The sequence below is a fragment of the Hyaena hyaena genome, unplaced genomic scaffold (genome assembly GCF_003009895.1).
Source record: "Hyaena hyaena isolate Hyena2069 unplaced genomic scaffold, ASM300989v1 scaffold_136, whole genome shotgun sequence".
Classification (NCBI taxonomy): Eukaryota; Metazoa; Chordata; class Mammalia; order Carnivora; family Hyaenidae; genus Hyaena; species Hyaena hyaena.
Window position 1 is genome coordinate 392,271 of NW_024080768.1, and position 72,089 is coordinate 464,359.

Below are 72,089 nucleotides of genomic sequence, written 5' to 3' on the forward strand. Positions count from 1 at the left end.
TCTCCCTCTCACTCTGCCCTCCCCCACTCACATTCTGTCTCTCTCTCAAAAATAAATAAACATTAAAAAAATAATAAGAAGAAAAAAATTTTAAAGATTCTCCCTCTTTCTACCCCTCTCTCCCTCCCTCCATGTCTCTCTCTCTTTTTCTCTCTTTGTATATAAAATCTTAAATTTAAACTTAATTTAAATTTAAATTATTTTAATAATTTTATTTTTAATTTCTATAATCCTATTTTTAAATTTAAATTTTTAATTTTTAAAAATATGTCCAATGAAAGCCAATTTCACTAAACTTTATATAGGGTTCTCCTGACTATAAGCCTTCTTTTTCTTAAAACACTTAACAGGTGATTATAAATCCTTTCTCTGCCTCTTTGAGGTGCAGATTTTCTCCCAGAATCCTGCCTGTTTCACAACCCAGGAATGTCTTCCTCAAGAATCTGAGAATCACCCCTTTGAAATGTAATCATGAAGAATGATAGAACCCCTATCACTCAGTCTTTGTAAGAGGATAGGTAGGAGTTAGCAAACACAGATGTCATAATCACATTGATCAATTTTCCCCTTAACGTCCTAGGATACTTTCCCACTAGCTCAGTCCAATTCATAAAAACTTTCCTGCCTTTTATTTCAATGGAGGTTAGTTCAATCTCTCTCAATATTGCAGTGCCCTTTATCCCTATGTAATGGTCAGTACCATTTCTCTTTGACAGTATTAACCCTTTTTTGAGAAGTAGGCAATAAATGAATGGAAGGGAAAAACTGGAAGGATTCAATAAATTTCCACTCCAACCCCTATGGGAGAAAGGAAGAACACATAAGCATTTGTAAAAGCAGGAGAAGCAGAATGATCTTTTATCTCCTCCACTCTCAACAGCTCTGTTCATACTTTATTTTCCTTGAGTAGAAAACAATGAATGCCCTGACATATATGAACAAGAGCATGGTGACAAAACTAAAAATCATGACTTTTATAAATTGTTGGAACTTTTATTGGGATTGGGGAAGAGATTCACCAGGGTCCACGCTTGCAAAAATCAAATATTTAAATAAAGTGTTTGGAAAGAGGAAAGTCATAGGGAAAAGGGATTCAGACTTCTTTTACTCGGCCTCAGAGAATAGTACCAAGACTAATGTATACAAGTTAAAATGAAAAAGGCTTCAGTTCAATGTAAAAATAACTTTCCAGAACCTTGAAATATTTAAAGATGAGATACACTCAGCAAATCTGGAAGGTGGTGAGTACACTGTCAAGAAATATAAGACACAGTGGTTTCAGGAATTCTACACTAAAATACTGAAGAGGAATTTCAGACACCACAGGGATGCGTGGGGAACCAAAGGTGTCATTTTTATTCTAGTTTTGAAAATCTCCCTCTGTTTTAATTCAAAACATAGGGGATTTTTTAATTTAAAATATGGAGAACAAACTCATGTGAGGTTGACAAGAACACAGTATTACGGTGTCCAGCTGCCTTAGTTAGCAAAGTCTGCAACTCTTGATCTCAGGATTGTAAGTGATCCCCATGCTGGGTGTAGAGATTACTTAAAATTTTTAAAGTTAAGGGGCGGCTGGGTAGCTCAGTTGGTTAAGCGTCCGACTTCAGCTCAGGTCATGATCTCGCGGTCTGTGGGTTTAGGCCCTGCATCAGGCTCTGTGCTGACAGCTCAGAGCCTGGAATCTGTTTCAGATTCTGTGTCTCCCTCTCTCTCTCTGTCCCTCTGCAGCTCGTGCTCTGTCTCTCTCGGTCTCAAAAATAAATAAACGTTAAAAATTTTTTTTAAAAATTTTAAAGTTAAAAAAACTCTTCTGTTATCAAATAAAAACATTAGATGGTTTAAACACACACCCACCCACCCACACACAACCACCCCCACCCCCCCCACACACACACAGTTTCCCTTACTAAAGTTTTTCTGAAGACACTTATTAGGAATGAGGAAAAAATACAAAACTACTACGAACATAAAACCAGAGAGCCACATTTCTGTGCATCCTCTGTGAACAGCCTATAGCCCCTGCAAGGATGAGAGAAACATTTTGTTATCTTTGCCTCTTTTATGGTCGTTATTAGCCTTTAAAGCTGAAAGTAATGCATCTCAAAATTCTCTTCTTCTCTTTGTTTCTTAACTGCATCTTTCACCTCTAAGCTAGATTAAGCTATCCATCACAGGAAACATAAAGTAGACAAACAACCTTAAGAAATTCAGAAATGGTGGGATCTTTGATTTTAAAAATAGATTAAAAATAGGATGATTTCATATGGCCCTGTTGAATGACTCCTCTGGGAAGACCAGTCTGTGACTATTAGTGTGAATTGTCCACTATGCTGGGCTGCTAAAAGATTGTCAATTGCCATGCAGAGGATGCTTTACAGAAACCTTCTCTGAAATGCATAATAGCTTTAGCAGCTGGATAGAAATACTTCCTGGTCACCAAACAGAAGAGGTCAAGATGGCATAATGATACGAAATGAAGGCTCAAAGCAAAGTTATAAATCCAAAGCAAATAAAATTCTAAAATTCATAAGATTCACACGTATAGATTCATCCCATGCATTCTCTGACTTACAATGGATGAACTGGATAAAACAGACTCATTGGCATTTCAAACACCAGATGAAACATATTACTGAAGGGGGGTTGTCAGCAATGTCTGCATATAATAGCATTTTTTATTATTCAGCTATTCTTTATATACAATGGGAATATTTCTAAGTTTATGTGGTTTTCTATATAGACAAGACTATCACCATGAAACCACAGTGTGTAATTCAGTATAATATATTCATGTCCTAAAATCTTGTTCAGTTGGTTTTCCAATTAAATATTCAACTGAGCTAATAAAAAAGTTGAAATTTAAAAATATATAGATTAGTAGGGGTGTCTGGGTGGCTCAGTTGGTTAAGTGTCCAACTCTTGATTTCAGCTCAGGTCATGATCTCAAGGTTGGTGGGTTTGAACCACCTGTCAGGCTCTGTGCTGACAGCATGGAGCCTGCTTGGGATTCTTTATCTCCCTCTTTCTGCCTCTCCCTTGTGCGTGCTCTCTCTCTGACTGAAAGAAAGAAAGAAAGAAAGAGAGAGAAAGAAAGAAAGAAAGAAAGGAAGGAAGGAAGGAAGGAAGGAAGGAAGGAAGGAAGGAAGGAAGAGAGAGAGAGAGAAAGAAAGAAAATGTATTTTGTATGTACGTATACACACACACACACACACACAGAGGAGTAAAATGTGTTATTTTCTTCTTCATGATCTTGCCCTAAATGTTTCTCATTTACTTTCCATCAAAATAAAAGTGAATGTATCTCATGTTTCCTGTTATGTATAAACATTATCAACCAAGACTTAAACAGGAATTTTAAAATCTATAAGGTGCTTTTAAAATAAATAATGCAGGGCACCTGCGTAATTCAGTTGGTTACATGTCCAATTCTTGATTTTGGCTCAGGTCACGATCTCACAATTCTTGAGAGTGAGACCTACATCAGATTCTATGCTTACAGTGCAGAGCCTGCTTAGAATTCTCTCTCTCTTTCTCTTTTTCTGTCCTTCTTGTATGCTATCTCTCTCTCTCAAAATTAATAAATAAACTTAAAAAAATAAGGGGCACCTGGGTGGCTCAGTAGGTTAAGCGTCTGACTTCAGCTCAGGTCATGATCTCACAACTCATGTGTTTGAGCCCCTCATCAGGCACTTTACTGATAGTTCAGAGCCTGGAGCAGCTTCAGATTCTGCATCTCCCTCTCTCTCTGCCCCTCCTCTGCTCATACACTCTATGTCTCTCAAAAATAAATAAACATTAAATAAATTAAATAAACAAATAAAAAGTTTAGGAAATAATCAATCAATTAATATTGCAATAATACATACCAGTGACATTAATATTATGTAGTCTTGCCTGATTCTATAGAATGTCAAGGCCTGTGCCTCTTTTTGTGTGCTAAATAGTTATTCTTCATTAAGTAAATGGCCCAGATCATTGAGTATGTCAGCCTTCCAAATGATCTGCTTCCAATGGTCTCCAGTCCTGGAACTTCTCATGGAAATTTAGGTGACACTTTTATTTCACTGGGGATTACAAACCTTGTTCTTCATATCCTGAAAGAGAATCTCCTCTAAATACACTGTTAAAACCAAGGAAAAAGTGACATTTTCAGCATCTCCAAGTCTCCAACATCAAGAAATTTTTATCATTTGTTTTTATCTCTTCTATCCAGAGAGAAACAAAAAGGAAAAAACACATATAAGATGCACTACATAACTAATGTAAAAGCCCATGGTTTTTCTTAAAGTGTATCCTTTTATCTAGCAATTAGGCCTTTGAAGGCAGATAATTGTCTTCATTGCATGATCTCTTAGCAGCATTAAGTAACCCAGAATGGGTATTAAAATTGTATTTTCTTACACTTTTGAAATGGAATTTCCAAATATGCACAAGATTTTGTTTTTCAAACCAGTGTCTAGCATGGGATTGTTATTAACAAATTTGTAACAATAAAATTTTTTTTTTTCCCTTACTGGAAGGATCTTCTCTCTGGCAAGTTAGCTTGGATTTAAGTTTATACTAAATGGGAAGCACTGATATTTCATTTAAAAAGTTCTTATATGTGTGCATTTTCACCCCACAATGATTTTGAGTGCCCTGAAACAAAATCCCTGTATTTATGGGAAAACTCTATTGAGTTAATCATTATAGCATTTCAGATGTGGGAAGTGTGTGCATACTGCTTACTGACAGATGGGCTAATGAAACTGGACTCTGAAATTACTCTAATGAGCAGAGAGGATTCTCAAGATAAATGACAGGATTCTGGAAGTTCCTAAATTTTATTGAGAAAGTCAAAGGGTGTCAAACCTGGGGAAACCTGTGAAATAAATGATTATCACTTTTTGTATGGAGCAACACACACACACACACACACACACACACACACACACACAGGATAATACAGATCTCTGCCATCTAATAGGTAGTCAGTAGCCATATGAAGTTATTTAAACTTGAATTTATGAAAATTTAATGAAAAGCTGAATTTCTAAACTGCACAAACACAATTTTAACTGCTCAGTAGCCTCATGTGGCTAGGGCTGCCATATTTGACAGTGCTAATAGGTAATAGTTCCACTACCATAGAAATCTCTATTGGACAACAGCTGGTATAGAAACATTTAGACACTCTTTAAGCCAGGGATCTCTTCTCCAATATCTTTACTCATAATATACATTTTCATGCATTGCTTACACTAACATACAAATGTTCTAGAGATCTAGGAAAGAGCTATTCTGGTACAAAATAAGAAGTTTTGAGGCACCTGGCTGGCTCAGTTGGTTAAGCATCCAATTCTTGATTTTGGCTCAGGTCATCATCTCATAGTTTGTGGGATCAGGCCCCATGTCAGACTGTGCTGGCAGCACAGAGTCTACTTAGGATTCTCTCTCTCCCTCTCTCTCTGCCCCTCCTGAGTCAGGCATTCTGTCTCTCAAAATAAGAAAATTTAAAAAAAAAAGTTTTATCCTTCTCCATCTACCCTTTCTCTGATAAAAGATAAATCTCACTCTCTTTCAAATGTCCTGATACACATTTTCCTACTATCTACCAAGTCCCGTTTCAAGAAAAAGATCTGATTTTAGGTACTTAAAACATAGGGTGAATCCTTCTTTCCCTGCCTCACTGAAACATAGTGTGTCATATATGTATTATACATAAACATATTATACACACATACATACATATATGCATACATTATTTGCAGATAAAAAAGTAATCACATTTTGTCAGGAGATCATTTGGGGAAAAGAAAGCTTTTTTCCCAAACTCTTAATTAAAACAGTTATTTGCCTATTTACATAGCTGGGGAAAGTGCTCATGCTGTGGCTCTGACAAGGCTATAATGGAAATCTGTCCACCAATTAGTTCTGTTCTGCACAACAATCATATATATAGTGCACAGAACCAAAAGCAACCTAAATGAGTTATTCATTCATATCATTTATTCATTCAGTAAATAAATATTATTTGTTTATTCTGTGGAGCACGTCTGGTTATTCCAGGAGTCAAAGTAGCTTAAGAAACTGTATCTATACTTCAGGAACTTACACTCTAGAAGAAAAATCCTCTTAAATACAACTGAAACACTAAGTAATGGGGTGTCTTTTCTTCTTTAGCTATATGTAGTGGGGGCATACATTTGAATAAATTATATTGAATGATTACAGCTATCACTTACTGATTTTCTTTGTACACTGCAGGTGCTGTGAGAAATATCTTACATATCTAACCCTAATGTTCCCAACAATTCTATATATTCTGAGATATTATCATCTACATTTTACAAATAAAGGGAAAAAGCATATGGTGTTTCAGTCACTGTTTCAAAATTAGTATCTAGTATGTGGAGGATCATCACCAAATCCATTTATCCGAAAAAACAAGACTGCGGTGTGTTCAGAACCCTAGTGCAGTAAGGACAACAGGTTACTGAAACGTGGAAGAAAGTGCCATTCTAACTGTCTTATAAGGGTAAGCTTCACAGAAGAGGTAATATGTGACGGGGAACTTGCAGGCGGTAGTGATAATTTTTGAAGATGAAATTGGTATACCAGCCAAGGAAGTGTATTTGCAGAATCACAGAGAACTGAAAGAACGACAACAGTTCCACTTTATTTGAGCAGAGAGTATTAGAAAATGAGAGAGATCCAGGGAAGATTGTAAAGGTGAGTCAGAAAGGTAACAAGTAGTTTTGTAAAGCTAACTAAGTCATTAGGACTCTATTGTATAATTAATAGTGAAAGTCTGAATGGCTTGTATATAGGGAGTAACCAGATAAACTTTACTTTTCAGGGAGTGGAGAAACCCATATGGACATGGGTAGCTCCTGAACTCCCTTGCTCCCACAAATGCACCAAATTTACACCTACACATAGAGCAACCCCCTCTGAAAGAAATCCAGAAATGAGGTGAGTGACTCTTACAGACTGAGTGAAAGACAAAATAACCACATCGAAACAGGTAGGAAAGGCTGAGATGCATGCTCACCATAAGCCCCACCCCTGGCACACTGCCATATAATCGAAAGAAAACCTGGTTAAGTTCCAGTTTCTCCCTTAGGAGCAAAGGGTTTGGACTGGACATCTAGCAGCACACTTTCAAGGCCAACCAAGGGACAAGCACCCTAAACACCTAGCTCTAAAAGCCAGTAAGACACAAGTTCCACAAGACTAGGGCAAACAGGGGCGCCTGGGTGGCTTAGTCGGTTAAGCGTCCGACTTTCGCTTAGGTCATGATCTCGCGGTTCGTGGGCCCGAGCCCTGCGTCGGGCTCTGTGCTGACTGCCAGCTCAGAGCCTGGAGCCTAGTTCAGAGTCTGTGTCTCCCTGTCTCTCTGACCCTCCCCTGCTCACGCTATCTCTCTCTCTCTCCTAGAAATAAATAAAAATATTTAAAAAAAAAAGACTAGGACAAACAAAGAAGCAATTCTTAAGTGGGCACATGAGTACTCACTGTGACCTTTTACAGTGGATCAGCACAGAGGAAGCAGGGAAAAACACCCATCCCCAAGTCTTCTGTTGAAGGAGACTGACGGCATACTTGTTTCTGATTAACATGCATTTAGGGGCTGGCTGTGATCTTCCCTGGAGCCCAGGGAAGCTGGTGGGCACTTTTTCACCTTTTCCCTCCAGCTAACTCCAACAATAAAGCCAAGTTGACAGTATTTCCCTGGAAGGAATTTGGACACATATCTAGCACTCCAAATTTTATGGCTGCCACTCAAAGCATGGTCTCCAAGTCACACAGCTATGACAGTTCATGACATAGATCCACAAGTCCCATAGGACTACAGCAAACGAAAAAGCAGGTTTTAAAGGCCTGAGAATTCAGGATCTAGTCAGTATGCATCTAGATGCAATCCTCCCCTTTGAGCCATAAACAGGTATTCTATCACCTACAGGGAGACACAATTAACAGGTAAGGGCAACTTGAACCAAACATGGTGCTCCCATGCTGACTGAAGCATTAGTCACAACAGTCAAGATATGCAAACAACCTAAGAGACCATCAGCAGATAAGTGAAGAAGATGTGATACCCCCACCCAACACACACACTGTTCAGCCTTAAAAATGAAGGGAATTCTGGCCTTTACAACAACATGGATGAACTTGGAGGACATTATTCAAAGTGATAGAAGCCAGAGAAAGAAAATACCACATGGTATTAATTACATATAAAATGTAATAAATAAAGTAGTACTGGTAACTCAGAAATAGGGACTAGAATGGTGATTTCCAGGGACAGAAAGGTAAGAGAAATGAGATGATGGTAAAGGATACAAACTTTCAGTTATAAAATAAGTTAGGTCTGAAGTTTTAAAATATGACATTGTGACTCTAGTTGATAAATACTCTATTGTTCCTGTATAAGTAAAAAGCTGGGGCACCTGGGTGGCTCAGAGAACTGAATTACCCATAGATATTGAATATTTGACTTATAATTAAAAAGGATTTCAGCTCTAGGGGTGCCTATGTGGCTCAATTGGTTAAATGTCCAACTTCAGCTCAGGTCATGATCTCACGGTTAGTGAGTTCAAGCTCTGCATCAGGCTCTGTGCTGACAGCTCAGAGCCTGCTTCCCATTCTGTGTCACCCTCTGTCTGTGCTTCTCTCTCTCTCTCAAAAGTAAATAAACATTAAAATAAATTTTATAAAAAAAGGAATTTTAGCTCTATATATCACGACATAAAAAGATAACCAGAATACATTTCTAAGATGAAATCTAAAGTCATAAAATAACCAAATTTTGTTTAAAAATAAGAAAAAAAAAGCATTCAGTAAATTTACTGAAGTTATTGAAGAAAAACTCATTTCATTTAGGCATGATTATCTTCAACTGAGGGTTATCCTTCAAGTGGACTTTAAATAATTTAAATTTTTTCTACATCATATGATTCTATATTATTTGAATTTCTATAGCACTAATGTAGTTTTTAATCAGAGAGAAATGCATTATTTATAAAAACTATGGATTCCCTTCTAACTCTGTGTAAGATAATGCTAGTAAATCCTGTCTGTCAAATTCACAGGTATGTAGCCAGGCAGAAATAAGGTAACACATGAAAGTTCTTTGGCAAGTGAACTGCTCCACTACTACTACACAAAGGGTGCTCTTGGCCAAGAGTCAACAAGGCTTGTGTTCTTGGGAAGAAGCAAAGACTGTTGCCATGTCACATCCCTCTTGTTATAGGATATAAATCCTTACTTCTGAATTGACACCACCTATTGATAACAGTAGTTGTCAAGAAAGATTATCAAATTGTGAAGAACTGTTAAAACACAGTAAAATGCTACCAAAAAATTACCATTTAAAGCATGAGAGTCAAGACAAATTAGACTGAGGGCTTCCAGAGAAGAGACTGTGAAAAATATTACTTCTTTGAATAAATTTGTAGTCATGTTTAAACAGCATACATTTCTTCAATAAAGTTCTTTTTTTTTTTTTTTTGGAAGTATAGTTGATTTACATTGTTGTATTAGATTCAGGTATACAACAGTGCAATTGATAATTCTACACATTATTCAGTGCTCACCACAGCAAGTGTACTCACCATCTATCACAATACTGTGTTACTACAATATTTTTGACTGTATTCCCTACTCTCTATCTTTCATCACTTGACTTATTCATTTTATTTAAAAACATTTTTAAATAATGTTTAAAAACTAGAGACAGACAGAGTGTAAAAAGGGAGAGGGGCAGAGAGAGAGAGGGAGACACAGAATCTAAAGCAGGCTCCAGCCTCTGAGCTGTCAGCACAGAGCCTGACAAGGGCTTGAACCCACTAACCACAACATCATGACCTGAGCCTAAGTCGGACGCTTAGGCTGACTAACTTCACTGACCAAGCAACCCTGGCGCCCCCTAGAACAGCAAGTTTGTACCTCTTAAGCTCTTTCATCTATTTCTCCCATCCACCCCCATCTCCCCTCTGGCAGCTACCAGTTTGTCCTTTCTATTCAAGAGTCTGTTTATTATACTTCAACTTAAAAAAATCATACTTTTAAAAAGGTCTTTGTTCATTTGTTTTGGTTTTTAGATTCAACACCTAAGAGAAATTAAAACCACAATGAGACATCATCTAATACCAGTCAAAATGGCTAGTATCAAACAGACAAGAAGTAACAAGTGTTGAGGAAGATAGAGAGAAAAGGGAACCTTTGTACATAGTTGGTGGGAAAGTAAATTGGTGCAATCACTATAGAAAGTAGTATGAAGTTTCTTCAAAAAATTAAAAATAAAATTCCATATGATCCAATAATTCTAGTACTAGGAATTTACCCAAAGAAAATAAAATTACACTAATTTAAAAGATACCTGTACCCTTAAGTTTATTGCAGCATTATTTAAAATAGCCAAGAAATGGAAGCAACTCAAATGTCCCTCAATAGATGAATGGATGTAGCTTGCGTACACACACAAACACAGACACACAGACACACACTGGAATATTACTCATGCATAAGCAATGAAATCTTACCATTTGTAACAACATGGTAGACCTAGAGAATACTATGCTAAATGAAATAAATCAAAGACAAATCTGAATAAAGTTCTTCCTATTTTTTTAAATCCAGGATCTAATTAATATTTAATTATTTCATTTAGTTGTCATGTTCCTTATTTATTTATTTGTTAATCTAGGAGATTTGCCCTATTTTATTAATTTATTTTTTCAGTGTTTAATACATTGATATTTACTTTTTCTAAAATTTCTTTTTTACATTTATTTATTTTTCAGAAAGAGAGAGAGAGAGACAGAGCACAAGTGGGGAAGTGGCTGGGACAGAGGGAGACAGAACCTGAAGCAGGTTCCAGGCTCTGAGCTGTCAGTAGAGAACCTGACGTGGGGCTCGAGCCCACAAACTATAAGATCATGACCTGAGCCGAAATCGGACACTCAACCAACTGAGCCACCCAGGCACCCCCACACTTATATTTTCAAAGAGGTAAAGCCAGACTGCTTATAGAAGTTCCTCAATTTGAATTTCTCTGATGAGGTTCCCAAGATTTTTCATGAGTAGATTCAGGCTGGTAGTGATCTTATATAGATAATGCTTTTTTCTTCTCAACTGACTTATATAAGAGTACATATGATGCCATTTATACACATTATAGATGATGTTGAATAGAAGCACTTGATTAAGATGTCCAACTGCTTTCTCGAATGTGATGAGAAATTTTTGATTGATGTGATTAATAAATGTTCTATAAACCATCTATATTTTTTACAATGTAAATATCAACATAACATGAATCAATACATGTCTTCTGTAATTAAGAAATAAGTAAATATTGGGGCATCTGGGTGCACTCAGTCGGTTGAGTGTCCAACTTCAGCTCAGGTAATGATCTCATGGTTCCTCGGTTTGAGCCCTGCATCAGGCTCTGTGCTGACAGTTTAGAGCCTGGAGCCTGCTTTGGATTCTGTTTCTCCCTCTCTCTTTGCCTCTCCTCCATTCGTACTCTGTCTCTTTCTCTGTGATATAAATAAACACTAAAAATATTTTAAAAAGAAATAGGTAAATATACATGGTAATAGATGACACCGTTTCATACAGGAATAGTTAGAAAGACTAGCTAGGATCTTACCGTGCAAGAGTACTGAATCTTACTATAGGCATTTTGTCTTTTTTTTTTGTCTTTTGTTTCTGTTTTTGGGGTTTTGTTGGGTTTTTTTGTAAAAGGGTATTTTGAAATATAAGGAATAAAAGTAGCTATAGTATGGCATAAAGTAGTAAGAATATTTTACAGCATTTGATATTTGGTAATAAAGTAAACATGCAATAATAGGAGTTGATATGAAAAATCACATCAGGGGCTTATGATTAAATTTTAGGACTTCTTATGAGTAAACAGACAGAAATAGATTTATAATCTGAAGTCTAGATAACTATTAACAAAGAAATAATTTTAAATCACTAGGAATGGGATTTGAGAGGAAAATGGTTACCACTCAGCTTTAGTTAAATTGTGTAACAGATAACCACATGCCATATATGTTAAAGATGTGAAGTGTAAGTGGTTACTCATCAATAGAACAATAGACATGCAGAAGTAAAAAAAAACAGATTTAAGTATAACTCAAATGGAGATGAAATTTGGAATCATGGATGTGTGAAGCATGAATGATAAAAAGAAGCATAGAGATTAGAACACTGATCCCTGGGCAATAATCCTCAGTGACCTACTGTTTTGGAAAGAGTAGAAACAAATGGAAATAAATCAGAAAAGGAAGGAACACTTAGAGAAAGGAAATATCCAACCATACTGCAATACTATAGAAATGTAACCAAGGAAGTTGGGAATTTCAACAAGTATGAGGCTGACTAAGCAATGTATCAAATGATGAAGAGAACTAAGGAAAGATGATTATGGAGAAAATTTAGACAATTAGGAAATATTGTTTAGTTCTGAAAAACTAGTTCAACAGTGGGAGGAATGAGAGCAACAGCCTGACTCAGATAATAAGCAGATAATTGGTAGTGCAAAAAAACAAGGCGGTTGGTGGGAGATAGTATTTACCCTGGAAAGCATTTTCTAAAAAAAATTTTTTAATGTTTGTTTATTGTTGACAGAGAGAGAGAAAGAAACATGAGCAGGGGAGGGGCAGAGAGAGAGGGGGACACAGAATCTCAAGCAGCTCCAGGCTCTGAGCTGTCAGCACAGAGCCTGACACAAGGCTCAAACTCGTGAACTGTGAGATCAGTGACCTGAGCCCAAGTCAGGAACTTAACTGAATGAGCCACCAAGGCACCCAAAGGAACGAATTCTCAATTACAAGCATTGTTTATATTAAAATTCTATGACTAGAAATTGAAATTGCTCAAAATATTCTTATAAATATATCTTGTTATTTAACAAAGCTTTATGAATGTCTATGACTTGTACAACAATATATAGAAAAAATAGGTACATCGATGTCCCAATTTTATATATATATATATGTAAAAAATTTATTTTTTTTAATTTTAATTTTATTTATTTTATTTATATATAAATTAAAAACATATACATATATGTTTTCATTTATGTTCATATTCAAGGGTCAGTTGTGTGGCCCTTCACATCTTCACTCAACAGTATTGAAGCTGATTTGCTCTTTTTATTGTCCAATAAAGCCTAAATCTCTCCATTTGCTATTGTGCCTTATGAATCTACAATAGCCACTATATATGACTATTAAGTATTTCCCATAACATTTACAGCTCATAATTTTTGGGTACAAAATGGCATTCTGGGAAGGAAATACAAATTATTAATCCTCGGCTACAGAACATGAAGCTTAGCTGGCAATGTTCATCTAGGTATGAATTAGGTATCTTCAATTTTAGCATATAAGAATAATGAGGTTCTATAATTCCCAAAAGCTCTCTGCAAACTTTATCTCCACAGTTCTGAATTTTTAATAATGACTTTCTGTTCTTATATTTTTAATAAAGTTTTATTCCCAATTTCTCTACTTTTCCTTTATGAATAATTCTGATCATCCTTTGAAATAAGCATGTTTTTAATAATGAAAGCCTGTGAATATTGTCTGATTGGAAATGGAAGGTTGTTGTCAGGTTTTATCTCCATATCCAGTGCCAAAATATTTAACTCCTTAAAAAAATCTGTGTTAAAAGGAAGAAACCTGTATTGAAATTATACAAGGAATTACTAAAAATGCAGCTGAAACTGAAAAAGACTCCAAGGTCTAATTAATTTAATTAGAAAGGAGAGTGGTAGGGCTATTTTTTCAAGATGAGAAACGATGGGACAATATCCAAAAATTAAAGAAAGGAAAAGATCCATGGCATAGGTCTCTGATCACATGTCAATTTCAGCCTTGTACTTACTGTGCCGTTGTTTTGCACTGGTGACAGGGCACGGATGCAGAAATGTAAGACATATCCTGGACTTGAAATCCGTATTTTGTGGGCTTAGAATTTAGTGATAAGTGGCATGAGTCAAGAAGCAAACATAGCTTTATGGAACAGTGTGCCGCCTGGTCTTTTAGGAATACTACTCTCCAGTGTTGTTAGAGGCAACTTGCCATTCTGGATTTGTAAATTCCAAAGTGTGGCCACAAGAGGCACTAGGGCACAACTGTGATGTAATTGGGGTTTGTCAGGCTTGATGCTGGTCAAAGACGGACAGGCACATTTGAGTCAACTGGGCATGGACAAGTTTGTAACCTCATTGTACTTACATCACATATAGACAGGCATTTTCATGACAGGAAACTTGAAAGGAAGAGCTTCAAGTATTAAACATGAAAGAACAAGCAAAAAGAATACATACTTTCTATTTTTGGAATCACCTAAATCTAAAATTAGGTGACAATTAAAATAACCATCAGATTTCACTACTAACATGTTCAGTCACCAATGTTCATGCATATTCCTCCCTGTCTTAAATATATTTGATTAAATACTGCCTAGAAATTCCTTCCTGTTATTTAAAGATCTCCAATATATTTAAAAAAACAGAAAGTAGAAGCCATTAGTTAAATGGATATCAGTTGAAAATATATTGATTAAAACTATGAATATTACTAAAGTATTCCACGTGACTGTTTTTTCCTATCTCATTACTTTGCTATTCCAACACTGTTCATTTTATTTATATTTTAGGTTTATTTATTTATTTTAAGAGAGAGAGAAAGAAAGAAAAAGAGAGAGAGAGAGAGCAGGAGAGAGGCAGAGAGAGAGAGGGAAGGAGATCAAATCCTAGGCAGGCTCTGCACTGTCAGCTCAGAGCCTGATGTGGGGCTCGACTTCATGAACTGTGAGATTATGACCTGAACCAAATCAAGACTGGGATGCTTAACCAGCTGAGCCACCCAGGCACCCTGACTGTTCATTTTAAATATATTTTTGTCTTTCCTGAATTTTTCACAATCTATTCATTTACTTTTTTATTTTTTGACAAATATTTGTCAAGTACTTACTATATGACACTCTATAGATTGACCCTTGTCTTCAGAAACACTTGGGAGAGATTACTAAATGTTAATTTATCAATCACATAAATGTTAATGTGCAACTATGACAATTTCTGTGAAGACAAAGTTCACAGAAAATTATGCCTAATAGGGGTGTTCCTATAAAAATAATTTCAGATTAGAAGAATATAATTTAATTAATAAAATGTACTTATAAATTTAGAAATCATGAAAATGGCTTGTAATAATAAGGAACTTGTTGAATAATTAACCTATTAATAAAGAACATTCCAGAAGAGAGAGGAAAAAATATTTAGAGATGAGCTGACAAGATCGGTAAGGTGATACCATATATAATTTATACTTTTCTGTTATTTTGCTCTTCAAAATATTTACTTCAAAGTCAGGATGGTATTTTGTCCACTTATATATTTGTCCTATATATAATTAAGTACATATGTATACATACACACATATATGCATAAACATACCATACCACACACAGAGACTCAACTTTTAAGCAGCTTTTACAGGATATACTAGCACTCTGTGATTCTGTATAACCAAAACTTTTTACAGTTTATTTATTTATTTTGAAAGAGAGAGAGCAAGGAAGGCAGAGAGAGAAGAGAGAGAGAATCCCAAGTAGGCCTGCACTGGCAATGTGGGGCTCAAACTCAAGAACCAAGAGATTATGATCAGAACTGAAGTTGGACGCCTAACCAACTGACCACCCAGGTGCCCTGTATTGCCAAAATTTACTGGCATGAATCACACTCAGAAATGAAGCCCCAGAGGGGCGCCTGGGTGGCTTAGTCGGTTAAGCGTCCGACTTTCACTTAGGTCATGATCTCGCGGTTCGTGGGTTCGAGCCCCGCGTCGGGCTCTGTGCTGACTGCCAGCTCAGAGCCTGGGGCCTGTTTCAGTCTGTGACTCCCTCTCTCTCTCACCCTCCCTTGCTTACGCTGTCTCTCTCTCTCTCTCTCTCTCCTAGAAATAAATAAAACATTAAAAAAATTAAAAAAAAAAAAAAGAAATGAAGCCCCAGAGAACAGAATCTGAAATCTCCATTTGGATTCAGCTTAAGTTTTGCTTTAATAATATAATTGTGTGAAGAACTATTAGCAGTAAAATTACATTTGCCAATAAAATTGGGCATTTTTTATTATAGTATAATCTGAAGCCACTAAATATTCCAAAGTTATTTCCTTTGTATTTTACCTACAACCAAATATATATATATTACTGCCACCTCAATGTCTGTAAGAGCTTGAAAATAAGTTTCAACTTTAAGATCTTTTTCAATAGCTAAATGCTTTCTCTTCTATCTTTGCATCATGCAGACTTACTGAATGCAAATTATTGCCGGATACATTGGATTGTACATTAGCTTATGTTCCAGGCAAATTTCAACATTCAAATAATTCTGATCACTTAATAAGCTTTCAATAATTGTCCTTCTCTTTGTAAATGTGCATGCATTGTTTTATATGCATGTTTAATATTTGGGTTGTAGTCATTATGACTTCTCCTTCACCATCTCTATCTTCCACAGTTCCTCAAAACCTATCTGGTGTTACCTAGACCATGGAGCCCTTTCCAAATACTACAATTGGAGATAATTTGCCTTTCTTTTAAACCTGATTACATTTAAATTTCTCTCATGGTGCTTACTTTGCTGCATTTTGTAATCTTTGTGTTTACTGTTCACACATCATTAAAAGGCACGTTTTTTAATTGTCAACTCTAATATCAAACATCCCATAGTGTTTTGTACTGAGTGTTGAATATATTAAGTGGCATATGTTAAACTGTAGCCTAAAATCAAGTACAGAATACTTTGTATTAAACCATCTCTTTTTTCATAGGACAAAAGTACAATATGACATTAGTGTATAACAATAGTCTTAGAACATCTACTATATACTGAAACTGTGAACAGGACTTAGTTCTAAAGAATAAATAACCTCCAAGAACAGTTAAATATTTTGGGCTTCAATACACACAAAACCAGCCTGTTAGATGGTGTCACTGAATCTTGCCTTCTGGCCCTGTGTTTTAACTGTCTCTCACATAGAATAGAACAAACGTACGAGATACTACAGACATGACAGAACATAACTCCAAAAGCTAGGTCATAAGAAAACATTATGGATTCTGCTTTGCTTTCTTTGAACTGTTTTCTCTGGGAGAAGCTAACCACTATACTGTGGAAACACGGAGGCAGCACTACAGAGATTTCCATAAGGAGTGGGACTGAGCCTTCCACCAAGAGCCAGCAAAAAACAGATATGTGAGTGTACCATCTTGGAAACAGATTCTACAGCCTCCATCAAGACTTGAGGTGACTGTAGCTCTCACCAGCAGCATGACTGTGACTCAGGAAAGATCCTGAAATAAACACATCCAGCTAAGCCACTTCTATATTCCTGATCCTTAAGAGATGTGTGGGATGATAAATGTTTGCTGTTTTAAGAAGATAAATTTTGGGGTAAATTGTTATACTGCCATAGATAACTATTTGTGATAGACAGTGCTAAACTAAACACTTCCTTTGCCTTTGATCATTAGTCCTTTACAAGAGTCCTATCTGGTATTAATCATATCTTACAGATAAAAATTCTAGACACTGATAACTGTGCCTGAAAACACTGTTAAATGATGGAGCTAAAATTCAAATATGTTTAATATTTGTCCTAATCCAGCACTGGAGCTTCAAGCTCTAGCTGTAAGCAAGGTATTTTTGGGGGGCGGGGGGTGACACATTATGAAAATACTTATATGATATAATCTATAATTTAAAGTTATAATTCATTTGGGAGATAGTGGAGTTATTCATAAATATTTAATAAAATGTAAAACCAAGATGAATGTCTGAGTTCTGTATAAATTCAGAAATATGAGACATCGATATGTATTAGAGATCATTAGTGAAACTCCACTAGACAGAATTTTTGCTGGATCTTGATAGGTGACATGTGATAAAACAAGAAATAATCCAGAACTGAGTATATATGCAAAAGCACTGAGGAGAGAGGATGGAAAAAGCAATTTGAAGTAAGGACATAAAAGGGAATAAACAGCAGTTTAAAGATTTTATACTAGACTCGTTAAAGAGTTAAACTCTCCTGGATCAGGAGAGTCGATAAAGGGGGATTGTAAGGAGATTAGTACATACATGCATATGAATACAAACAGAAAGTTAAATTGAAGAATATCAATAGAAATGTGACATAAAATGTAGTTTTGCATGTTTTCTATATAATAAAGGAATCATCTGAGAAGTTGAAAAATAAGTGATAACCAAAAGAATGAATTAATAATCCAGTAAATGACTGAATGGATTAGTAAATAAAATGATGTGCAAGTTGGCTTTTGTTGCTGAAGTATGCAGACATGCAAGAGATACCTCTTCATCACTTAACAAAGACCTCAGACGTGGTAAGAGTCAATCCTAAAATAGCACTAATGAAATGGACTTAACTGTTTCAAGGTCGAAATAGAAAATCAAAATAATTATATGTGCCTATGGTATGTAATTTGTCCTGGAAAGGCAAAATTACTTGTTTAATCATATACAGAGATATTTCTATTAATTCAAGCATCTGTTGTAATCAAAAGTACACATTTCAAATGTGTCCACAATGGAAAATGCCTTTTATATGTGCTGGCATCATCAATATGTCACATTTTATTGTTTTATCAGTTGATAATTAATGACTACAGCACATGAAATTAATCTCACATAGCCATTTAGTTCATCTAGCTACCAGCCTCTATATATGTATATCTTAAAAGGGATACTAAAAGCAGAAGATATTAAAAGCATTCTGCTTTTAATCATTATAAAAAGACAAGATTCCATTGATTTCACTGAACAGAAAAACTAGAAATTCAAAGATTCCTTTTAACTAAGAAATTGATATTTTCTGTAATATTATTCCTAGTACAATAAAGCACTTTACCACTTTCCTGGTGTTATTTTTTAAAAAAAAATTTCATGCTTATTTTGGGGAGAGAGAGAGAGAGAGAGACATACAGAATCCAAAGCAAGCTCTGAGCTGTCAGCACAGAGCCCGATGCGGAGCTCGAACCCACAAACCATGAGATCATGACCTAAGCCAAAGTTGGACACCTATCCCACTGAGCCACCCAGCCACCCAACAACTTTTCCTGGTGTTAATAACATGATGGAATTGGGAATTTCAGCTTATGTACTATTAGTTCAAGATTAATTCTGAATATGAGAAGGTTTGGTCCACCAAGGATGATCTATGGTTTTTCTTTCCTTAAATGGTTTCTTCTATGTCAAATTTATGTATAATTAAGCTTGGAGATTAGTACATAGATCCTTAAATAATATTACTAATTCTCTGCAAATGCATATTCCCAAAGTATTTTACTTATGTCACCAAAAGATGTGTAAAGAAGAAGACACCTTTTTTTTTTAATTGTCTTAATACTTAATAATGAGACTACCATGATCACAGAAAATATCCTTAATTGAAATGTTTGAATCAAATACCTCCTATAAGTATTTAATTTTAAAAAACATGATCCTTTTTTCCCCCTATGAGTCAGGTCTCAGATTTCTAAATGCAATAACTGAAAAATAGTAAGTTTAGCTAGGCTAATCATTTCTCTGTTATTAACCAACCTGCATGTGGGAACTTAGATGAATTGTATATTTATGAAAGGGAGGAGAGGAAAGGTAAAATCCAGCGATGAGAAAGGTTAGCAAGAGGGGAACAACAGAAAGGTGGGAGTCAAATAACCCAGTGTAGTTCTTGTCATGCTATAATAGCTATTTGTTGAATGGATGGATTTTTGTATAGTTTGCTTGACAGTGGGTTATAGAATTGAAGTTTTATTTTTCAAATTTATTAAAACGTTTAAGATCTAGGAAGCCATTTCATTTGCTCTTTTTCTCATTGCCTTTTGAGGGTTACTGTTCATTGGTTTCTTGAGGTTTACCATGATTACCTCCACAACTATGCACTCATTAATTTTTATTAGTTGTATTTCCTTTACAACTAATGTTTCATTTTGTATTGACTCCATACAAGTTTGCCTTCTAAATACATTTGTCTATGGTTCATCACTTTCAGTTCTGGACATGTACGAAGAGGAACTCTGAATTGTAAAAGGATATCTATTTAAGTTCTTCAGATATTCTTGTTTATGTAAAGAGGAATTAGAGATAAAGTAGATCACTGATATGAAAACAGAGAAAAGAAATGTGGCAGGTGTATACTATGGAATGACATGCAGAAGTCAGAAGCAATGGAATAAATGTGTGGAAAGAAGCTTCTAAAATGGTTCCCAGTGGTTCCTGTCACCTGGTATTTATGTCCCTGTGTAATCTCTTCTTGTTTATGGGGTAAACCTAGTGAATGGCTTCTGATAAATAGAGATGGGAGAAAAAATTCACATTAGATTACAAAAAGACTGTAGCTTCTCATTTTAGATCACCAAAAAAGCCTCAACAAATTCCAAAAGATCAAAATCATACTATGCATCTCTCTGACCACAATGTTATGAAACTAGAAGTCAACCACAAGAAAAAATTCTTGGAAGAACACAAATACATAGTGGTTAAGTAAAATGGTAGTAAACAATGAACATGTCTACCAGGAAATAAAAGAAGGGGGAAAAAAAGTACATGGAATCAAAGGAAAATGAAAACACAATGGTTCAAAGCCTTTGGTACTCAGCAAAAGCAATTCAAAGAGGGAAGTTTATAGCAATAGAGGCCTACCTCAAGAAGCAAGAAAAATCTCAAGCAAACAACTTAAACTTATGCTTAGAAGAGCTAGAAAAAGAACAAGAAACAAAACCTAAAACCAGCAGAAGGAAGGAAAGAAATACTAAAGATTAGAACATAAATAAATACAGAAGTTAAATAAACAAACAAAAAACAGATCAGTGAAACCAGGAGATGGTTCTTTGAAAATATCAATAAAGTTGATAAACCTCTAGCCAGACTTATCAACAAACAAGCAAAGAATTCAAATAAATAAAATCACAAGAAAGAAGAAATAACAACCAACACCACAGAAATGCAATTACTACAGACTATTATTAAAAATTATATGCCAACACACTGGACAACCTGGAAGAAATGGATAAATTACTAGAAACACATAACCTACCAAAACTGAAACAGGAAGAAATTGAAAATTTGCAAGGCCAATTGCCAGCAAATAAATTGAATCAGTTATCAGAAAACTCCCAAAAAAAAAAAGTCCAGGGCCAGATGACAAAAAAAAAAAAAAAAAAAAAAAAAAAAAAAAAAAAAAATACTTTAAAAAAAAAAAAAAAAAAAAAAAAAAAAAAAAAAAAAAAGGCAGGGAAACTTCCAAATTTATTCAATGATGCCAGTACTTATCCTAATACTGAAACCAGATAAAGCTTCCACTAAAAAGAGAACTACTGGCCAATATCCCTGATGAGCGTAAATGCAAAACTTCTCAATAAAACAATAGTAAAGTGAATTCAACAATACATTAAAAGAAACATTCATCATGATCAAGTGGGATTTATTCCTGGGTCACCAGGTTGGTTCCATATTCACAAATTAATCAATATGACACATCAGATTAATAAGTGAAAAGATTAAGTCCATATGATCCTTTCAATAGATACAGGGGGAAAAAGTATTTGATGAAGTACAACATACATTCATGATAAAAACCCTCAACAAACTACGGTTAGAGGGAACTCTATTACTATATTACTTCAACATAATAAAGGTCATCTATAAAAAACACAAAGCTAATACTATCCTTAATGGAGAAAAACTGAGAGCTTTTCCTCTACAGTCAAGAACAAGACAGAGATGTCCACTCTCACCACTTTTATTCAACGTAGACCCAGAAATCCAAATCACAGCAATTAGATGACACAAAAAAATAAAAGGCAACAAAATTGTCATGGAAGTAGTAAACTTTAGCTATCTGCAGATTCCATGAAACTATATATAGAAAACCTGAAAGATTCCACCAAAAAAAATGTTGGAACTAAAAAATGAATTCAGTATAGTTGCAGGATACAAAATCAATGTACAGAAATCTGTTGCATTTCTATACACCAATAATAAAGGAGCAGAAAGAGAAATTAAGTAATCAATCCCATTTAAAGCTGAATCAAAAACAATATACCTAGGAATAAACCTAACCAAAGAGATGAAAGACCTGTACTCTGAAAACTATACAACACTGATGAAAGAAATCCAACAAAATGCAAAGAAATGTAAAGACAGTCATTAGTCATATTTAACAAATACATTAATATTTAACAAATATTGTTAAAATGTCTACACAAAGCAATCTACACATTTAATGCCATCCATCCCTATGAAAATAACAACAGCATTTTTCACAATGCTAGCACAAACAATCATAAAATTTGTATGGAAACACAAAAGACCCCAAATATCCAAAGTACCCTTGAAAAAGAAAAACACTACTGGAGGCACCACAATTTTGGACTTCCAAGTTATAATATAAAACTTTAATAATCAAAACAGTAAGGTACTGGCACAAAAAACAGATACATATATCTGTGGAACAGAAAAGAAAACCCAGAAATAATGCAGTTATATGGTCAATTAGTTAATCTTCAACAAACCAAGGAAGAATATTCAATGGGAGAAAGTCTCCTCAACAAATGGTCCAAGAAAACTGGACCAACATGCAAAACAATGAAAGTGGACCACTTTCTTACACCATACACAAAAATAAATTCAAAATGGACTAAGGACCTACATGTGAGACCTAAAACAATAAAAATCCTAGAAAAGAACATAAGCAGTCACTTCTTCTAGATCAGTTGTACAACTTCTTTCTAGATATGTCTCCTGAAGCAAGAGAAACAAAAGCAAAATGAATCATTGGGACTACATCAAAATAAAAATCTTCTGCACAACAAAGGAAATAATAAAAATAACTAAAAGGCAACATACCGAATGGGAGATTATTTGCAATGACATATCCAATAAAGGCCTAATATAATAAATATATAAAGAACCGATACAACAACACTCAAAAGACAAATAATCCAATTGAAAAATGGGCAGAAGACAAGGGTCACCTGGGTGGCTCAGTCGGTTAAGCGTCCAACTTTGGCTTAGGTCATGATCTCACGGTCCATGGGTCCGAGCCCTGAGTCAGGCTATGTGCTCACAGCTCAGAGCCTGAAGCCTGCTTCTGATTATGTGTCTCCTTCTCTCTCTGGCCCTCCCCTGCTTGCTCTCTCTCTCTCTTAAAAATAAACATCTAAAAACTTAAAAAAAAATAAAAATGGGCAGAAGACATAAACAGAAATTTCTCCAAAGAAGACACACAAATGTCCAAAAGACACGAAACGATGCTCATCATCACTCATCATCAGAGAAACACAAATCGAAACTGCAATAAGATATCACCTCACACCTATTGGAATGGTTCAAATAAAAAACACAAGAAATGACAGGTGTTGGAGACGAAGTGGAGACAATGGAAACCTCTCGCACTGTTAGTGAGAATACAACCTGGTGCAGCCACATTGGAAGACAACATGGAGTTTCCTCGAAAAGTTAAAAACAGAACTAGCCTATGATCCAGCAATCACACTACTGGGTATTTACTCAAAGAATACAAAACTAATTCAAAGAGATAAATGCACCCCTATGTTTATAGGAGCATTATTTACAATATCTAAAATATGAAAGCAGCCCAAACGTCTATCAATTGATGAATGGGTAAAGAATATCTAGTATATATATACACAATGGAATGTTATTCAGCCATAAGAAAGAATGAAATCTCTCCATTTGCAACAACATGAATGTAGCTATATAAAGTATAATGGTTAAATGAAATAAATGAGTCAAAGAAAGACAAATACCATATGATTTCACTCATATGTAGAATTTAAGAAACAAAACAAATGAGCAAAAGGGGGAAAAAGAGAGAGAGGCAAACCAAGAAACAGACTCTTAACTATAGAGAACTGATGCTTACCAGTGGGAAGGTAGGTGGAGAGGAGAGTGGGTAAAATAGGTAATGGGGATTAAAGACTGTACCTGTTTTGATGAGCATCCTTTGATTTTAAAATGTGTCAAAATCAACCAAACAAAACAAAAACAAAAGGACTGTGGCTTCTGTATTTGGGTGTGTCTGTCTCTCACTTCCTCATTTTGGGGGATGCAACTGCCATGCTGTAAGTAGCCATATGGAGAAGCCTTCATAGCAAGGAACTGATAGCTTTCTCCAGCAGCCAATGTGTGCCTGTGAACTGTCAAGTTTGAAACTCCTGGATCTTTTGAGGCCAACCAAAAGCCATTTGAATGAACCTGAAATGCAACTTCTTCCAGTCTAGCTTTGCAATGCCTGTAACCAAAGACAACATCTTGACTACACCTTTGTTAGGCAACCATTGGCTTCAGGAGAAAGCTATCAGTTCCTTGCTATGAAGGCGTCTCCATATGGTCCCAGCTAAATCCACTTCGATTCTTAATCCACAGAGCCATAAAATCTCAGATGTTTCAAATTTGGGGATAATGTGTTAAAGTGTAGCTGATAACTATATAACGACTTTATATAATTATATTGAACTAATGTATTCTTTGCTATGGGAGTTGGTGTTAGTGGTTTGTTTTGTGTGTGTGTGTGTTTGTGTGTACTGCTTCACCATCACATATAGACAAACATGTAAAAAAAATATGTGATATTAAAAAAAATTAAGTAACAACAAGGGGCCCCTGGGTGGCTCAGTCAGTTAAGCATCGACTTTGCCTCAGGTCAGGATCTCACACCTTGAGAGTCTGACCCCGCATTGGTCTCTGTGATGACAGCTCAGAGCCTAAGCCTGCCTCAGATTCTGTGTCTCCTTCTCTGTCCCTCCCACACTTGCATTCTGTCTGTCTGTCTCTCTCTCAAAAATAAAAATTTAAAACAAGTTTTAAATAAATAAATAACAAAAAAGATACTATGGATGCCTTTTAAGAGAACGTGAGGCTTGAACTGAACATCGACTTGTTTGTTCAACAAACATATGAGAGACCTAAATATGTTCGTCACATTATTTTGGATGGAGAAGGATGGAAAACGTAGTTTTCACTCTACCACAAAGACTTACAGAGGGGACAGAGAGACAAACGAATGTTCAAACTCAGAACTAACTTAGTGCTAAACAGAAGTCCAAGTGTGCACTTTCTAGACACCAAGAATTTCTGAGAGCTGACAAAAATGTCCAAATTTGTATGTTATAAAGATACATTATATCAGAAAATGGCATAAGGAAACATACAAATCAATCAAGAGAAACACAAATGAGAGTTGTCTTGATAAAATCAGGGCATGAATATTGAGGAATTGTGAGAGATAGCTGGTGTTATAAGGGTATTCCTTTCTCCTATATGCTGAGTTCATTTTATTAACCCTAGAAGACAATTATTGGGAGAATGTTAAATAAAAACAGCATAATTGAGGGCCTATTTTTTAGCTCTGAATAGCATAAGCCCAAATTGATGAATTTTTATTCTTTAGGTGATAGAAAATACTTTGCTAAAGATTGGTAAACATAAAAAAAAAAAGCTTCCCTACACTTGTAATTTAAAGAGCTGACAGAGGGGCACCTGGGTTGCTCATATGGTAAAGCATCCAACTCTTGATCTCGGCTCAGGTCAAGATCTCAGGATCTGTGGGGTCAAGCCCAGCGCTAGGCTCTGTGCTGACAGCTCAGAGCCTGCTTGAGATTCTATCCCTTCCTCTATCCCTCCTCCACTTTCACTTGCTCTTTCTCTCAAATAAATAAACTTTATTAAAAGAAAGAGCTGACAGAAACTTCGATGTGTTTTGAGGGGGTAACAGTGTCAGTGTGTGTGTTTGGGATCAGATGAATTATTTTACAGAAAATAAGTGAAAAATCAAAAAAATGCAGTAACAATTTCTTTATATCTAACACCTTTATACATTTACTTATAACATGAACAAGCAAAATAAAACTGTGCAAAGATATCACTATTTTTTCACTGTTTACATGTTATTCTTTATATTAATATTCTTCTTTTCCTAGGTGATATTTTGATGAATAATAAAATTATATATAATTAACATAATAATAAAACAAATACTCAGCCAAAATATAGTACATTTTATAACTATTGCTGGAGAAAGACAATATCATAAACATAACCATTTTCTGGATTATTTTATTTTATTTTTAATTTTTTTAATGTTTTATTTATTTTTGAGAGAGGAAAGTGTGAGCAGGGGAGAGTCAGAGAGAGAGGGAGATACAGAATCTGAAACAGGCTCCAGACTCTGAGCTAGCTGCCAGCACAGAGCCAGACGTGGGACTCGAACCCACGAACTATGAGATCATGCCCTGAGCCAAAGCTGGACGCTCAACTGACTAAGCCACCCAGGCGGCCCTTTCTGGATAATTTTTAAAGACCAGTATTGCAAAGGACCAAAAACAAATACTAAGTAGAAGTGGTAAATTCAGACCTTCTAAATATCTCAGATCACTTCTATAAAAAGGAGACTGGAAACAACAGCAGCGACATCAAAGATTATGAGCAGGGCAACATATGTGAGAAGTAAAGCAAAGATTACTTGATTTGGGGAGCCCAGGATGTAAGTAAGCTGGTCAACAATAAATTAAGAGAGGTGCCAACACATTAGAAAAGCTACTATGGTTTGATCAGGTACTATTGGAGTCTGTCAAAAACTAGTCCAGGGGAACCAGGCTGAAGCACCACTAAAACTGGGATGGCCTTTGAAGTAGGCACCTTCCTCTACTCCTGATGTGTCATGTTAACTTACCTGATTATAAAGAAGTACCACCCCTCTACAATGGATAAAGCTTGTTCAAATAACAGGGGATTGACTATTGAGCATTTTAAAAACAAAATCTTAATCCGGTATGTCTTAAACGAACACATAAGAAACACTCTAGTGGTTGACATATATACTGTTGGAGAAAGCATTTTCTAAGAATTTTTACGTTAGGGGATCTGCATTACAAAAATAATTTGGACATATTCTAAATAATCCATCACTATATTATAAAAAAGCATTACTTTAATTGCATTGGTTCCATTTGCTTTTAGATTTTATGATCTGCTTGGCCATAATTATTTAAAGGGAAGCTCTTAAAATGTAACATAATGTTCCTCACATTGGTGTTCATATAGCCCTGGAAGTCTATCAACATAGTTTCAGAAGTTTATGATTTCTCATATTTGAGAAACTCTCAATTAGGCCATTAAAAGAAAATGTGAAAGAGCCCAACTCTAATTTAGGAGTAATCATTAAAAGTTGTGAGTTTGTTTTGTGAAACTATCTATAATCACCTCTGACAAAATCCAGAATTGACAAATGTGAGGAGGTTTCTCTATTAAGGCTGGAATAAAAGCTGCACACACAGGAACAGCAAATCCCTTAGCCGCTTTTCAGTATCCCAGCCTCCAAGCTTTCCTTCCACTTGAATAGTTCATCCAGCTGTCTATTATTTATAGACCTACAAAAATGCCTCCTCCTCCATGAGGTATGTATGCTCTAACAAAATCATCACTATGGAGCAGTGTTTTCTCCTTTTAGTTTCAAACAACTATAACCCATATTCTTGGTGTTCTGACCTAAAAAAATAGTTGGGGTGCCTGAGTGGTTCATTCAGTTAAGCATCCGACTTCGGCTCAGGTCACGATCTAATGGATCATGGGTTCAAGACCCATGTCAGGCTAGGTGCTGATGGCTCAGAGCCTGGAGCCTGCTTCTGATCCTCTCTCTCTGTCTCTTTCTCTCTCTCTCTCTGCCCCTCCCCCACTTGCAGTTGGCCTGCCTCTCTCTCTCTTAAAAATAAACATTAAAAACTAAAAGAAATAGTGATAATTATTATGTCCCCAAAAAGCAAGTCATGAAGTAAGCAGGTGACTGCAAGTAGTTAATTGGACAATGATCCTATGAACTACAAGGATAGGGATGGGGTAGAGAGCTGGAATACTATAAAATGTCTCAAAGGTTACTATGATAGGATAGTAAGCCTCTGTCCCCTTGGGAGATTCTGAGAGATAACCTAGACATGTATATAAAACCTCAAAGTTATTGCAACCAAAGGCAAGAGAGTTGGGGTAATTATCCAGCTCCCCTTCTGTGATTAGTAGACAGCTACTTATAGGGACAACTACTCTCCAACATTTCAGATTTGGGCTGCCAGGAACAAAATTGTGGCCATTTGAGATTAGCCCTTGAGTAGAGCCTCAGGTAGTTATTGAAAGCGATCCTAGAGATGTGGGCACCTAGAGAATATGAACAAGGTAGGCAGTACGTCTGGCTCAATAGCTCACATTGATGATAATACACTAGAAGTTACTAACCACAGCTCTTGCCTAACAGCCCTCGTGTATGTTTTGTCCGTCCATTAGAAGAATCTTCCCATTAATTCATGGCACTGACTTTAGAAATATAATAGTAGTTACAAGTCAAAATTACAATAAGCTATCACCTCACACGTCAGAATGGCTAAAATTAACAACACAGGAAATGATACATGTTAGGAAGGATATGAAGAAAGGCAAACCTCTTATGCTGTTGGTGGGAATGCAAACTGGTACAACCACTATGGAAAACAGTATGGAGGTTCCTCAAGAAGTTAAAAATGAGGGGCGCCTGGGTGGCTTAGTCGGTTAAGTATCCGACTTTCGCTTAGGTCATGATCTCACAGTTCATGGGTTCAGGCCACGCATCGGGCTCTGTGCTGACTGCCAACTCAGAGCCTGGAGCCTGTTTCAGAGTCTGTCACTCCCTCTCTCTCTGACCCTCCCCTGCTCACACTGTCTCTCTCTCCTAGAAATTAAAAAAAAAAAAACAAAAAGATTAAAAAAAAAAAGAAGTTAAAAACGAAACTAACCTATGACCCAGCAATTGCACTACTAGGTATTTATCCAAAGGATAAATCAGATATACTGATTTGAAAGGACATATGCATCCTAACATTTATAGCAGCATTATCAAGAATAATCAAACTATGGAAAGAACCCAGATGTCTATTAACTGATGAAAGGATAAAGAAGATGTGGTATAGATACACTCACACACACACACACACACACACACACACACACAATGGAATATTACTCAGCTTTCAAAAAGAATTAAACCTCACCATTGGCAACTATATGGATGGAGCTAGAGTGTATTATGTTAAGCAAAACAAGTCAGAGAAAGACAAACACCATATGATTTCACTCATATGTGGCATTAAAAAAACAAAACAGGTGAACATAGGAGAACTGGGGATAAAAAGAGGGAGACAAACCATAAAAGATTCTTAAAGAACATACTGAGGCCTGATGGAAGGGAGGTAGACAGGGTTTGGGCTAAATGACCGATGGGTATTGAGGGGGGCATTTATTGGGCTGAGCACTGGGTGTTATGTGTAAGTGATGAATCACTAAATTCTACTCCTGAAACCAAAATTATACTGTATGTTAACTAATGAGAATTTAAATAAAACTTGAGATGCCTTTTGCCTCGTTGCATCTGAGAGAGCAAGATGGGTCACCAGTAACTCTACTGGAGCCATCTGAGGAAATTCGGCCAGGGTTCTCATTCTTGCCACATCTGCTCAAACCGGCACAGCTGGATCCGGAAACGTGGCCTCAACGTGTGCCATCAGTGTTTCCGTCAATACGCGAAGGATATAGGCTTCATTAAGTTGGATTAAGTGAACTTCCTTGAATGGGTCATCCAAGATACCTACCTTAACTGCAGATATCCAAGATAACCTATCTTAATGATAATTCATTGTACATAAAATAAAAATATTTCAATTAATTAAATAAAACTTGAAACAAAAAAAATAATTAAAAAAGGAAATATAATAGTACTAATATATACACAGTAATGTGGAGAGTTCTTAAAAACATTATAGTAAAACAAACAAAAAAAAACATTGCTACTTAGTTAGAAATTCTTGTGGCGCTTGGGAGGTGTCTGGCTCTTGACTTTGGCTCAGGTCATGATCCCACAGTTAATGTGTTCGAGCCCCACATCAGGCTCTGTGCTAATAGCTCTCTCTCCTTCTGTCTTTGCCAATCTCCCAGTCTTGTGCTCTGTCTCTCCCTCTCTCTCTCTCTCTCAAAATAAATTTAAAAAACTTTTTAAAAAATTCTTACATGTAACATAAACCTATTTTGGAAGAACCCTATTCAAAACTTAAAAGATATGCCTTATATTCAATAAACTATATCCCCAAAATGTTTTATGTAAAAATAAAACCTAACATGAAATAATGATGTCATTGCTTTCTAAACTAAGTAGTAAGATTTATTCAACCAGATACACCCAGGGTCAAACAATGAAACAGAAAAAATGCAATGTATCTGTCAATAATAGCAAAAGGAAGTGAGAACAACACAGTACTGGGCTAAGACATCATTTTAACTCAAATCCACAAGGGCAAGTGAAGAAAAAAACTGTTAATAAGAAACTTAATATAATAAGTCTTTTAAATATATATTTACTTTCCTTCTCTTGGCTTTGCTAAAAGATATAAAATTATGGAAATAATAAACAAATATGATAAAGTGATGCATTGTTTATATACACACAGATATATGTATAATACATATAATAATGATTACACAAATGAGGAGAGAGAACAATCCTATATAGGAGTAACATTTCTTTTCCTGAGTGGAATTAGTATAAATCTGAAGTAGATTTTAAGATGTATACCAAAATCCCTAAAAGAATCATTAATAACCTAAAAATCTTAAAACTAAAATGTTCATTAGAGAGAAAGAATGAAATCTGGCCATGCGTAGCAACATGGATGGACCTTGAGGGTGTTATGCTGAGCAAAATAAGTCAGGCAAAGAAGGACAAATACCATATGTTTTTGTATGTATAGGAGGATTAGGAGGAACTTAATGGAGGACCATGGGGGAGAAGAAGGGGTGAAATAGTGGGGGAGTGGGGAGAGAGGCAAACCATGAGAGATTCTTGAATGCTGAGAACAAACTGAGGACTGATGGGTGTGTTGGGGGGGGAGATGGGCATGGAGGAGGGCACTTGTGGGATGAGCACTGGGTGTTATATGGAAACCAACTTGACAATAAACTATTTGTAAAATTAATTAATTAATTAATTAGGAAGTAAAAAACTAAATAAAATAAATGTTTATTAGATGACATTCACTTAATAGAAAATAACGTAGTAAGAAGTAGAAAACCAGACAGGATTCATACAGAAAACAAAAAGCAAAATGGCAAATGTAAAGTCCTATATCAATAATATGATTGGATATGACTAGACTTAAGAACTCAAAGCCACTGTGACATTCTGTATAACTGAACAACAGCAATGGAAAATGATTATAATATATGCTGTTTATAGAACACACATTTTATATTTAAAAGTGCAGATATATTCAAATAAAAGGACAAAACAAGATGCAACAACAACCCTAATGTATTATGGAATGGCAATACAATATCAGAAAAATACATTTTGAAGCAAAAATATGTTACTAGAGACAATAAGCTATGCTTTGTAATGAGAAAACAGTCAATCTATCAAGAAGATACAATAATCATAAAGATCTAAGTTACAGAGCACCAAAATACATGAAAGAAAAACTGACAGAAATGAAGGCAAAAATAGACATTTCAACAAGAATAGTTAACAGACTAAAATAGCTCACTTTCAGCAATGCATAGAAAAAATAGCCAAAATATTAACAAAGAAACATAAGATGTGACAGCCATATAAACCAACTGCAACTAGCAGACATCTCTCTTGAAAACTGCAGCCAACAAGAGGAGATTATAAATTCTTCACAACTGCACACAGGCCATTAAAACACAAAGCAAAGGATATTATCTGAACACAATGGAATGTTACTAAAAACCAAATACAAAAATAATTTTGAAAATTCAAAACACACCTTTAAATAATCTAGGGATAAAAAAAATCACAAGTAATAAGAAAATGTTTATAGTTTAAATTTTTTTTAAATGTTTTTATTTATTTCTGAGAGTGAGAGAGAGAGAGAGTAGGGGAGGGTCAGAAAGAGAGGGAGACAGAGTCTGAAATAGGCACCAGGCTCTGAGATGGCAGTCAGCACAGAGCCTGACGCGGGGCTCTAACCCATGAACCATGAGATCATGATCTGAGCTGAAGTCGGACGCTTAACTGACTGAGCCACCCAGGTGCCCCGAAAATGTTTATAGTTTAAATAAAAAAAGATAACATACCAAAATTTATGGAAAGCAACTAAAGCAATGTTTATAAGAAAATGTATAGTTATAATCACTTATATTAACAAAATCTCAAAGTTATAACCCTTTAAGAAGAAAGCAAAATAAACACAAATATACAGGAGGAGAGACATTATATACATTACAGAAAAATATATAACAAAGAATAGAAAAAAATACAACTAAAAATTAGTTCTTTGAAAATATCCATTAAAATCAACACATTTTTAGCTAGGCTGACCAAGAAAAATAGGAAAAAAATAAAAATGCTAATAACTGGAATGGAATAAAGAATATTTCTTCCATCTGTACAGACATACAGAGACAATGAACAATTAAACAACTATGACAAAACTGGCAAATTCCCAGAAAGGCACAAAAATACTGAAACTCAAATACAAAATCTGAAACCTTGTAAAAACTAAAGAGATAGAATTTTTTTAAATAACAAAGAAAATACTACCAACAGCAAAACTACTCACAGAAAGAAAAGCCTGGTAACATATGGCCTCAAAAATGAATTTAAATGAATAGCTGAAGAACTATAATAACGGTTCTCCACAAATACTTACAAAAAGTAGAAGAGGAGGAGGGACTGATTCACAATGCATTTTGAGAGGCCAGTGGTACTCAGATACCAAAACCGTTATCACAAGAAAACTTTAAGCCTTTAAGCGACTATCTCTTATGTATTTATGCATGACAAAATATACACAAATGTTAGCAAGCCAATTCCAGAAACATTAAAAAAAAAAAAAAAAAAAAAAAGACTATCTACCAGGACCAAGTGGAATTTAACCTAGGAAGCAAGGTTGGTTTAACATCCAAAAATCAGGTAGTGCAAAACACCAGATCAACAGAAAAATAAATTCTAAATGATCCATCTTAATAGATGCAGAAAAAGCATTTGTTTAATCCAACACTCTTTCACGATAAAAGTTCCCAACAAACATATATAAAGGACATGTATCAAAATCCACTATTATCAGTTACTTAATAATGAATGACTTGACAATGATTCTATGCATACTCTCAAATAAGATATTTCATCAAAGCTTCCATAATATCCATATATGGAATAATATCCATATATTCCATAATATCTTTATCCAAAGATAAAGATAAGGCTTTATCCTTGTTTCCTAGGCAGATTACTTTAAAGGTAAAGGAAAACCTTTTATAACTTTTCAGTAAGAGTAGGTCAGTAATCCAAAAAACTACATGATTCAAACAAAAAATTAGACACTAGTATCAGTACATTAATGAGCTCATGTTAAGTACTCATAAATAAATTTATTCATTCTGGTCACATCTGAGTTCACAATATAAAATTTCTTGTCCACAAACCTTCCACAAATTTCTATATCCATTTAGGTCTTGTCTTATTATTTTTCCTTTCTTATTCTGGAATGACTGGTCATTTTATTTCAGATATTATTCTTCCTTAATAAACATACAACCTACATTTCTTACATATTCTTCATATAAAAATCCCATTTTCTTCCCACACTTTGTATATAAAATCATTTTCCTAAGCTTGTACTGTTTCTAGTTTTATTTTTTTACATATTGAAGATAAATTTTAACTATTAGTAACCTTTACTTTCCAGGGAAAACTAGGAAACAGAAAATTGTGAACTATCATCATATAACCCTGTAATAGATTAGAAGTTTATAAATACATGACTCTAAAATCAAGCTTTTTAGACATTCTTTTTATTACTACGACTTTAATGTGGCAATCACATACTTAATACTAGACCCAAATATCTTTTGTCTCTCTTTAAAAAAAAATAATAAGCCAAAGGTATCTAATCATACTTATATCAATCAAAAAATGCATTCCCCTAATTCTGGGAGGTTTGGGAACCCCTCTTTTCAAGGATATGCCTCACAGTGGACAGTTTATGTGTGTTAAAGTTTCCCTAAGGTGGTCACTACAATTCCAAGTTATCTAAAGCTTCACCCACTTCCTAAAAAGACACAAGATTCTGTTCCATAAAGAAGCAAAAGTTTTTCAGGGAGGTGGAGAAAGAGTTTTAGACAAGATAGAACCCACCTTTGCCTTTGGATTCCCTAAAACATCTTAACTCTGAGGCCACCTGTTTCTTAACAGCTGTTCCAAATCACAGGGAATTACAGGTTTCTCCACTTTTGAGCAGAACTGAGTGACTTATCAAAAAGCCTCAACAAACGAGATACAGGTATGCACAATAATGTCAGAGAGTTCAAAACGCAGAGAGCAGAACTGGAATCTGGCACTTACCTGTGAACTGCATGGCAAGAAAGTTATGAGGTCAATGGATAAAGTGGATACCAGCTCTTGGTTTGCTCAGCATCCTCAGTATCAGAAAGTCTTCTGTGGATCCCAGTTTTGATGCCAAAACTTAAAAAATCAGAAATAGCAAAATTAAAACCTCTAATCAATAAATAGTATTTAGCAAGAGTTTACTGTGCCTAGAGCAGTATGGGAACTAGGAGCATTCAAATTCACATTAAAAAAAAACACATAAGATTTCACGTATGTAGCTTAAACAGTTTTGACTACTTAGGGGATTTTCAAATCCAGTCTCTGTTTTGTATTTAAATTTTTTAAATACTTTGTTTATTTTTTAGAGAGAGCACACATGAACATGGGAGGGAGAAAGTGAGAGAGGGGAAAAGAGTATCCATAGCTGCTCTGTGCTGACAGTAAAGAGCCTGATGTGGGGCTTAAACTCCAGAACCGTGAGGCCATGACCTGAGTTAAAGTCTGATACGACCCAGGGTGCCCCATCTGTTTTGTATTTAAATTTAACAGCACCTTGACTTCCCATCCTGGACAATGCTCTCTGATAAAGGAAATCATCAACCTTTATTGTTTATGCGCCCTGTTTCTGGGCTCCCAGGAAAGCCATACTTTAACATTTACCAAGGTCAAAATGACTCTGAAACAAACCTCAAAGCACGGGGTCTATTTCTGCCCTGAGTACATACTGTACCTCTGCTTTGTCAAAAAAAAAAAAAAAAAAAAAAAAAAAAAAAAAAACCCAGAATGGTGCATTCCAACCATGAAAGATAAGAAAAACAATAATAATCTCCCTGGTTCCCACAAGGTTAAAGTCATACAGACTTGCACATACTAAAAACGTAACATAAGGTTTGTAACTTTCTGGAATGTCCTTCATCATGATCATTTCACAAAACAAAACAAAACATATATAACCCTGCAGCAAAGTTTCCTTTCCAAGAGAACTCTTTTCTTTGTGAAGATTGTGTTTTGCTGCAGCTGTTCTAACTTGAGCTGGGATAAAAATGAAACTTTTCCTTTCTCTTTAAAATTAAAAAAAGTTTGTTCCTTTTCCGTGGACCCTCTCAATAAAGAGCAAAGCATTTTATCAGATTACTGCACTTGATACGGTAGGTAGAGAATAAAAAGAAACAAATGCATGCAAACGCAAACACACACAGACTCAGGCACTCACACACATTGTTGGGATCATTTGCTCTCCCAGCACCTTCTAAGGATCTAGGATCCATACCAGGTCATCAGTGCCTTTTCCTGGAGGCTTTCCCATGAAGATAACCTTAAGGCAATGCTGTCTCTTTCTGAACCTGGCCAAAGGCCAACACCCTGTGATGGAGGAGCCAGCTCCTTCACAGAAGTCCCACCATCAGAACATGTTCTCTTTTGAACACTATGGAGGAGCCAGCAGACCAGGGCCTGATCTGAGTGGGTGGAGTTGGAGCCACTCAGGGTGCACTGTGGGACTTGGAGGATGTGGGCAGAGTACGTGCGGGCCCGGATGGACAGGGCAAGGGCAGGATGCGCTGGCGTGTGCTGAGCATTGGAGGCGGCTCACGGAACGGTGGAATCAGCCTCTAGCGCTGCAGCCTCCACTACTCTTCCGGGAGGAAACCTGCAATCGCGGGATTTCCTGCGCTTTACCGGTTCCGGCAGGGGAATCCCAGGATGAGAAGCACCAAGATGCCTGGAGTCAGAGGCCCCTGTTGCCAGATTTCTCCCTAAGCGGTCCGGGTCAAACCATCTGTCATGCAAACCCAATCCTTTAGGATGCCTCGCCTATCCCGTTCAGAGTCACAGTGCAGCAGTGCCTTATCAGAGGGCCCAGCAAATGACTCTCCAAAGGCTGTACAGGGTCGTGCCACCCTAAGCCAAACGTGGGGCATATACTGCGCATGCTCAGGCTGTGCTTCTCTAGCCTTACAAAAGCCTGAAAGGCCTGGTCACAAATGGGGCTTCTGAGTTCAGAAGCCCGTCAGCAATCCTACATCTGCTAAAACATGAATAAGATAAGGATATTCACTCTTGCGACTTTGTTATTGCAGTGTTGATTGTTAGAGCAATTAGATAAAAGAGTGAAATGAAAGATGTTCAGATTGGAAAGCAATGTTTTTTTTTTACAAATAGTTTATTGTCAAGTTGGTTTCCATGTAACACCCAGTGCTCATCCCCACAAGTGCCCCCCTCCGTGCCTATCTCCCCCCTCCCCCCCCACATCCATCAGTCCTCAGTTTTTTTCTCAGCATTCAAGAGTTTCTCATGGTTTGCCTCTCTCCCTTTCCCCCACCATTTCTCCCCTTCTTCTCCCCCTTGGTCCTCTGTTAAGTTCCTCCTAATCCTCCTATACGTGCAAACATATGATATTTGTCCTTCTCTGCCTGACTTATTTCGCTCAGCATAACACCCTCAAGGTCCATCCATGTTGCTACACATGGCCAGATTTCATTCTTTCTCATTGCCATGTAGTATTCCACTGTATAGATAAACCACATCTTCTTGATCCATTCGTCCGTGGATGGACACTTAGGCTCTTTCCATGTTTTAGCTATTGTGGAGAGTGCTGCTATGAACATTGGGGTCCATGTGCCCCTATGCATCAGCACTCCTGTATCCCTTGGGTAAATTCCTAGCAGTGCTATTGCTGGGTCATAGGGGAGTTCTATTGTTAACTTTTTGAGGAATCTCCACACTGTTTTCCAGAGGGCTGCACCAGTTTACATTCCCACCAACAGTGTAGGAGGGTGCTCGTTTCTCTATATCCTCGCCAGCATCTCGAGTTCTCTGATTTGCTCATGGAAAGCACTTTGAATCTCTATTCATATATATATAGATGACATGATCTTGTATACAGAAAATCCTAATGAATCTGTCATAAACCTATTAACATTAATAAACAAGTTCAATAGGTTTACAGGCTTTGAAGTCAGTATATTTAAATCAATTGTATTTCTAAACACTTGGAGTGAACAATCTGAAAATGAAATTAAGAAAATGATTTTATTTAAAATAGCATCAAAAGAATATAATTATTAGAAATAAATTTAACAAAAGATATGCAAAACTTATCCCTAAAAATTACAAATCACTACTGAAATAAATGAGAGCAAAATAAATGGAAGTATATCCCATTTTTATAACTTGGGAGACTTAATACTGTCAAGATAACAATGCTACACAGGATGATCTTCAGATTCAACTCAGTCCCTATTAAAATCCCAGCTGTCTTTTTGAAGAAATTGACACTCATTCCTAAAATTGGTATGGAGAACTGAAGGGACCCAGAAGAGCCAAATCAACAAAAGAACAAAATCTGTGTTAACAGAAGAACAAATCTGGAGGATTGATACCTCCCAATTTTAGAACTTAAAACAAATCCACAGTAATCAAGACAATAAGGTACTGGCATAGGATTAATAAATAGCTCATTGGAATCAAATGAACCCAAAAATAAACCCATATGTTATGATCAATTCATTTTTTAATATAATTTATTTTCACATTGGCTAACATACAGTGTATCCAGTGTGCTCTTGGTTTTAGGGGTAGATTTTCAAGATTCATCCCTTACATACAACACCCAGGGCTCATACTAACAAGTGCCCTCCTCAATGCCCATCACCCATTTTCCTCTCTCCCCTGCCATCAGCCCTCAGTTTATTCTCTGTATTTAAGAGTCTATTATGGTTTGTATCGTCAATTCATTTTTGAAAAATATGCCAAGACCACAAATGGGAAAAGAACATACTTCAACAAAATATGCAACTGTATATGCATATGCAAAAAAAAATGAGTTTGCATTCCTCCTTCACACTGTATACAAAAATTAAATTGAAAAGGATCAATGGCCTAAATACATATATTTTTTTAAATTATAAAATACTTAAAAACATTTTGATAAAACTTTGTGACCCAGGGCATTGTAAAATATATGACACAAAAACTATAAGCTACCAAATTAAAAACATATGTAATTTAGACTTTATCAAAATTAAAAACCTTTATATTCAAAGAAGTAAAAGACAATCCACAGAACTGGAGAAAACATTTGTAAATTATTTATCTGATAATGACCTGCTATCCAGAATATATAAAGAAAACTTTACTCGATAATGAAATAACAACCCAATTTAAAAATGGGCAAAGCAGGTGATCAGACACTTCTCTGAGAAAGATATGCAAGTAGCCAACTAGCACATGAAAATATGCTCAACATCATTAGTCATCAGGGAAAAACAAATCCAAATCACATTTTACTCCCCTCTAGGATGCACTTCCCACCCACTAAGATAGCTAGTGATGTGGCAAAAATGAGGGGAATTTGGAACCCTCATGCACTGCTGGTGGGAATGTAATGGCACAGCTATTTTGGAAAACAGTCTGGCAGTTCCTCTATAATTAAACATAAAGTTACCACATTACTCAACAATTCCACTCCTAGATGGGTCCCCAAAAGAAATGTAAACAGATGCCCACATAAAAGCTTGTACACAAAGTTTCAAAGGAGCATCATATATAGTAGCCAAAATGTGAAAACAATCCAATATCCATCAACAGATGCATGAGAAAAAATACGTTTATATTGTGCTGTATTATTTGGCCATAAAAAAAGGGATGAACTATTAAGCGAAAAAAAAAGTCACAAAAGACTCTATTTTATATCATTACATGTCTATTAAATGTCTAGAATGCACAAATCTATAGAGACAGAAAGTAGATTAGTGGCTGCCTAAGGCAGATGTGGTGAGGTTTGGGGAGGACTGACAGCTGAATATGTGATCTCTTTTTAGGGTGATGAAAGTATTCTAAAATTGATTGTGGTGGTGATTGCAAAACTCTGTGACTATACTAAAATACATTGAACTGTTCAGTTTAAGTGGGTGGCTTGCATAGGAACTGCATTTTATATGAAGCAATTGAAATATCACAAAGACTTTCTACTCTTGAGACTGCCTTTTCCTGAGTATGTTCTTTGCCAGTATATTAATCACCAAGCACATTGTTTGGGAAAAAGTGCTTAAATGAAAATATGTTCCAATATCAAAAAAAAAAAAAAAAAGGCAGAGTAAGGCAAAAGAATGTGACAGGAGTTAATAATTTAATAAAGGATATTCACTGAGGACTCTTTTAACATTTCTGTTCCACTATAAAAATAATTTTACATATCGTATTATAAAATTAATATTTTATTTTTACTTAGACAAAACCCACATAACAGTCATTAATGTGAATATGGGCTCAAACAGCATCTTCTGAGTATTTCTTTTTTTTTTTTTTTTGAGAGAGAGAGGGCACACAGGCAAGTAAGTGGGGCAGAGGCAGTGGACAAGAGAGAGAATCTCAAGGAGGTTCCACACCCAGCACAGTTTCAAGTGGGGCTGGGTCTCTTGGCCTGAGCTGAAATCAAGAGTTGGGACACTCAACAAGCTGGGCCACCAGGAGCCCCCTCAAACAGCATCTTTGATTCTTCATTGACTAAATGGAAGTTAAGATCAAGGAACTGGATCTTATACCATTCATTGGCTTGTTTACCATCAGCTGGAGTGCCTGACTGGTTACAAGTATAGCTAACATGGATAAAGACAAAATTCATGGATAAAAATTGCCAAGCAGAAAGTCGGCCTCACCTGATCCTAGAACCTCTACCCTTCATGGGGTGCTATATATCTTCAAGTCATATTTAGTTTACTCCTTTCTTTCATACTTCACTAAAAACATTCCTTCTAAACTACAACTGTGTTGGTGATTGAAAACTTTACTTCATGGCCAATGCTGATCCTGGCTTCTAAATTTCAGGAGATTCGAGAGTGGTAAAATAAGAACATGATGACCACAGAAAAAAGGAACAATTGGAGCATATAACTATGCAGCATTTTTTGGTGCCCAGAGTCTAAACCAGGAGCATGACAATGTAATATTTCCTGTGCAAAGTTAGGTTATTCCAGATCTAGAACCTTAATTCCTTATCTTGTATATCTGGAGCTTATATCACCATTACCACAGAATTTACAATTGAAAATCTATTCTTTCCCTATTAAGGGGTTGTTTACAAACATTGGCTTTTCTTGTTTGGGAACCAGAATTAGCATCAGTAGGGCGATGACTTCACCTTGAGTGAGAAAGAAGAATCAGTGCCTGGAGTCTCTGAATAATATCTCTGCCTCCATTTTTTCAACCTTCTAGAGATCCACATCTCTCTTAAATCCTTTTGTGGAGTAAAAGAGTTTTACTCATACATTAGCATACAAATGCTAATCTGTATACATGAATTTACTAGACAAATTCCATCCAATGAAATTGCTTTCTTGGAGTGGTTGGTTGATGGATTTCATTTCCATTTTCATTTTTAACAAATGCTTAGTGTTCTTTCCAGAAAATACCATACAAGAAAGCACCTGTACTTAAAAATAAATAAATAAATAAAAAGGCCTAACTTATGGTACGAATGTTAAGAACTGTATTACAAATTATCTCAAACTATCCTACAAGGAAAAAAAAATGACGTTCTTTATTTCAGATTGTAAATAAATCTATGAAGACTTGGAATAACTGTTAATAAAAATGTTTGCTCATGGTATATTTTAATTATTTTCTTGCAAATTCATTATGATACTGGGTAACTGTTGACTATTAATACACCTCTGATAACAGAGGAAGAGCACAATTTCTAAAAAAAAAAAAAAAGAAGAAGAAAATCTCTCTTTCTTCTCATTCACAGTCTGTAATGCATCAAAAAACAGGAAGCATCTATAGCATATATATATGCTGTATATATATATGGCATATAACATATATACATAGTGAATTAGTGAAAATATTATAATTAAAGCATTAATCTTCTTTGATAATTATATATCCTTTCATATATGAACTATCAAAAATGATTTCCCTTAAGATTATGGTGTCAAATGTCAAATAATGTGAAAAAAAGAATATTATCTACAGAGAAATCAAATAACTTAGTTGATTTCATTTTTATAAGCAATTACTGACTAAATAGTTTACAGATGGAGCTGTATTGTGAATAGAAATATACAAAAATACATGGTATATTACCTTGTGTTTAAAATGTATTTGTGGAACATATATCACAAGATGGTAAAATATATAAAATAAAAAACCAAAATAGTTGTATGTATAAAGTACAGAAATATAATCATACCTGCCAGGTATATTATCTATAAATAAATTTTTTCAATATATTAAGTTTTAAAAGTATATCAGTTAATGCTATTTCCTTGTATACTTCATTTGTTTTTTAATTCTCAACTTACATTACAGAATAGTATTCATCACTTAAGAAGCTTGAATTCTTCTCATGTAATGTGTCATAAAAATTTCTCTTTCCTGCACAAATTATTGCATCAAATCTCTACATCTGTGAAATGAATAGTTTGAATGAGATGATCTTTAATTCCATGATTATAAAATATACATTAATCTGTGACAAATATAATTCCCTGCTGAGTTTTTTGTTTGTTTATTTTACTAATTACTTATTTTCTTTTTCTTTGCCTATTGGGTCAGGGTCAGTTATGTTTAATAATTACCCTCTCAACTGTAATTGTGGTGATTTACTACTAATGGTATACAATTGAATGGGACAATTTGTTGTGTAAAGATCTTAAACATTGAACTGGCAGCTATACATAATTTTTGGTGTAATTATGTTTGTGTGAAATAAACAACAGTCTCAGATTTGTTCTGATTGAAGCATCTCTCCTTGTGTAATATTCAGTCAAAGAAAAAAAATAAATTTTTGGCTCTTTATAACACCTCTACACTCTGCTTTTAGTAAATACCTTTTCACCTATGGAAGGATTCTGTTCTCCCATTGTGCCCTCTTATATCAGATTTGACACCGTCAGTTTCCTTTGCCTCAAATTTGGCAATTCATAGCCCTAACTAAACTTCCTCATTCTTCTCCAGATATTTGGAGGGATGATAATGATGTTTCTTTTCAAAAGACACTTGCTTAAGAAGCTAAAACAACTCTTGCTTTCAAAAGCTCTTTGTTTATAATTTAATCAGAGAACAGGATACTGTCATATTTTAAGCAATTCCTATTGAAAGAGGTACCTATTGTTATCTTCTCATTGATTTTACTTTTAGCAGTAAAATCATTCCACACAAAGTCTATTATACTGAAGGCACTTAGATAATAGTATGAAGGGCAATAATGTGAATATTTTTAAAGTTTTAATCACAAAGCTCAGCTGGTAAGATCTTTGTTAATTGGATACTGAGGTCAAGACTATATTTCCATATTTGTTCAGACTTGGATAACTTGTATCTGCTCTATGATGGGAAATTCACTCTCCATTAGACATCAGTAAATAAAAGGTTGAATATCTAAGCATATATATTTAAGGACAAAATCTCTAGAGGATGACTCAGATACATGGCATGAGCACAGAATGCTAGATCAGGAGCTTATAAAGATTTTTTATGAGAAAATATATTTTCCATATTCTTAGGATAGCTATGTAGTGTTGGTTAGTTCTGGTTGGGATAATTAAGTGTAAGGGATGCTTTTACTATCCAATGGGCAATATCAATTCTTTGCAAAAAAAAAAAAGAAAGAAAGAAAGAAAGAAAAGCACCATTTCTGTGGGATGATACCTGTGATGGCAAGTTGCTCTACCCAAGTATATCTCTTTATGATTTGGAGTCTGAATGACTTTGTGATCAGAGGGTCTGATAAAGCATTAAATATCTCATTTAAAAGGAAATACTTTAACTAGTAAATTCCTTTAAATAATGTACTTGATTAACTTACACTAGTTTATGATACCAGTTTGCTGTCATGTGGCCAAGTACCTGGACTAGATAGAATGAGTTTGAAATTTATAAGTTCTCATTAAGATAAGGGAATAGTAATGATCTGAAACCTAGAGCTTTTAACCAGAAATCCTGTCCACTTCTCCCAGTTATCTGAACTGACACATGCTCTTTCAGAGTACTTTTATTCAAGAAGTAAATGTCTGTAATTTATAACAGATAAGTAGGCATTAATTGTAGGATTTCACTTCTGTGAATTAAGTGATTATAGAACATAAAAAGACTTCAGTGTAGAAGCTTCAAGGTGATACAGCCATTTCAAGTCCCATTGCTGACCTAGAGATAATATTATGGCATTTGAATAATTCTGAGAAAAGAGCACAGAATTATGAGACTGGCAATATTTGGATCTAAAATCTGGTCCTGGGGGCTCCTGGGTGGCTCAGCTGGTTAAGCACCCAACTTCGGCTCAGGTCATGATCTCAAGGTTCCTGGGTTTGAGCCCCACATCAAGGTCTGTGCTGACAGCTCAGAGCCTGGAGCTTGCTTCGGACTCTGCTTCCCTCTCACTCTGCCCCTCCCTGGCTTGCACTCTGTCTCTCTGTCTCTCGCTCAAAAATAAATAAACCTTAAAAAAAAAAAAACCTCCTACAATCTGATTCTGCCTAAGCCATACTGCCTTCCTCTATTAAAAGAGAATAATAATAGTTGCTTTTCTAGGTATTTTGAGAGAAGTAAAATGAGATATACATAAAACACGAAACAATACTTGGAGAAAAATACATGATTAATAGCATTACTTTCCTTTTCCTTCCTGTCAATGTGTTAAAAAAACAAATAGAGCATGGAGTTGTTGGGAGATAATTCTCCAAGTGTCTCGCATTTTTGCACACAATAAAAGCATTAAAAGTTTTTGTTCCGGACTACTTTTTCATGGATGTTGTACAAAAAACATACTGTAAGATAATGACAGTATTTTCCTCTTGAGTAGAGGACAAATTTGTTTTCCATCAGGTAAAAAAAAAAATATGATGTCTCCCTTTGGGTAAAGATTGGACAAATTTGTTAATAGCCTCTTTAAAAAACATATTTCCTAAGCTTGGGATTTCTCAACTTGAGTCAAATCTGCAGTAAACACGGCATTATCTGGGTTACTGGGGAACATGGAGGGAACAGAAAACAAATGCAGACATGAAGTTCATGGAGCATGGGCTGTAAGAGTCCTTTTTCTCTGAACTACAGTCTTGTGCCTTCTGCTGGCATTCATAAAGCTGTGGTGGCTAATTTTTTAAATTTTATTTATTTATTTTGAGAGGGAGCAGATAAGCAGGGGAGTAGTAGACACAAACGCACAGAGAGAGAGAGAGAGAGAGAGAGAGAGAGAGAGAGAGAGAGAGAGGGAGAGGAGAGAATCCCAAGCAGGCTAAAGAGCACAGAGCCCAAGGCACAGATTGAACTCACCACCTATGAGTTTATGACCAGAGCTGAAATCCAGAGTCAGATGCTTAAATGACTGAGCCACTCAGGTGTCCCTCTGGTGGCTAATTTATTAGCTTGTAAACAGGGTAAAATCCTTTCATAATCCCTGACATGGTAAGAAAGACTCAATGACTAAATACAAAGTAAATTGATAAATTCAGGAATGGTGACATCCAAAGTAATAGATTTGGAAAAAAACCTGAAATTGTAAAAAGAACCAAGGTAGGCAAAACACACCTGTGGAAAGTCTTACACCAGGATGTCAGTGAACGATCTAAAGAGGACCTCAGATGATTGTAATATGATTATAATATACTGCCCGACGAAGGAGATCTAGCTCAAATGTGATTCTGATTTTGCATGCGGGAATGGAGCCTGGCATGGGAAAGAAAAAAAATAATAAAACAGCAAATTTTTTATTAAGCAGTTGGTTCTAGAAAGTTGGTGTCCCCTAGTACCTGACAATGGAATGCTGTCAGGGAAAGCATCCTCAGGGCAGATTATACAGAACTGGCACCACACATATGTGGGGAGAGGCATGAATGGCAACAGAATGAAGGAGGATGTTTTTAAAAGAAGATTCAACAGTAGAATTTCAGCACGGAGAAGTGTATTGAACTGGATGAACTATGAGGTAACACAGATTTGGAATTTAATGGTTTTTGAAGTACTGTCAGTTGCCAAAGACATATTTAATGTATTTTCCTTAAGGAAAAGTCATCCCATTTGCAACCTGATAGTCTGCAATGATGTTAGGCGAAACATCACACCCACACCCACACCATCTCCAAATGTAGTATAATAAACCTGTTAGTTGCAGTATCTTTTATTCCACAGGTGATGAAGTGGGGCTGAAAGAAAGGAGGCTTGCTACCAGACACGCCGAGGGAGAGGTGGGTTATGCTATGCATTTCCTGAGAGCAGCACTGGAGGAATGAGGGCTGGATGATGAGAGAAGTACTGTCCAGATCAAGGACAGATGGAGGTTGAGAACCTCTGAGAGATGTAGACTCCACAAGGGGATTCTCTTTGTAAAACTAATTTATGTCCTCAAGGAGTTGTGGAATGGGAGTGTTTGCCTTAGATGAAGGTGGTAGTGATCACATGGGAAGGGGATGGAATTTTCCAAACCAGAAGGTAAATTGTTTTTGGTTGAAAGTATTCATAAGCACATTGGTATGTTCAAGAGAAATTGTGTAGAAATATTTAAATGAATTAGTCAGTAAAAAGTACAGAATGAGCATTGAAAATCATAACTAAAAGGGATTGACTGAATGTTAAATTCCATATTTAGTTAAACCTCTATTGTTTTTTAGAGTCAACTTAAATGCTTCAATGTACAGACATGCTAATACTTTGTAAGTTATGCTTAATTATCCTAAAAATGAGAGAGAAAGAAATGAGATAAGTAAAATCTGTAGTTAACTCTATTTAACAATTTAAATCAGGTCTTTGAAAAAAATGCTTAAGAAACACTAGGTAGAAATAATAAACCATAGCTTCTTTTTAATCCTGCAGTCTTCTAGACTGCATTAATTAATGGAATGGAGACATTTTAAGGATAAATATGGGAAACTCATTCACATATTAAACTGAAAAAGTGACTACAATGACTATTTTGCTTTTCAATCAATACATCAATATCTACCATATGTATATATACATATACATATACACATGTACGTATATGTATATGGTACATACGTATATGTATATATATCTTTCTAAAAAGTACTGTTCCATTCAATATTTTCATCACCGCCCTGTCAAATCATCTGAAAAGATTATCTTTTTTATTTCCATATATTAGAGATAAGGAAACTAAGAAATACACAGAGTTCAATTGAATTAATCAATGTTGGGAGCCATTCTGAACTCACTGGTTGAGAAAACTCCTTGTGAGGTTAAGGCAAGTTTGCAAGATCTCTTGCCATCAGATGACAGTTGTTTCTGCTAGAGCACCAACCCCTGAAGCACCTTGTTGATTGGTATTTACAGTGGCTTATTCTGGCCCTGATATGCTGATTGCACCTCGTGAAGGAACTTATTGTAGGAACCTCTTTTGTGATAATGGGAGCAAACATTTGTGTTTCCTGAAAATCCTGTTTTACCTTATACGTCCCCTTAAGCAAACAGGCTATTGACCCCTGCTTACAAAGAACTAACTTTGCCTTAGCTATGCTAAAAACATTGTCTTGTATTTGAATGCTAAAGATACCTTCCTTTCCCATATGATAAGTGTCTAAATCACCTACATCAATCACTATTGATAAAGTTATGCATGAGTCTTGTACAAATCTATGTTCTGGGAAATTTTTACATATCAAGGAAATTTGTCATCAAAAATCATTGTCTAAGGCAAATGCCACTTCTATGCTTTTCCCCATACACTTAACCATAAATAAAGCTAAGTCTCAGTCAGAGTGGAGATGCCTACCTGGTGATCAGAAAGAATCACATCCCTCCTTCGCCCACATCGTCCATCCTTCAGGGACCCCTCGACCAGCTAGAGCTGGACTCCGGCAAACCAAGATCACAAAATTAATATATGTCAAAACTTATACTAAAAATGTGATATGTTGATTGCTGTGTATTTTATTTCCACTAAAATATAAGCAAATACATGTGCTCATTTAGCCTAAGTCCTGGTTTGGAGGTATGAGAATTAGGCATACTAAATTGTTATAGCTAATATTAAAAAACTGTATCTTTTCAACAGCTCTCAAGATTCAAGAAAACATATCATACTGATATTCCCATGCCCAATTATATTCTCCATGGGAATTTATATTTTTTTTAATATTGATTTACATTTGAAGGAGAGAGAGACAGAGCATGAGCAGGGAGGGGCAGAAAGAGAGAGACAAAGAATTCAAAGCAGACTCCAGGCTCTGTGCTAGAATCTTCATGGGAATTTATAAAAATAATTGCTTGAATGATTGATTTTGGTTAATCAGCTAAAGCTGAATAATGGGATGCCTAATTGCTCTTTTGCTATAGAAGACACTAAGATAGCCTTGGGACAAAATTTGCTCTTTGTTTCTACTTTTTTCTTTTATTTTTCCCTTGACCTTTCTTGATTCTTGCCACTACCTATTTTGAAACTCTACCTCTGCTAAATGTTGCTCAAATGCCAAATGATAAAATTAACTGGTCTAAGATGAAAATTTTATCACTCTCACTGAAATTTAAATTTTCCTATGGATTTCCTAAAAAACAAAAGATGGTGAAATGACAAGCCCATTATCTGAAACTTTGGAACAAGGAGTTAGTCCTGCACCCTTCATACTATGCCAGTCAGGCAGCTTCCCACTTTGCCAGTCGGGCTGTCCTCTCAGAAGAGAGCTGCCACCACCTCTACAAATGAAGACATTCAAACCATCAAGAAGGGTTTTGAATAGCTTTTGTTTCTTTTTTCTATTTTTTTTTTTTTTTACTACAAAGCATATAGCAACATCACATTTACTCACCATGTTATTTCAACTTGGGAAAAGACCTTAAGAACTGGAAATAGGTATACAAATGACATGCTAAATTTTCACCGGCAAGTCCGTGAAGTGTTTTCCTATTTGAAACATCATAGTGTGTAATGAAACATAATGGTAAGAAACTACTAAGATGAAAGGAAGTGATGCAGTCAAAGGAGTTTTCACAGCCTGAATTATAAATTGCCAGCGTCATAATCCTGAATACCATGCTGGAGATTCTTTCAGACCCCAAAGACTTTCATTTCAGCAGTGAATGCAGATTTTACAATGTTCTTCAATCACTATTTTGCCCGAACACCAGCAGTATCTATCCTCCACGGAGTCAAGGGAAGCAGTCTCTTGAGTATTGGGTCCTCAGTAGACATTGACTGCCTCTTGACTGTATTCAGAGCAGTGGTACAGATTCTTTGTATCATGGTCAAACCAAGAGCTCTGTTGATTACTCCTAGTTTTAAGCTCAGTTTTTGAACATCAGACTATAACTGATTCTGGAAAATATTAGAACATATAGCCCCAAATTATATTGTGTTAAAAAGAATCTCAGAGGCCCTTTGAAAAGCGATTGCCCATGGCAGCTTTATTCTAGCCAAGCCTAGAGCCTAAAAACAGTTTTCTACCATTTTATCTTTTATATGTAAATACTGAACTTTTCCTTCATACACTGCTCTCATCGTTTTTCTAATTCTAATCAGTTTTTTCTTCTTATTTGTATTATGTATGCGAGTTAGTTTTCTAAAATTTAACATCAGGCATTGAACTAGATTTTTACTTTTGTCTTTTCCCTGCTGTTGCTTCTGTTAATTTAGTTATTTTATCTTCACCAAATAATATTTATGAAATAGAAAGCTAGATTGAGCAGATTACAAAAGGTTGTCCCATGTATTAGGTAGGCCTCTTCATAAATAACTTTTGTGTATAAGCTGGAAATTTCCACTAGAAATTTTGAGAGTGCCAGAATAATAAAAACATTTATAATATGAATAATAATTTATCAAGTATTTATTAAATTCTAAGCCTTATGGTAAATTAATTTTATAATTTCACCTAATTCAATAAAAAATCCATTGAACTATGCATTGCCATTACTTTCATTTTTATACTACTGACGAATTGGCTTTAACATTCCCTTCGTATTGATTAAGATTTAGGAAGACTTCTTATGGACACTAGGCTTCTGACCTCCCTTTTCTTGGAGCATTTACTTTAGAAGGTTTATAATTCTAAATTTTCTCTCTGCCCCTTTAAGTTGTGAATCATTTTTAAAAATCTCTTGACAGTGTAAAACCCAAGAAAGTGTCTTTCAAGGACCTGCGAGCCATCCATTTGAAATGTGACCACCCAGGAAGATAATGTCCTGATCTCCCAGTCTTTGAGGTAGAGTAGGAAACTTGGGGTACTGATTAGCAAACATAGGTGGCTTAACCACAGAGAAAAACAGTTAGATTTAGGAATGGCTCAATCCCACCAATCAACCTCCCTGCTAAGGTCCTCCAGCACTTTCCAATAGCCATCTTAAAACTTAAAAACAACCGAGTTGAGTTCATACTGAATTCTGTCCTCTCTGCTCCATTGCAATGGCTTTCAATAAAGTCTTTATTGACTGTTTGACTTTTGTTAGATGTAATTTTTGGTATGAAAGAATTAGAATAATACTGGGAGAAATCAATTAACTGGTACAAAGCAACGCAAGTAAAAAGTGAAGGAGTCCAGATTCATACATGGTCTTTCTGTGTATTGAAAATTCTGTTATTTCAGCTTTTTAAAATAGAAGTCAATTATGTATTTTTAGAAGTCTGTGTCTTTTCTGTTAGTAATAACAGTAACAGCAATAGCAATAATAATGATTAATTCATAAGAAGAGAAATGCTACTAAAAATAAAACTCTCAGGGCACCTGGGTGTCTCAGTTGGTTACACATCCGTCTTAAGCTCAGGTCATGGTCTCACTGCTCATGGGTTCGAGCGCTACATTGGACTCTGTGCTGACAGCTGGGAGCATGGACCCTACTTCAGATTCTATCTCTGTCTCTCTGCACCTCCTCTGCTCACTCTCTGTCTCTGTCTCTGTCTCAAAAAAAAAAAAAAAAAAACATTAAAATTTAAAAATAAAAACCTCTAAATATTTTCAGAGTATTCTTCTTCTGGGTGACCACTTAATTAGAGATATCTATGTCCTACTGTGTTTTTTGTTTGTTTGGTTTTGTTTTTTGTTTGTTTGTTTTAGGTTTATAATCAAGTTGTGGGAGTAAGCAGGCAAGAAAAGAGGTAGAAGTCACATGTAGTTAACATGTAAATGATGCATTCACATCAAAGAAGATGGAAGGATAACTTGGTGTGTAGTATGAACTGCAGTTTTCTGGTAGCTCACAGAAGAAAAACGTAGAAGAAGTAGAGCACCACACAACACAAACTTAGGGCTTGTCAGAGTTAAGAAAAAAAAATCAGTGCAATCTAAGTGATATTAACACACTGAAGTAAGAAAATTAATGTTGCTAATGTGAAAATATTGGCTCCATAATAGTTTGAATATAATTTAAATGGGAATATTTATAAATAAGAGGTAAAATAATAAAGAATTTAAATTTGTATTTGTGCATATTTAAACAAGGTGTGATTGAAATAAAGTTTAGGTCAAATGGGCCATTTTCAGTTTTAAGAAAAAATAGTGCATTTACTCAAGCCTGAAAAATATTATACTTCAGAACACAGGAAGAGGCAAACCTTATCCTGGAAGAAGGTCAAACATAGAATAATTAGCAAGGTGGCAATCTCAGCCTTATAGATCTAAAAGAAAATACTGCAGTAATAAAGACTGCAAGGTTTATAAAATATTTCTAAAGATTAATTTGATGTGAAGAAAGAAAGAAATGACAAAAGAAAGGAATGAAGGAATGAACAAACAGATGAATCAAGGAAGGAAATGACAGCACAGTATTTCACTAGTCTTGACATATTGAGTTATTGATTTACCAAATTTCTATTTTTTTCACGTGCATACTATAACTGTTTTATGAAGAACTAATTCAGATTGATGTTAATGAATGAGATTTGAAACTTATATGAGATTTATTCTATCCTCTGGAATGAATATGGAAATGAAAGGAAGGAAACATAATAGGAACAATTCTAATAGAGGTGCACCAAAACAAACAAACAAATAAACAAAAACCTAAATTAATTTCTATTCTCCCCTTTACATGATGGTATACCAGACTGATATCCAGTCCCCTTAAACACAGTTTATGCTGGATGATTACTTGGTCTGAGCATTTACATGTTAATAATTGTCACATTATGTAAATTCATCTTTTTATTCATTTGGGTGTCTTCCAAATATAGATTATTAGATCAAATGTAAGCATTTTTAGCAGTTTATGTATATGCTATAATGTACCATAGGCATACCCATACATGTACATACACAAATATATGCATAAGTATAGCTATATATAGGACTATGTATAATCTAAATGCATCCCCCCATTGAATTTATTGGCTTAATAGCTGGTTTTATATCTTATAATTGCATATAAAGTCATTATTTACAAACACTAGTAAAGACTAGAAGCAGTCTATCTCCAATGGCTGCTCCCAAGACAATCTCCAAGCTCCTAGTAGGTAAAGCACAGCAAAACCACAGTGTATTTTCAACTGACCACCTTAGTCTCACCACAAATTGCACTGGATGGAGAATAAGAGTATATGAAATATCGTTTGTTCATATCAACAGTAGGATATGTAATGATCTCACAATTCCTATTTTTAATATTGATCCAATTTGTTTCTTTAACCATTTAAATACTTTTTAGTGTATTATGTTAAAAATTAAGATAACCCATAAAAACACTGAGCACTACCATTTTGTTTTCATGAGCAAATCACTGTCAGCAGTTGCCTGTGACTCCTTTCAGTCACTGTAATAGTCATTTACATATAAATATGTAAATATTCACATTTTGCCTATGTTGATTTTTATTTTGTACATTGGCAGTATCATGACCGTATCATTGATCTGTGGCTTATTCTTTGTGTAGAGCATTATACCTGTGAAATCTCCCTCAGCATATTCTTTTTTAATAGCTTCAAATTTTAAAATATAGTTCTATAACGGCCTCTTTTATTTTATTCTGTGAATATATTTCTAGTACTGCAGCCTTTAAAATGTGACAGCACTGGTATTTTTTTAAACTAACTTGGAGCATTTCTTTCTAAACTAAAACTATAGTTTTCTTTTTAAGTACTGTTGATCCCTGAAAAACATGGAGTTTTTTCAATACTCATGAAGTCAAACCTCCGTGTATAGCATTTGATTCCTCAGAAAGTAAACTGCTAATAAATAGCTTACTGTTAAGTGAAAGCCTTACAGATATCATAAACTGTTGATTAACACGTATTTTATGTGTTATATGTTTTATATACTATTTTCTTAAAATAAAACAATCTAGAGAAACAAAAATGTTATTAGGAAAACCATAAGAGGAAATATATTTACGGTACAATACTATAAAATAATCCATGTAAGGGGATCCAATCAGTTCAAACCCATTCTGTTCAAGCGTCCACCATATGAAAGTAGCTGCGGCACAGGTTTCATGGTATAGTCTTTTTGTTATCATTAATTTTAATTAATTAAATTAAATGTATTTATTAAATGTAAAATATTAAGTTATGTAATGTTACATATATTAATACTTACACCATTGATAGTGCAGTAATTTACTAACTACTATGAAAAACACATTTCACAAAACTGTCACCTTTGCCATAAACTTCACTTGTGCCTTATTAGTTCTCAAAAATAGAGAACTTTATTTACCAATGTTTTATTAAGACTTTTTCAATGATGTTCATTTTTTTAGCCTTATAGATTGTTTCAAACTCTTCTAAAAGAGTATTTAGAAGTTTATCATCTTTTATAATCCTTTGATAAAGGTAAAATACAATGTTTTAATAATTAAAGAATAATTGAAGAATAAAACCACAATAATATTCTGATCTCAGTCTGGCACACTTTGGACAACTTTCTCATTTGATGCCCTTAGTACTGGTGCTCTAGGTATTTGCTCTTTAAGCTCTTCTTATGTGTCAACTGTATAATAGAGAATTATAAGTCTGGCTTTAGCCTTTACATCACCATCTAATATCTACAGATTTTTGTCATATTTTTCACAGTGCTAAGAAAAACAATTGTGGACCAAGAATTTTATGCTTACTTTTTTTTCAAATTCATGTCTAAACATAAAAGATTTAGGGCTTCAACTGAAAAGGGTGAGTATTCTTAACTGTAATATTCATGAGGCCTCTTGGGCAAAATAAAACAAAGCAAAGTTGATGTTCAAATTCTGATAGTGATGACTGAGAAATGGATTAAGAAGCCCAGTGAAAAAGACTTGTGGTAAGCATTGAATCCATTTTGACATAGAGCTAAGATTCTGAAAAATGGTGGAATGTAAACAGAGAAGTTAAATGTCATAGATTTTGACAATGTCAAATTCAAAATGTAATTAATAAAATTGGTGAATGGAGCATTTGAGAAGAAATGTGAATTTGTTAAGTTTCTTATTTTTCTAGTGATTCTTAAATCTACTTTATATTGGTTAAGATTTTAAATATATTATTAGAAGTTAAAAATGAGGAAATCTAAATCTATCTATCTATATGAATATATGTTAGAGAAATCTCTCTCTAATTGAGTGTTAGAAAAATGAAGAAGCAGTAAAAAAAATAAATAACTGTTTTCCTTTCTCATAGTGCACCGAAAGGACACATCCTAGATTCTCCTTGCTCCCAGACTCAGGTAAAGAAATAAAAACTAAAGAGGTTTTGTAGCCTGGCTAATATCCACACAAAAACAAGTGCAATTTTACGATTAAAACTCAAGTGTTCCCTGGGGTGCCTGAATGGCTCATTTTGTTAAGCCTCTGACTTCAGCTCAGGTCATGATCTCCCAGTTCCCAAGCCCCCACGTGGGCTCTGTGCTGACAGCTCAGAGCCTGCACCCTGCATTGGATTCTGTGTCTCCCTTTCTCTCTGCCCTCCCCCATTACCCTCTCTCTGTCTCTCTCAAATATAAATAAATATTAAAAAGATATAATTTAAAAATAAGAAAAATAATAAATAAAATTCAAGCATTCCCTAATTTCCTGTTTGTGTTCTAAAGCCCTTTAATATTCTGGTTTTAGGGATTTCCACATTAAACAATTTATCCAATAAATCAATGTTTTCCATTCTATATAGCACACTTATGAGGTTCTAATAACTGATGCATAATTATAAGCAAGATAAATTATGTCAAGCTTACTTGAATCATATGGCATTTAATATACTTGAAAAAGTAAAATAATCAATGACATTGCAGCTGTAAGAACATAGTAGCATAGAAAATACCTGATAACTATTCTTATTGAAATGTTCAAAGTAAATGGGTTGAACAGTACATTATCACTACTTAAGGTGAAAGATTCTGAATTTATGTGATGTGATGTATTTTCCATGTTTTCAAACAAATTTCAAACTTATAATCTCAGAAGAAGCTAGTATCTTACTCAGAGTCAGGTAGCAATTGTAAGCAGAAAAAAACCTAGGCTCTTGAGCTTCCTCACTCTGGTTTTAGACCCTTTATAATTTTTTTTTTTTCAAAATGAGGAAGCTGATGATCGTCCCCTTGTTAATAGGTCTGATTTAGACTGTGCTGAAAAAGACTTATTAGTTGTTGTTGACAAAGGGGCCCTTCTCAGGTGTCTAAATTATGTTCCACTATGGGAAACAGGGGGAGGGGGGGAAGGCAACAATAATAATCTATTCATCTATTGCAATTATCAGTCATACATTCTGCCATTACATAGAGTCAACCTTATTCTGAAGTTAGGATCATTCTAACTTTATATGTATACTATTACCCTTAATATTCCTTGACTCTTGCTAATCTGATTGTAATCTATCAACACTCATGGTGACTCTTTGCGGCTAGTATTCTCCTTTAAACTGAAAAGCAAAAATTAGGATACTTAAAAAAATGTTTAAAGGAGGAATTAAATCCATTTCCCCCAAGTATTACCTAATATGCCAAAAGAATTCTAATGAAAAAAAAAAATGTTTCAAACTAAATCAGAAAACCACATAGACACGAGAAAAGACTTTTTAAATATAAATATATATATATATACACACATACATATGTTATTAATCTATACTCACTATACATAAGTGATAAAGATCTAAGAATATTGTTTGTTTCTTCTCATTCAGGTAATAGCTATTCACACATGTTAGACTCAAGTCATTCAATTCGAAATGAAATAGCACACTATAACTCAGCTTCTTCACATTTGTTTTTGCCCATTTAGCAGCTTCCCCATGGCATTTCCAAAGAAGGTCTCCCTAGATCTGAAAACTAGAATTTTAAAATGGCATGTCAGTCCTGGTCTATCTTTTCAACAAAGTGGTGGGACTGATTCCCCCTTTCCCTCTGTCTCCCTATTTAAAACCTTTTACCTTAAGCACAGGTTAAAATAGTTAAGTAGTGGGGCGCCTGGGTGGCGTAGTCGGTTAAGCATCCGACTTTCGCTTGGGTCATGATCTCGCGGTTCGTGGGTTCGAGCCCCGCGTCGGGCTCTGTGCTGACTGCCAGCTCAGAGCCTGGAGCCTGTTTCGGTCTGTGACTCCCTCTCTCTCTGACCCTCCCCTGCTCACGCTGTCTCTCTCTCTCTCCTAGAAATAAATAAAAAATATTAAAAAAAAATAGTTAAGTAGGGTAAGAGCCATTATCTCCCCAATTTCCAATGAAAACAACACTACAAACTAAAACAACAACGTAAATATCTGAAAGGGATTTGGACAAGTGTGATAGAACAGCTTCCTCATACACTGAATATGTGGCTGGTATCTGAATGGCCAGCCCTTGCATGGATGAGCAGTTCACAGGAGGTGGATATCCAGGGAGAAGAAAAATAAAAGTCACTTTTTATTATCAGGAGAGGGGGGCATTCTGAAAGGTTAATAATTACTAGTGGCCAGAGCACCAGGCATAGAATTTGTGCAACCAGGTGCAAAATAAAAATGCCAGGACCCTTTTCTAAATAGAAGTAAAACGCACTTCCTTTCTTGACCTTTCCTGATGTTTTATATTTGGCACTTAATTCTTACACACTCTCAGGCATGGGGATATTCATGGGCTAAGTGTAGACCCTCATGGGCACCCCAAATCCCACCTTGCAAATGAGTGGGTGCTCAGAACTTGCACCTGACCCTACCTGTACTATGCCCAACACCCCACCGTGCAGGGAGATACACTCAGAGCACAGAAGCAGGCAGCTGAAAATCTATTTCCATTGGACTTCATTAACTTAAAAGATAAAATTATAAATAATTTCAAACTGACAGCCACGAAGCATCAAACTCCAAGGATGGCCCTTCCTCTGTGACACCAGTCTTATTTTATGAAGACGACCCTGCTGTGGATATTTATTAGTAAATATGTAATTCCCAGTTCAATCTTGTTTGATATTTTTGTTCTCATGAAATGGCCCATTTATCCATACTTTGATCATGGCTTATCCTATACTTAATTTGTCACAATTAAGTTCTAGAAGCAATCTGGAAATAATCTACATACAGACTCTAAAGTTGAGAATATATAGATCCAATATATGTATATAATGCCATATAAACATTCTTATACAAACATATGAATGAATATACATTTGTTATATATTTTAATGTGTATATTTATATCAACTGCATATACCTCTATAAAATACAGATGCATACACACACAAATCCACATAATATATAACTTTATCACTTGGGTTTGTATGTTTACTTCTACTATGATACTCCCTTCCAATGTTTTGTTACATTTTAAAATATTATCTCTTTCTATATGGCATCTTTAAGGAAACAATGTGTGCAGTGAAAATATTGCCTCGAAAACTTTTCCATATAAATCAAAAACTTCTCTCCTATGTTTTCCTTACCATCTTATTTAAATGTCAGTTGTCTCTCTGCTTCAATTATGTCTCCCTCACCCCTTCCTCCTTCATAGTAAAGTTAAGATCTTTCCTTGCCCTATATGCCTCTCCCAACACTCAAAGGATTCTGATTTAATCTTGAATAATTAAATGTTTCTTGCTCACTCTGAATGAGTTTTGGAGGCATGGTATAAAAATTTCCCTCCATATCCAGATAGTAGTAAAACAGCTTTAGCACTGAGGTGAAGCTCAAGAACAACCTGTAAAAGTGAAGAAATCATTTCAGTATTCGCTATGCTTAACCAGGCATCCTATGTCTCTCTCCTTCTTTTCATTTCTTGGAGCTAGTTCATTAAATAGAGCTATAAAATATATTGATCTAATTCTTGTGAGTTACTTAGTCAATCAATTCAGAATGGACAGTCATTTATTAATTGATTCATTCATTTTTATTTTATTCTCTATTTAACTCCACCATGTGTCACTGGAACATTTTATGACAAGACATACTTTTCCTCATATTACTTTATTCTTCTCCCTTTTTGAAGATGCATGGAGACATCTGCTCCAAACCTTCTTTTAGCCAAAATATCTATTTCATTTCTGCCTTGATTTCCTTATCTCCTCCCAGCAACTTGCTTCTTGTTGCAAAGCTGCCAGACATAAATTTTCAGCTTCCTATTTGTTTATTTTAAATATGGAAAATTAATTGAAAATATCATTCTTATTACGTTAATTGCCTACTAATTTAAGTTAATTTAACCCATGTGTAAAATGGCAATAGCATTTAACTGTGTAACCTGGCTGTTAAACAAGTCTTGGAGAGACTGATTATATATATAGTTCTTCTCAACTGGCAGAGGCTACCACACTTAATGATTTAATTTTTTCATGGAACTTGGACTGAGCCACAACTTATTTTAAGAGTATTATCTTTCTGCTTATGAAATTTCTTAAATCTATAAGCCAAATGCATAAATAAGATATCCCTTGTTTTAGTAACAATTTCTCTCCCCTGTCATGTCCCATATTTTTTTGAATTCCTTATCAAAGAATTTTAAAACATTTGATATACTTGTCTCCCTTATTTGAACAGGATAATACCTACTCACCCTATATTCATCAAACCTTGTTCTGAATTGTCACCAGATTTAGCCAAAATTATCATCAAAATGAGTTTTAGGGCTCCTGGGTGTCTCAGTCTGTTAAGCATCCAACTCTTGGGTTTTGGCTTAGGTCATGGTCCTGCGGTTCATAGGTTTGAGATGCCTCCCCCCCCAACACACACACACACACATTGGGCTCAGTGCTGACAGTGCAGAGCCTGCTTAGGATTTTCTGTCTCCCTCTCTTTGCTCCTCCTCTGTTCACACACTCTCTCTCAAAATAAATACACTTAAAAAAATAAAACGATTTTCAGATTGGCCTCTTCATTGTATTTCCACTGTACCTAAAACTAGGTCAGACCCTCATTATTTATCAGTTAAAGTATTTTCCTAGATTTCTCAGGGCTGGGAAGTTATGTACCTCTTATAAGTCACTCTCCTGGAGGAATTTAAAGACTGTTCCTTACTACTGATTTTCAGAATCTCCAGAGGTATTACACAAATATTCGATTATTCCTGTCTCCCTACCCCCACAATATTTTCCATGATTTTTTTTTTAATTCCTTAGTAATCTTGATTGTTTGCCAGAGAATGAATGGTCTCCAGCATTCAAGTACTTAGGTAATGCTGCCCCTTAAGGAATATGCTAATGACTGTATTTTACTAACCTTAGCAAGCATGAGGCACCACCAGATGTTTCATATCAAATATTCTCTTCTTTGAAGTAATCCTGTTCAGTGTTGGTTTTCTCATTTTCCTAATGATCCACTGACATATAATGAAGTTGGGATTTGTATTCTGTATGTTGGACTCCAAGTCCACACTTCTAAAGTTAATGGTTGCATTTGGGTATGTCAGAAAACAAACAAAAACAAAAAAAACATCTATCTTCTAAAGGCATATTTATTCTCAAATTTGTTCATCAGTGGCTTATTTCTTGGTTTTAGATGATGGTTGTGTGGTCCTTATGATGTGGGAAACAAAGGCAGGAGGAAACAAGGAAATGGCAGATAAAATTAAATTTACTCATAACCTGCATCCCATTGACAAATACTTGAGGCATACAGAGCAAAATGTTTCTCCAGCAACTCCCCTATTGTCTTAATGCTAATGATTTGCTAAAGGGAAAAATAACCTTAACTTGACAATAGCTGGGCCTTCAGTATTCTGTGAGTCTTCTTTAGCATTTGAAAATCTCATTGGAACCTTCCCAGGGATTTTGCCTTCCCCAACTCCATAGTATAGAATCAGTCTCTTCCCATGGTCCCCAGGGCAGCTCTTTCTGCTCACAGGTCCTGACTTCACGCCTTAATAAAATCACCTTTTTGCACCAAAGACGTCTTCAATAATTCTTTCTTGGCCGTTGGCTCTGGACACGTGAATCCCACTATTATCTCAAAAACCTTATCACTTATAGACACTTTTACTTCCAAACTTTTGGAAGATTTTCTGGATAATATCTTTCATAGGGCTTGTATTCTGCTTTTAACCCTCAACTTCACCAAGAGTATAATCTCCACTTAAACACCTTAATTCTTAACCTAAAAACAAGTGGCATTTCTATGAACACCAATATGTTGTCCACAAAACTGAAGATTTTAAGGTTTTGTTTTTACTAGAAACAAATTCTCCAACACTGTCACATTCTACCATGAATACTTTGCCTTTACTAGTGAGCAGATGATAAGCATACTGCATAATGCATTAGCTATTCCAACATACAATGGCCCGTGAGGGTGGGGAAGAGGATAGGCCATCCCATCAAAGGAGTTTTAAACAACAAAATAACAATACCAACAGCAATAACAAGCCAGGTTTTAGTCAGTTTTAGTGTTGTTTTCAAATTCTTTACAGACAATGTACCCCTTCCTTGCTTCTTACATAAGATTAAGTCACAGATTTACTATAAGTTTTGACTTATAGTGAGTATTTTTTTTTAAATTTTAAGTGTTTTTTTATTTTATTTATTTCTGAGAGAGAGACAGCATGAGCAGAGGAGGGTCAGAGAGAGAGGGAGACCCAGAATCTTAAAGAGGCTCCAGGCTCTGAGTTAGCTGTCAGCACGACCTGACACGGGGCTCAAACCCAGAAACCGTGAGATCATGACCAGAGCGAAGTTGGACACTTAACCGACAGCCACCCAGGTGCCCCAATCCTGAGTATTTTAATCATTTTTCACCCTGGCAGTGAGGAAAGCACAGTCCAACATATGGCATCCAACAATGGACAAATTGACAACAGTTTATTCATCATATTCAGAGCCTGGGGGAGAAGGACACTGGATGCTACACAGGGACACATCAGGTTGCACTTAGAAACAGTGGACCACCAAGTGGCACCTGGGTGGCTCAGTCTGACTTTGTCTGACTTGGGCTCAGGTCATGATCTCAACAGTTCATGAGTTTGAGCCCCGTTAGGGCTCTGTGCTGACAGCTAGCTCAGAGCCTGGAGCCTGCTTCGAATTCTGTGTCTCCCACTCTCTCTGCCCCTCCCCCTCTCACACTATCTCTCTCGAAAATAATAAATAAACATTTAAAAAACTTTTTTTTTTAAAAAGAAGGAAACAGCTTACCACCAGGGGCTGTAGGAGATGCCCCCTGTTCCCCATGGGAGGATGTAATTGGCTAGTCTGGATAGTTCCACAGGGTAATAGGGAAACTGCTACTTAGGAATAATCAAGGATTCTGCCTGGTCCCCTTTCATAAAGAGCTTATTTGGCTGAAGAACTTACCCATGAGAGCAGAGTGGAGATGGGAACTTGGGGCTAGAACATTTGAAGCCAGATGTCAAGGCAGCACATAATATTGAACTTTAATTTTAGGACTTAATATCACAGTGAGGTATCAAATGTTTTCTGAAGCTTAAATTTTGTGGAATTTGCATTCCATTTAAACAACAGGTTTGTAACAAGTACAAATTATATCTTCTATTAATATTAATGATATTGGAAATTTATTAATTTATAGGAATTAACCCATTTTTATGAAAACAATGAATATCATAATCATGGGTTAATTTAATTGTTACCTAAAAATAAGTGTTATCTACTTGTAAATTTTAAGATTTAAAAATATTAACAGGAAGGAAATGCCAAACTGACCTACGTGACTAATATTGAAGTATAGTATGGCAATCCCTACTAAATTAAATAAATTTCCATTTCTTCTATGTGTTTACAGACAATGAGACAAGGACAATAAAACAAAATACTTTAAACCAAATATGACAGGTATACAAGAGCTCTGAAAAAATATTATGGGATGCTAAATAGAAGTGACTAATTCTGCCTCACATGAGAACACAAATCCTTCTAACTGTTTAGGTTTATCTCCCCCAATGTTGGGTAATATCAGAAACCTTATATTTACTTCTTTGCACTTGTGATTAAAGAGCAATGAAAGCTGAGGGTCTTTTTTTTTTTGCATGTATCATTTCTATAATATTGCCTTATTTCTATTCTGACATCGATATTTCTCAAATGCAAGGAGTTCATGTTTCACCTTTGTACACTCAAGTCCTAACGCAGTGACTACCATTCCCTCCATAAACTTTAAAAGTTAATGAGCATTTATTTTAAAAAGTGAATGAATTAATGAGTTGCCAACCTCAGGTGATTGTGTTGTTCCATTATTTCTTAGTGATGTATTTTAGAAAATTTCATCTTCATTTCAATATTCAGCAAACCATATTTTATCATTACACAATATAAAGTATGTAGCATTATAACACAATAACACAAGGGTAAAAGACAGTTTAAGTCTAAAGATTGTGCTATAAATCTCACTGTTTTTCCAATTCAATCCACAGACTCTCAAGGAGGAATGCCAGGGTGGGTTGGCTCAGTTATAATCTGAATACTTTATTTTCAATTGGGACATAAATTTATATAGAGACATAATGACTTCTTTTTGTGAAATACTATGTATCAGAGGGTATTTGGGGAGCTCCCATGAAATGGGTATCAAGGCAATTAAATACATATAGAAGCATTTTCCTCTCGTCTCCCCATTGTTTTTTCTTAAAAACTTGATTCTTACACTTTGGTCTCATTATCTTAGTACATCTCAACTACTGTCATTAAATAGTATGCATGAATAAATATGTTATGGTTTGATTTGATTTCTTGTACATTTGGGTTTGTTTTTGGCTATCACTGAATTTATGTAAATTTCTAATTTTCTTTTGTTTTCAATCTATATAATGCAAAAGTAATTCATGTACATCCAGACAAAAATCAAAATATGCTAAAATGTATAAAGCAAACATACATCCTGATACCTCCTGACCTGCTTCTCTTTACTAACCCCACTGGCAAATACTCATAATGGTTTCTCATGTAACTCTTATAAAATCCCTATGTGTACTTTAACATATATCTCCTCTCCACTTATTTCACAATAATGAATCCTTTTTAAATAGTGAAGAGTATCTTATTTTAATATCTTTAGGCTTTATTAGTAAATTTCTCTTTCCTTTCATTGTCAAAACAAGCCTGCTTTTAAAAGAAGTGGGTTACTTTCTAAAAACAAAAAGTTATAGGGTCTGTTTTATGATATTATAGAGTGTGTGAAGGCATCATTTAAAGGTAAACATCTTTAGACCAAATAATCCAGGAATACTACCTTCAATGTTTTTGGATTAAGGTAATATTCTTTTGTTTAAGACGGTTTACTTTGAAGACTATACTTTCAGGGATCATTTCTATAGTTCGTTTACCTTGTGCATGGTATTTATTGCAGTGACCTGGTGTATCTGTAAAAAAAAAAAAAAAAAAAAATTCATGTTGTTCAGCTCACATGGAGTCAAGAAATTAAGTAAGTAATATAATTCAACATTAAAGAGTACTACTCACAGGAAAATGTTTGAAATATATATATATATATACACATAGCATTTGGCCAAATGCTGTATGTTATTATGTATTTAATGGTGTCTTTCCAGAAAGATATATCCAAGGCTTATTGTCAGTGACTCAGATTGTGATCTTATTTAGAAATAAGGTCATTGCAGATAAAATTATCTGAGTTAAGAGGAGGTCATACTAGAATAGAATGGGCTCCTAATCCGACATGACTGGTGTCCTTGAACAAGGATAATTATTTGAAAACTCAGAGACAGTGGGAAATGCCAGGTGACCATGGAGGCAGAGTCTGGGGTTATGAAGCTGCAAGGCAAGGAACACGACAGACTGCTAGTGACACCAGAAGCTAAGAGAAAGACATGAACCGGATTCTCCCTTTCAGTGTTGGAGAGATCATGCCCTGTAGACATTTTGATTTCAGACTTGTAGCTTCCAGGGTATGACAGAATAAGTCACCATTGTTTTAAGCCACCCAGATTTTTGTACTCTATTACAGCAGAAATGAATGCAGATTTTGGTACTGGGAAATAGGGTGCTTTTGTGACAAATGTATCAAATAGTATAAATGGTTTTGAAACTGGGTAATCAAGAGACAGTGAGAAACTTGAAGTTCATGGTAGAAAGAGTCTAGATTAAATTGAAGAGGCTGTTGATAGAAATAAGGACATTAAATGCGATATTAGTGAAGGAAGAAGATGAAAATCAAGAGTGTATATTAGAAAAGGGAGGAATCCTTGTCATGATGTGACCAATAGCTTGGCTGAATTGTGTTCTGTTAGGTGGAAAGTAGAAATTGTAAGCAATGGGGAAGAGAAGACAGGACAGATCACCCAGAGTTGGCAAAATTCAGAAAATGATAGCAGATGAAGAATATACCCAGAGGTGCAGAAGGTGCATTCTCCTTGTTAACAGTAATTCTATCTAGGGTGATCTCTCAGGAAACAGGCCACCTTCTTTCTCCCCAGATGAATTTGCCCAACAAACAAAATCAGGGGAAACTAAATTAAACATCCTGGCGACAGCATGAAGTAAAACAATCTGTATCTGTGGAGGCAGGGAAAAAAAAAAGAAAGGGCCATTTTTATCGTCTTTTTCCATCACATGAACGCAGTGATAACACCAATAGCTATGCGACAGAAATGGTATTGGAAAGAAATATTTGAATGGTGAATAATAATAAAAAATAGAAGACTTGCCATAACACATACATAAATAAAAGTAAAAGATGGCTAAAGGAGGAAACAAAAAATGTACGGCTTCTTCACAGGAAAGAAAACTCACAATAATGTTATTGCCATGGAATAAAATAAAAATTGTGGGCAAATATTTTTGCATGAATTATAAACAAAAATGCAGGTTCAAAATAATACAACATATGAAATTGAAGTTCCTCAAAGAGAAAAACAAAATAATGGAAGAGGAACAACATTTAAAGATATTTGTACTTTAGGGCTCAGCTATATTTTGCTTCCCCTTAGGGGATGGCATTCATGGTTCCCTTGCTCCTGGGTTTTTAAAGGTGCTTTCTCATTATTCTATGTGCATTCTCTTATTCCAATATGTAATTGTTTAATTTCTTATATATCTTTTTTATTAAGCTACAAATTATTCAGGGTAGGGGATTGTCTTTATTACCATTTTTAAAAATTTTATGTTATCACTACTGTCGTTGCTCCCATTTTTGCATTCTTAGTTCCCAGACACATGTAAGAATTTGGTAAAACATCTGCTAAATAAATAATAGGTTGGGCATATGAATTAATTAAACTAAAATCTCAAAACAGTAATAAACTAGCTTAATATCCTAGAGTGATTGTGAACATCTGGAATAATGCATGTAAAAGGAAATAATAAAAGTGCTATAGAGTGGAAAATTAATATTCCTCTACACTTTTGAGGTTCAGTTATCTCTATAAACGTTAAGTATTTCACTGCTATGCTGATAGCTTAGAAAAAAAACATTCTGGTCATGTTTGTGTAAAAATCCTAAAATCATATCTAAACAGCAGTAACTAGCATACTATAGTGTTGTTTACTGAAGCTGATGGAACTTATAAACTTCCTAGGCCAAAATAGCAGCTTGGCAAAGCATTAGCTCTGGCTTGTTTGGAAGATATGTGATCTAAGTTCACAAAAATGCAAACCAGCTATACAACACTCTTCAATTTTGTGGTTAAAAAAACTATATATATATATAATTCCTGATTAATTATGTCAGGAATCAGGTTGTAGACCAGTAATTTGTGCAGTTTTAAAGGATTTTTTAGATTTCATTTTAAAATGTGGTTTTATGCTGCTCATTGAGTTTGAGTAACTAAAAACTATTAGAAAAAAATTAAACAATTAGTTTAAGTTAATGATTAAACAAATTAAAAAACAACATGAAGAATGTAGAAGTGGACTTTTGAAATGAGGAAGTCGAAGTATTTGGGGGATATTAAAATAAAATATTAAAAGTAATTTTAGGATTGTCTGGGTGGTTCAGTAGGTGAGGCGTCCGACTCTTGATTTTGACCTAGGTCATGATCTCAGGGTGGTGGAGAGCTGTGTCAGCTCTGTGCTGACAGAGAGAAGCCTGCTTGTGATTCTCTCTCTCTCTCTCTCTCTCTCCCTCTGTCCTTGCCTTGCTTGCACGTGTGCACATTCTCTCTTTCTCTCTCTCAAAATAAATTTTTTTAAATAAAGGTAATTTGGAATTCCTAATAACTAGAGCTTATCATAAGATGTCATTACTACCACTTAACTTTCTTTTTTATATACATTTTAAAATTTTTACTTATTTTTGAGAGAGAGAGAGAATGAGAGAGCACGAGTGGTGGAGGGGCAGAGAGGGAGAATCACAAGCAAGTTCCACACTGTCTGATGCGGGGCTCAAACCCACAAACCATGAGATTGTGACCTCAGCTGAAATCAAGAGTCTGTCATACCCAGGGACCCCACAGCTTTCTAATTTCCATCCCAGAACTGAGTTATGGTAGAAGAGATGTATTATATCTCCTTAAAATGTCTGCATCTCTCATATTCCTGAAATAACTAAGTCATACAGTTTAACCATGTCTTTCTGTGGCTTACTGCAAGGAATCGTTTGTATATTTAAAAATAACAGCCAGCCTGGTTAGGATTTTCATGCTCTAACCACTTTTATCACCCTGTCATATAATGGGAGATTTTCCAGGACATTGGACAAAATGACTCATCAGCACACAAACATGTGGCAAGATGCAAAGTATTTTTTACCTTATTAAAAGAGAAAGATGAATCAATTTTTCAATAGCATATGCCATCACTGAAAGGTGGGTGAATTCAGAACACCAACTTCATATTATATGTGCTCACCATGAGTCAGCTGTTCTTGATTAAGAAAGTTGATTTAACCATTTGAAATGAATTCCCTAGTTTCTAAAAGGTCTATAATCAGTTCCAAATCACTTAGAAATCCATTACTAATTAGCTCAGAAATCTATTTAGAATGAATGTTACAATATGGCCAAATTATTCAAAACTGAGAAAAAGATGGAAAGAGAACATGGACTGAGAGGGTAATGGGGGTCGCCAAATTTCTGGCAGTACTTTCCCAGAACTTCTATCCCAATCAGAGAGCACTATCCAACATCAACATTTTTATTTCTTGATAAAATAAATTACTGTTAATTTTGTTTTAAACATCTTTTTGTTGTAATTATGCGAGCTCCTCTGAGATATCTTGCAGTGTGAAAAAAAATGACTCTATAAATTTTGGTTTATATTCAGATATTTCTTCATCTATCATTTGTTCATTTTATGTCCATGGATTAGGTGCTCCTAAACTTAATGCCATATCCAAAACTGAACTTGAAAACCCTTAGGTCTTACTAAATATTCTAGACTCCTTCCTTTTTATTCCTTTCTTAAAAATACGTATATAGAGATAGGCATGGGGAGAGAGACAGAGGGAGAGAGAGAGAGAGAGAGAGAGAGAGAGAGAGAGAGAGAGGTGCGCCTGGGTGGCTCAGTGATTAAGCATCACACTTTTAGTTTTGTATCAGGTTATGATCTCATAGTTCATAAGATAGAGCCCCGCATCACACTCTACACTGACAGTGTGAAACCTGCTTGGGATTCCCTGTCTCCTCTCTCTCTGCCCCTCTTCTACTCTCTCTCAAAAATAAATAAATAGAGAAGGAGGGAGGCAAGATGGCAGAGAATAAGGGAGATCTGTACATTTCACTCGCCCCCATCTCTCAAACAGAGAAGGCCTGAAGCCATAGGACACTGAACTGCAGGAGTTTGGGAGGAAAAGAGACAGAGTCAACTAAGAAGACAACCTCATAGGTGTGTGAGTGTCAACTGGGGAAGATAAAAACGGGCTGGGACCCAGAGACATGGAGCGAGGGGAGGAAACCCCCTTCCCAGGGAGCTGCGGAGAGTTGAGGGTAAGAGAAAGAGCAGCTGAAACTGCTCAAAGAACTGTCCCTGGAGAAGAGAAAAGCCTTGGCTCAGGACACAGAATGATCCTTATTTCTAGCTGTGGTGCTGACTTTGGGCTGGGTGCCCCGGTCCCAGGCGGTGTAGGACAAACTGCTTGGCTGCTCTCTTGGCTCGATCCTCGGCTGGGAAGCAGCCCAGCCTGTGGGATTACATTTTGGGTGGTAACAATGAAGCATCCGGACTAAGACCGGGAAATGAGGTGAGGCTTGGGACATAGAACATTGCCCACCTTGGCTATGCCCACAGCACAGGGAGATCAGACCCAAAAGAGTGATTTACCACACTTGGTTCAAGAAGGGACTGGGGCACCACCATTTTTCTCCCCACAATCACCAAGGCAGGACCTCAGGGAATGGCACGTGGGATGCAGCGAAGGCTAACACCTGCCTACACCAAACCACACCCATCCCCGCTAGTGAGCTGCATTTTTTTTTTTTTTTTTTTTACCAGAGCCTGGGTCAAGACCAACATGGATGCACTGCCATGATTAACTCTAGATCAATTCTTTCTATTCAGATATATTTTCCCTTGTCTCAATACTATCCCTCCCCTCTGTTGGACTGGGCACTATGGTCATTGGCTTGCTTACACAGTCACATTTAATGCATTCTCTAGATGCATATTCTACACCTCCACTGCTACCTTTCTATCTCTCTCTCTCTCTCTGGAGTAATCAGACTATATAGTTTCTCTGAGTAACATTATCTTCATTTCTTTCTCCTTGCCTCTTACCATATTCCCCTCTTTCTCTCTCTGAATTAAGCCTCTTAGTCTCTCTGCATTGTCACTATCCAAATTTGCTTTCTTCCCACCCTGTCATTTCTCTCTTTGTATACGCTCCTCCATCAGCACTGAATACACCCTGCTCTTTATTTGTAGCTGGGAATTCTGGTTTTATGCTTTTAGACTGTCCATTATCTTTTGGTTTGGGGTTTTTGTTTTTGTTTTTTTCTTTTTTCTTTCTTTTTTTTTAATCTTTTGTTTCCTTTTTCTTTTTCCCTTTCGGTTTGTGTGTTTGTTGGATTTGTCTGGGGGTTGGTATGCCTTTGTTTCCTGTGTGTTAGTCTGTCTGTTTTCCTTTCCAGGGCTATCTAAAGAAATGAGCCAAAGTACACATGGTGGAGACTCCCAAATACCACTACGAGTAGGGAAGCAAAATAACCAAAGCCTCAACAAGAGAGATCAAGAAACACCATTCAAAGAACACTTTCTGAATGGACAGGCGCTGGACAGTCAATGAACCTTCTTTAATATATCAGTACTCGCAGGTGCAGAGTACATAACAAGCTTTTAAGACTGACAAGAGACAGAAAGCTAGCCAAGATGATGAAATGGAAGAACTCTCCTCTAGAGAAATTCCAGGAAGAAACAATAGCTAAAGAACTGCTCAAAACAGATATAAGCAACATAACTGAACAAGAATTTAGAACAATAGTCACAAAATTAATCACTGGGCTAGAAAAAGGTATGAAAGACATCAGAGAAGCTATTGCTACAAAGACTATGGAGCTTAAAAGTAGTTGTGATGAATTTAAAAATGCTATAAATGAGGTGCATAATAAAATGGAAGCATAAAATGCACGTATTGAAGAAGCAGAGAGGAGAATAGGTGAGTTAGAAGATACAATTATAGAAAAAGAGGAAGCCGAGAAAGAGAGATAAAATGATCCAGGAGCACAAAAGGATAATTTGAGAACTGAGTTATACAATCAAATGGAACAATATCAGTATCTTAGGAATTCCAGGAGAGGAAGAGAGAGGGAAAGGCGCTGAAGGAATACTTGAACAAATTATAGCTGAGAACATCCCCAATCTGGAGAAGGAAACAGACATTGAAATCCAAGAGGCACAAAGAACTCCCCTCAGACATAACTTGAATCGATCATCTGCATGACATATCATAGTGAAACTGGCAAAAGATAAGGACAAAGAGAGAATTCTGAAAGCAGCTAGGGATAAAAGGGCCCTAGCAAACAAAGGGAAACCTAACAGAGTGGTGACAGACCTATCTACTGAAACTTGGCAGGCCAGAGAGGAATGACAGGAAATCTCCAATGTGATGAACAGAAAAAAAAATGCAGCCAAGAATCCTCTATCAGCAAGCTTGTCATTCAGAATAGAAGGAGAGATAAAAGTCTCCCAAGTAAATAAAAATTGAAAGTATTCATCACCACTAAACCAGCCCTACAAGAAACTCTAAGGGAGGTTCTAGGAGGGAAATGTTGTAAGAAACACAAGGTGCCAGAGACACCACTACAAGCATGAATCCTATAAAGAACAAAATGACTCTAAACCCATATTTTTTAATAATAACACTGAATGTAAATGGACTAAATGCTCCAATTAAAAGACATAGGGTAGCAGAATGAATCAAAACACAAAATCCATCTACTTTCTGTCTACAAGAGACTCACTTTAGACCTGAGGACACCTTCAGATTGAAAGAAGGGGATGGAGAAATATCTATTAGGCTACTGGAAGTCAAAGGACAGCTGGAGTAGTCATACTTTTATCAGACAAACTGGACTTTAAAGTAAAGGCAGTAACAAGGGATGAAGAAGGACATTATATAATAATTACTGGGTCTATCCATGAGGAAGAGCTAACAAGTATAAATGTCTATTGCTGGGAGCCGCATCAGCCTCTCTGGATGGCAGTCACAGCAAGGAAATGGCAGTGTTTGCACAGCTCCTGCCATGAGAAATGAAAACTGGTATCTCATTCTGCTACTACTGGTTAATGCTGGAAATAACCCTGCTGGTATTGATCAAGCCTCACAATATTCCAAATCATACTGATATTCTACACACAGATATCTCATAAGGAAAAGCATATTCCTGCCTTTTCAAAAGAGATTTTAGATGAAAGCTGTGTATAATTGTCAAAAGGCTCTTCCTATGGGCCTTGCAGATCCAAGACTCAGATAATAAAGGGAGTTAAGAACACAAGAGTTACAATTGAGCCTATCCCTGAGATAAAGAGCCTAATTTAGAGTTAGGAACAGATAAGAGCAGAACTTAAGTTGATACTTACACCTTTCCCAACTGGTGGTGAACAGCAGTCCCTTCCTTAAGGCCTACTTTCCATAAACACCCTCCTTACACTGGCAGCTGGGATGAGGATAGATAAGAGTAGATAAAACATAACGCAAAAGCAAAGGCCGACACATTTAGGGCCTCCGTGGTGTTTACACATTCAGCATCAAGTCAAAAAGGTTTCCACAAACAACTTATTAACCAGCTCAAAAACATTCATCCTCTTGTGAGCCAGACAGAATGACTCCTAGCTTATCTATATACAACTTAACCTATGTCCTAATCCTAACGTTATTAACTTAGAACAAATATGTATGTCATCCTATTTTTCACTAAGAAAACCCTGTTATTTCCTTTGTAAGATTTATTCAACCTCACTATGATTGGTGTAATTCTGCAAGAATATTTCCGAAAAACTTGTTCTTGTACACTTGTCAAAGTATCTTATCACAAAGAGCTTTCCATTGTAAAAATTCCTTTGTCTGATCTCGTGTTGCTGTTGGACCTTTAAATATAGACACCAAAACCGACAGGACAGAGATGCCTGCTTGGTAATCAGAAAGAATCTCAGGGCTCTCTCTCTCTCTCTCACTAACACCGTCCATCCTTCAGGGACCCCTGGACCTGTTGGAGCTGGCCTCCAGCAGTCTATGCACTGAATACCGAAGCACCTAAATACATAAAACAATTAATCACAAACAGAAACAATCTTATGGATAAGAATGTGCTAATAGCAGAGGACTTTTATACTCCACTTACAGCAATGGAAAGATCAACTAGACAAAAAAATCACTAAAGAAACAAAGGACTTGAATGACACATTGGACCAGATAGATTTGACAGATATATTTAGAACTCTACATCATGAGGTTATGGAATTCATTTTCTTCTCAAGTGTGCATGGCACATTCTCCAAGATAGAGCACATACTAGGTCATAAAGCAGCCCTCAATAAATATAAAAGAAGTGAGATCATACCATGCACACTTACAGATCACAATGCTATGAAATTCGAAATCAATCACAGGAAAAAAATCTGGAAAACCTCCAAAAACATGGAGGTTAAAGAACACCCTACTAAAGAATGAATGGACGAGCCAGACAATTAGAAAAGAAATTTAAAAATATATGGACACAAATGAAAATGAAAATACGACAATCCAAATTCTATAGGATGCAGCAAAGGCATTCCTAAGTGGAAAGTACATTGCACTCTGGGCCTATTTCAAGAAACTAGAAAAAGTGCGATTACAAAATCTAACAGTGCACCTAAAGGAACTAGAAGGAGAGCAACAAGAGCACCCCAAACCCAGTAGAAAAAGAGAAATAATAAAAATCAGGGAAGAAATAAACAATATAGAATCCAAAGAAATAGTTGAACAGATCAATGAAACCAAGAG

The 72,089-nt window shown here is 35.6% G+C and overlaps 1 pseudogene; it reads left to right on the plus strand.

The window, feature by feature from the left end:
- Window positions 1-29,516: 29,516 nt before the first annotated feature.
- LOC120235704 lies at window positions 29,517-29,768 on the plus strand (annotated as a pseudogene).
- The last annotated feature ends 42,321 nt before the right edge of the window (window positions 29,769-72,089 follow it).